Source organism: Oncorhynchus tshawytscha, linkage group LG30 (assembly GCF_018296145.1).
Source record: "Oncorhynchus tshawytscha isolate Ot180627B linkage group LG30, Otsh_v2.0, whole genome shotgun sequence".
NCBI lineage: Eukaryota > Metazoa > Chordata > Actinopteri > Salmoniformes > Salmonidae > Oncorhynchus > Oncorhynchus tshawytscha.
The window spans coordinates 16,150,042-16,221,387 of NC_056458.1; the positions used below are offsets into that span (position 1 = coordinate 16,150,042).

The 71,346-nt window shown below is 42.9% G+C and overlaps 4 protein-coding genes across 9 annotated transcripts in view; 3 read left to right on the forward strand and 1 right to left on the reverse strand.

Moving 5' to 3' along the window:
- The first annotated feature begins 9,498 nt into the window (after positions 1-9,498).
- On the forward strand, positions 9,499-13,785 carry LOC112250210 (mitochondrial uncoupling protein 2). Of its 2 annotated transcripts, XM_024420158.2 has the most exons (8): positions 9,499-9,683; positions 9,820-9,973; positions 10,765-10,962; positions 11,549-11,762; positions 11,871-12,068; positions 12,161-12,262; positions 12,362-12,542; positions 13,491-13,784. In XM_024420158.2, exons 3-8 carry the CDS (start codon positions 10,837-10,839, stop codon positions 13,582-13,584), a joined length of 915 nt encoding a protein of 304 aa, XP_024275926.1. In that variant the 5' UTR covers positions 9,499-9,683; positions 9,820-9,973; positions 10,765-10,836; the 3' UTR covers positions 13,585-13,784. The 2 variants fall into 2 exon arrangements, with proteins under 2 accessions (XP_024275926.1, XP_024275927.1); XM_024420159.2 differs by lacking the exons at positions 9,499-9,683; positions 9,820-9,973 and having other exon boundaries at positions 10,825-10,962; positions 11,392-11,762; positions 13,491-13,785.
- Positions 13,786-26,710: 12,925 nt separating this feature from the next.
- On the reverse strand, positions 26,711-28,880 carry mrpl48 (mitochondrial ribosomal protein L48). The gene is made up of 8 exons (XM_024420154.2): positions 28,608-28,880; positions 28,408-28,460; positions 28,239-28,270; positions 27,985-28,073; positions 27,707-27,876; positions 27,392-27,494; positions 27,193-27,282; positions 26,711-27,065 (listed from the first exon to the last, which is right to left on the reverse strand). The coding sequence occupies exons 1-8, from the start codon at positions 28,626-28,628 to the stop codon at positions 26,991-26,993; spliced, it is 633 nt and encodes a 210-aa protein (XP_024275922.1). The 5' UTR covers positions 28,629-28,880; the 3' UTR covers positions 26,711-26,990.
- An 835-nt stretch (positions 28,881-29,715) lies between these two features.
- LOC112250208 (ras-related protein Rab-6A-like) lies at positions 29,716-53,112 on the forward strand. Of its 5 annotated transcripts, XR_002953508.2 has the most exons (9): positions 29,716-30,183; positions 44,258-44,316; positions 44,643-44,696; positions 45,799-45,904; positions 48,117-48,228; positions 49,535-49,628; positions 50,104-50,197; positions 51,044-51,110; positions 51,321-53,112. XR_002953508.2 is itself a non-coding variant. In XM_042309013.1 (8 exons), the coding sequence occupies exons 1-8, from the start codon at positions 30,114-30,116 to the stop codon at positions 51,383-51,385; spliced, it is 627 nt and encodes a 208-aa protein (XP_042164947.1). In that variant the 5' UTR covers positions 29,719-30,113; the 3' UTR covers positions 51,386-53,112. The 5 variants fall into 5 exon arrangements, 4 of the variants coding, with proteins under 4 accessions (XP_042164947.1, XP_024275925.1, XP_024275924.1 ...); XM_042309013.1 differs by lacking the exons at positions 45,799-45,904; positions 49,535-49,628 and adding an exon at positions 45,527-45,632 and having other exon boundaries at positions 29,719-30,183; XM_024420157.2 differs by lacking the exon at positions 49,535-49,628 and having other exon boundaries at positions 29,720-30,183.
- Positions 53,113-57,028: 3,916 nt separating this feature from the next.
- Positions 57,029-71,346, forward strand: part of LOC112250206 (gap junction delta-2 protein-like) — a 16,154-nt gene continuing 1,836 nt past the window's right edge. The window contains exons 1-2 of the mRNA XM_024420153.2: positions 57,029-58,539; positions 70,745-71,346. The exon at positions 70,745-71,346 is cut by the window's right edge and continues 1,836 nt beyond it. Coding sequence (XP_024275921.1) covers positions 58,463-58,539; positions 70,745-71,346 — 679 coding nt within the window. The 5' untranslated portion in view covers positions 57,029-58,462. The remainder of the gene's footprint in view (positions 58,540-70,744) is intronic.

Here is a 71,346-nt window from a genome sequence, read left to right on the forward strand (position 1 = left end):
TAAAACCTCCTATTAAGTTGGTTTTGTAGCATAAACTGGGAATGTAATGTTTTTTACTGATATTATGATTGTCTGTTTGTTTCATATCCGCAAAGTAGTTAAAACTTCTTCAGGATTGGTGGGTCCTCTGCGGGACGATTGAGCTAACATAGGCTAATGCGATAAGCATGAGGTTGTAAGTAACAAGAACATTTCCCAGGAGGTAGACATATCTGATATTGGCAGAAAGCTTAAATTCTTGTTAATCTAACTGCACTGTCCAATTTACAGTAGCTATTACAATGAAAGATTACCATGCTATCGTTTGAGGAGAGTGCACAGTTTTGAAAAGTTATTAATAAACAAATTCAGGGCCTGAGTTACAGGTAGTTAGATTGGGGTATGTCATTTTAGGTGAACATTTAAAAAAAAGGGGCCCATCCTTAAGAGGTTTTAATGGTTGTGTTTTGTATTCTTATGATTGGGACCTACTGGCTTGTTATGTCCAGGTTTATGGACTGCTTATCCTTTAACATCATGCTGTGTGTGACTGCTGTCTTTCCATCAGCCCTATGCAGTGGTACCTGGAGAACTGTGTATACTCTAATTTTGACAAAAAGTTCCCAAACGGCTCGCCCAGCGAAGGAAAGCACCCTGTGGGAAAAATCCTATGAGTGTCCGATAGATTTTTCAGATTTTCACTCTCAAAACCACACGTTGTTTTATATTTAAAAAATGTGATGGTCTAAGTCCACAACAATGCTTAAATCACATCAATCTGATTGGGTGGGCCTGTCAGAGCCTGGCTCCCCAGTGGGTCGGCCTCTGACCACCCAGGCTCATCCATGTCTGTGCCCCTGATTGCTGTTCACAAATAGCCTAATAACCAACACTTTGGGCTAAACCTTTTCAATACCTGGTTTGCGTACCCATTGTTGCCTTAGTTAGCATATACTGGTAGATATCATACGTTGAAACGTCTTTCCTACCCTACTGGCTACCGATGTCATTCTTCTGTGAGCTGCTCCATTCCAAAACCAGCTGAGAGCTGCACACTCTTTCTACCTGCAGATGATAGTCCACTAAACTAGGTTGTGTGCAGCTCGCATGTGAATAAATTTTACGTTTGCGAATGTGTAGACTACTTTGTGCATGATTTCTCTATTGTACCACATAATTGATAAATCGTATACCTCCACTACACTACTTTGATATGCATTAGTAAGGATTTAGAAGTGAGTATATGCAATGCTCACTGAATGAAAAGTGGGTATACGGTTTACAGTGGCGACCCATCATTCAGCGCAGGTGGGGCTAGCTAAAAAATACAAATTCATTAATTAATGCGTTACCTGTTTTGCATGTTATTTTGGCATTCATTTGTGTAACATATCAGTTTGCAAACAATGTAAAAACACATTTATTGAGTGAATAAAGCTGCACCACAAACAGGGTTTCTTTCTTGCTTTCTTGAGTAAGGAAGCTCCAAAATGCAGGTGTTTCAGTCTAGCTCAGTGCTTTCTGTGGTGGATGGGCATCCAGGGGGAAATACAGAGCGTAGGCGTTGGTAATCTTCTCTAGTTGCGCCGTGATTGGCTCAGTGTTCTGTCAGTGTTCACTCATGGGGACACTACGTCACCGTAGTATCCACAGGGAGAGCTAGACAGTTCAATCCCCCTTGGGTGCTACCATAGAGTTACATTAGAATTGCCCATCTAAGAAGGCTCAAGGTCATTGGCAACAGATAAAATGATGTCAAAGCACGTTATATCTACCATAGCTTTGATTGGACTGATCATGTCAACGTCATACTTTCAAAATCTTAGCTAGCAAGCTAAACAAGTAGTCATCGTCATGAATCATGTTGACAATCTACTGGCAAATCCTTTTCAACCTTGTCATATTAAGATAAATTATAGATAAAACGTATTGGTGCTCATCGGCTATTGGACATAAATATTACACAGCAATTCAGAAATCACAAATTCAACTATGAGTGGTTTGGAAGGAATCAGTGGCTAACTGAAAGTGTTGCAAAGCAATCACAATTTTTCTTCCCTGCCTGCCATTCTGTGGAGAGTGTGTGTGGTCCAAGTCTGGGTTTAAGGATTTAAAACATCTTTCTGACAGGTTCTCTTTTCCAATCATTAAATGATATACATACACACACAACAACATGGGTCAGAAAAGGTTGAATACATTGGGCCTGCTGTCAATCCAGCATGCCTTATTCCCTGTTCAAAACAATTGGAAACTTGGAACTGGGAAATCTCAGACTTCAATGAGTTCAAGACAACTGGGAACTCTGAAACAAATTAGCTGCGACTGGGAAAATACATTTTGAACGGTCATCCAACTCGGAATTCCAAGTAGGGAACTCAGGCCTCTTTCTAGAGCTCCAACCTGAAGATCACTTACGTCATGATTTAAACTTTTTCAGAGTTCCCAGTTGTCTTGAAAGCACCATAAATCCAGAGAATGCCAGACTTTGATGACAAAGTTTGATGACAACATTTGCCCATTAGAAAGACTGCCGTGCCACCTTCCTGTTCAAGTGAGCAAAGCACAACAATGGTGAGTCCAAAAAGGTCTTGTATGCTGCTGCATAAATTATGTAATATGCCAGGGAGTTATGAATACTGTAGCTAAGAAAGTAATATTAAGTGTATGTTGTGTAGTAAGCTGTTAGTAGCCCATGTGCCTCACCCTAATAATTTTGTCCCTTTCCCCCTCATAACTTAACCTACTGTTCTGACTTGGTGGTGCACATGTAGCCTATAGCATGTTTTAGAGAAATGTTATCACTGAATATTGTAAGAGCTTTCATTGTCTGCTTAAATGCCCCCTTTATTTATCCTATGGTTCTGACTTGGTGTACAGGGAGAATCCTGTAAGAACAGCCCATGTTCTGAATTATGTCACTGTATCTTTCAAAAGTGCTGAACAAATAGTTTTTTGACAACATCCATCTTAGCTCACTCATTAATGTCTTAATCGAAATTACGGATTGCCTCTTTATCACTCATCAATCCCTTATGCCATAGTGTGTACATCTCAATTGTTATAGCCCTATTGCTTATATAAGTCTAGCTCATTGGTATTTTATTCATCATTGTTTTGCTTACTTGGTGTATTATAATTAGCTCATGTGCTTTTCTTGAGCAGGAGAAGATACTACACAATGTTGTTAGGTCTGTAACCATGTTTGCCAGTAATTCCATATTGCGAAGGTTGTGTGTCAGTATATTGTCTATAAAAGTGGACCCTCATGATTGTATTTTCCTTCCCTTTTAGACCACATATGCCTAATAAATTAATTTAAATGGTAGACTAACCGTCTCTCTCTCTCTCTCTCTCTCTGTGTGGTGACTTAAAGAAGAGTAAAGTTAAGGCCGCAACATCTTGTTGAATATATCTGAACTAACATCTATCTGAATTTCTGTCAGTGTCCATTTTGAAAGTGTTGAAGGAATAGTCCTACCTCGTCGTAGCTCGTTTGCTTGCACTTAGAGCTAAGTGTTAATAATATAAGAATAAACATTATGAATTGTGAAAATAAATGTAATAATGTTTGTATGTGGTTCAAAAGTCCAAACTCATTTTGGAGTTTGTTATTATTGAAGGAGAATGTGGTTCTTATCGACTTACCCAAATCCACAAGGAGTCAGTAGTAACCACATTTGTTTAAGCAAGTCAGCCATATCAGCTACAGTTGATTTCGGGAAGTTTACATACACCTTAGCCAAATACATTTAAACTCATTCACCATTCCTGACATTTAATCGTCGTAAAAATTCCCTGTCTTAGGTCAGTTCGGATCACCACTTCATTTTAAGAATGTGAAATTGTTTAACTCGGGTCAAACGTTTCGGGTAGCCTTCCACAAGCTTCCCACAATAAGAGAATTTGGCCCATTCCTCCTGACAAAGCTGGTGTAACTGAGTCAGGTTTGTAGGCCGCCTTGCTCGCACATGCGTTTTCAGTTCTGCCTACACATTTTCTATAGGATTGATGGCCACTCCAATACCTTGACTTTGTTGTCCTTAAGCCATTTTGCCACATATTTGGAAGCATGCTTGTGGTTATTGTCCATTTGGAAGACCCATTTGACTTCCTGACTGATGTCTTGAGATGTTGCTTCAATATATCACATCATTTTCCTTTGTCATGATGCCATCTATTTTGTGAAGTGCACCAGTCCCTCCTGCAGCAAAGCACCCCCACAACATGATGCTGCCACCCCCGTACTTCACGGTTGGGATGGTGTTCCTCGGCTTGCAAGCATCCCCCTTTTTCCTCCAAACATAACGATGGCCATTATGGCCAAACAGTTCTATTTTTGTTTCATCAGACCAGAGGATATTTCTCCAAAAAGTATGATCTTTGTCCCCATGTGCAGTTGCAAACCATAGTCTGGCTTTTTTATGCCGGTTTTGGAGCGGTGGCTTCTTCCTTGCTGAGACGCTTTTCAGTTTATGTTGATATAGGACTCGTTTTACTGTGGACATAGATACTTTTGTACCTGTTTCCTCCCACATCTTTACAAGGTCCTTTGCTGTTGTTCTGGGAGTCCTCTCCTGTACTTCCTGTTCACCCACGACTGCGTGGCCATGCACGCCTCCAACTCAATCATCAAGTTTGCAGACGACACTACAGTGGTAGGCTTGATTACCAACAACAACGAGACGGCCTACAGGGAGGAGGTGAGGGCCCTCAGAGTGTGATGTCAGGAAAATAACCTCACACTCACTGTCAATAAAACAAAGGGGATGATCATGGACTTCAGGAAACAGCAGAGGGAGAACCCCCCTTTCCACATCGACAGGACAGTAGTGGAGAAGGTGGAAAGTGTTAAGTTCCTCTGTGTACACATCACGGACAAACTTAAATGGTCCATGCATCTTGCCTATGCAGGCACACCATCACTCATCCATATATTTACATGTACATATTATTTTTCATCCCTTTACACTTGTGTGTTAAAGGTAGTTGTTGTGAAATTGTTAGATTACTTGTTAGATATTACTGCACTGTCGGAACTAGAAGCACAAGCATTTCGCTACACTCGCATTAACATCTGCTAACCATGTGTATGTGACCAATAAAATTGTATTTTATTTGCACTTTTCACACCAAGGTACGTTCATCTCTAGGAGACAGAACTCATCTCCTTCCTGATCGGCATGACGGCTGCGTGGTCCCATGGTGTTTATACTTGCATACTATTGTTTGTACAGATGAACGTGGTACCTTCAGGCGTTTGGAAATTGCTCCCAAGGATGAACCAGACTTTTGGAGGTCTACAAAAATAAATTCTGAGGTCTTGTCTGATTTCTTTTGATTTTCCCCATGATGTCAAGCAAAGAGGTACTGGGTTTGAAGGTTGGCCTTGAACTGCATCCACAGGTACACCTGCAATTGACTCAAATGATGTCAATTAGTCAGAAGCTTCCTAAAGCCATGACATCATTTTCTGGAATATTCCAAGCTGTTTAAAGGCACAGTCAATTTAGTGTATGTAAACTTCTGACCCACTGGAATTGTGATACAGTGAATTATAAGTGAAATAATCTGCCTGTAAACAATTGTTGGAAAAATGGCTTGTGTCATGTACAAAGTAGATGTCCTAACCGACTTGCCAAAACTATAGTTTGTTAACAAGAAATGTGTGGAGTGGTTGAAAAACGAGTTTAAATGACTCCAACCTAAGTGTATGTACACTTCTGACTTCAACTGTATGTTTTTTTTAAAGGCAGTAAATTAGGCTGAATGAACTGTTTCACTGCCAGACTGTTAAGCTGTTAAGATATAGTCTTACTGTTTCAAGAAAGAAGCTGCTCAAAAAAATAAAGGGAACACTTAAACAACACAATGTAACTCCAAGTCAATCACACTTCTGTGAAATCAAACTGTCCACTTAGGAAGCAACACTGATTGACAATAGATTTCACATGCTGTTGTGCAAATGGAATAGACAACAGGTGGAAATTATAGGCAAATAGCAAGACACCCCCAATAAAGGAGTGGTTCTGCAGGTGGTGACCACAGACCACTTCTCAGTTCCTATGCTTCCTGGCTGATGTTTTGGTCACTTTTGAATGCTGGCGGTGCTTTCACTCTAGTGGTAGCATGAGACGGAGTCTACAACCCACACAAGTGGCTCAGGTAGTGCAGCTCATCCAGGATGACACATCAATGCGAGCTGTGGCAAGGTTTGCTGTGTCTGTCAGCGTAGTGTCCAGAGCATGGAGGCGCTACCAGGAGACAGGCCAGTACATCAGGAGACGTGGAGGAGGCTGTAGGAGGGCAACAGCCCAGCAGCAGGACCGCTACCTCCGCTTTGTGCAAGGAGGAGCACTGCCAGAGCCCTGCAAAATGACCTCTAGCAGGCCACAAATGTGCATGTGTCTGCTCAAACGGTCAGAAACAGACTCGATGAGGGTGGTATGAGGGCCTGACGTCCACAGGTGGGGGTTGTGCTTACAGCCCAACACCGTGCAGGACGTTTGGCATTTGCCAGAGAACACCAAGATTGGCAAATTCACAACTGGCGCCCTGTGCTCTTCACAGATGAAAGCAGGTTCACACTGAGCACATGTGACAGACGTGACAGAGTCTGGAGACGCCGTGGAGAACGTTCTGCTGCCTGCAACATCCTCCAGCATGACCGGTTTGGCGGTGGGTCAGTCATGGTGTGGGGTGGCATTTCTTTGGGGGGCCGCACAGCCCTCCATGTGCTCGCCAGAGGTAGCCTGAATGCCATTAGGTACCGAGATGAGATCCTCAGACCCCTTGTGAGACCATCTGCTGGTGCGGTTGGCCCTGGGTTCCTCCTAATGCAAGACAATGCTAGACCTCATCTGGCTGGAGTGTGTCAGCAGTTCCTGCAAGAGGAAGGCATTGATGCTATGGACTGGCCCACCCATTCCCCAGACCTGAATCCAATTGAGCACATCTGGGACATCATGTCTCGCTCCATCCACCAACGCCACGTTGCACCACAGACTGTCCAGGAGTTGGCGGATGCTTTAGTCCAGGTCTGGGAGGAGATCCCTCAGGAGACTATCCGCCACCTCATCAGGAGCATGCCCAGGCGTTGTAGGGAGGTCATACAGGCACGTGGAGGCCACACACACTACTGAGCCTCATTTTGACTTGTTTTAAGGACATTACATCAAAGTTGGATCAGCCTGTAGTGTGGTTTTCCACTTTCATTTTTTTGTGTGACTCCAAATCCAGACTTCCATGGGTTGATCAATTTGATTTCCATTGATTATTTTTGTGTGATTTTGTTGTCAGCACATTCAACTATGTAAAGAAAAAAGTATTTAATAAGAATATTTCATTCATTCAGATCTAGGATGTGTTATTTTAGTGTTCCCTTTATTTTTGAGTAGTGTATTTCCCTGGCGAATCGGTTTATTGCGCTGACTGAATGGAAGCTGATAATTATGATTTTTTTACTCAGCTGGTCTTGGCTCCAATATCTGACACCGAGACAAGACCGAGACACTCAATATGTGGTCTGGAGACCAGACTCCAATACTACAACACTGCTCCAGACAGAAGACCTTTCACCCTCCTCTGTCTTGGAACATTGGAGTGTCTCGTTAAACACACTTACTGGAAGAAAAAAACACACTTACTGGAATCATTTGGGAGCTCTTATGAGTTTTTTTTGCCAGTTTCCCCTGTACCTTTTATCATAATAACACATAATTCCACCTCTCTGTTGGTTCTAATCCTTTGACACAACATACACATGATTTTAAGAAGGGGCACATACGGAGGGGAGAGCAAAGGGTTTCCATCTGCAGGGGAGTCTGCCGTGCCGGGTCTTACACAACAGCCTTGGAGCTCGTGGCATAGACCTCTACTTGGATGTTTCACATGTGGATTTTATTATTCTGAAGTGGTGTAGGATCTGCTGGTATATCCTCATCATGACTCAGCATCACCAGATGTAAACAGTATAGGCCTACTTCCACACCTTAACTTATTTCACCTGGTCAGCTAGTTGTTAAAAAAGAGACAGCCTCAGATGTACAAGTACACCCCCTAGACAGGATGCTTGTCTGTCGCAAGGCGCTAAAATAACAGGATCCTAATCTTGTCCACCAGCTGGCTCCCTCTCTGCGCTGACAATTGAGCCTGGGGACAAGGTTATGTTGCAGTCTTTGTGCTGTACTCAATATATTTAGCATAAGTAAGAGCATTTGGCAAAATCTAATATCAATGTGAGTCAAATGTCTTGAAAAGTAGATACACGACTGACTTGAGCTAAGAAGCAAAGAACATGATTAATTCAGGAGGTCGGAATAGGATTATAGCGGTGAGTCATCTGGTATCTGTCACACGGGACTAGGTGTGTGTGCAGGAATCAGACTCAGAGAGAGAGAGTAACGGAGTAAAGTGCTTTACTATTGCACACCAAACTGATAAGCCCAATACAATACAGGGTGCAGAACACTATACCAGACAACCCAAAACCACAGGGTGTGCAGTATAGAAAATAAAATACACTATGACCTAATATGTACACACGTAACAAAAGACAATCCCTCACAAAACAAGGGCGGGTCAAACTACTACATATAGGGAAGCTAATTAAACCAAAATACACACAGGTGAAACTAATAGGACAAACCCAACAGACAAACGAAAAAGGGATCGGTAGCGGCTAGTAGGACGGTGACGACGACCGCTGAGCACCCCCGAACAGGCAGAACCTGCACAGCCTATATGAACCTGCACAGCCTATATGAACCTGCACATCACACTCTGTTTGTTGCTGGTTTATATTAATCAATTTAATATTTAATTCAATATTATGCAATTAACCCACCATGGCATGTATTGTTGGTAGAGGTGTGGAAGGCAATTGAATGAGTTTACCTCATAAATCTAATTGTGCCAATGGCAATATTTCATATTCGTAAATGTAAATTCACTAATAAAAAAACACTCTTCCGTGTTTTCTATAAGGAATTCGAGCAGTACATTAAGGCCATTCAATATTATTCTAATAAGAAAGCTGTTAAAACAATCAATATGTGTGTTTCTTTGAAGGTTTTTGTATAATCTGTAATTTGTTGTACCCCCTAGTATATGTTATCATTGTCTATTTGTTTACAGACTATTCTACATTATTTATAAAAAAAAATGAATGAGCCAATCGCAAGCAAGCTATGTGAATTTGAGAACAGCTGATGTTATCAATGGGCGAGTTGGTTCGGACGAGGTGTAGTGTGGTCATTTTAGACCATTCCATTGGTCCTAAAGTGAAATCTCCACCCTACCGGGGCACCAGGTAATGCAAAACGAACTCGTCCATTAGTCCAAATTGTGCATGGAAAGTGTTTACTTCAAACGGAAAACGTTTAGCAACAAAAACAATATTTTTTTATTGGACAAATTCAGGTAGATCCCTCCGCGTTTCGTGCTTCCGTTTGGTCCTAGGGAATTACACCCCAGGGCAGGGCCAGTTCAGCTCGAATCCGCCAACCAGCTGAGAACAGACACCGTTGCCTTCTCGTGACGTAACAGGTTTAATGGTGGTATAAAAACAGCAGCAGTTTTTTTTTATCTCACCGCTTTCTGCGAACTCGTCTCGAGGTTTCATTGTACGTGTTATCACAGAGGCATCAACCCAAAGGATTTGACATCGGTTTTTCCTGATTTAACTTTTCGTTATTTTATTCACGGTAAATTTTTAATATGTTTATAGCCCTGTCTATAGTTGATGTTACTGGTTATGCTTTGATAGCGTGTTTATTTTCTTGTATCCTTGTTGGTGTAGGCTACAGATTTGAACTAAACCGGTTTTGTCTTGTTTTTCAGAATTTGTAGTATGTTTTTTGGATACATCGTTTTTGAACGTTTTTCTATGGAAGAACAAGGCAACCAAATCATAATTGAAAGTAATTTTGACCAGAGGGACTCCTTTAGAGAATCCTGATCTCTGCCGTCACCGTCCTGGGTCACTTGCGTAAAGGTAAAGTAGGCCACATGGTTTATAAAAGAAAATAAATGTAGAAGTTGGATAAAGCTTTCGCCTGATATCTAGGTGTCATAATGCATAGCTTAATTTTATTAAGTAAATATTAAGTTCCGATGTCTTCAACATTAATTTACTTATAATTAAACATTAATGTAGGCTTGTCTGTTATTTTGAATTTGTGGCGTTCATGCGTTTGGTTTCACGATCACTACATCGCATCGCTACACTCAGTGTTTCCTGAATTCTCACTATCTGATTCAGTATCGTGTAAACGAGGTACAGCGCTTCCTTTGTTGTCTCGAGTCATTTGCTTAGTAGAGCGCTACTGACATGGCAACAGGCAGCTCCGCCAATGGGGATGTCTCAAGGCAGTTTTGCAAATTGAGTAGGCCAGTAAGTGATGTCTGACACAACTGCTTACCTACAGTGAACTAAGCCCCTCCATTTTCCACTTGCTTGGACCCCTTGGGGACAGTAGGCTACGTGCACGAATTTGACTGGTTCCAGGTGTAAGTGGTCACTTGGGGCATCTGCTAAATGACAAATGTGAATTGCAGGAAATATAATTTAAAACTACAAACATATCTCTGCCTCATGGGAAGATGTGTAGAACTGCTGGACATTAACTTTAAAACTCACTTATTGCCCCCAAAAGGCTAGAGCTGGCCCTGGCTACCATAGTCTAATCTGAGTTGTTGTGACATGGAAACATGTCAGTGAAATTATGAATATTGCCATTTATTTGTACAATTGTTAATACACATGTTGTCCTTCTCCCTTTTCAGAATTGGGTAGAGTTCCCTTTTGTCTTCACCTCATCAGTCTTCTTAAATTCACATTCCATTTATCTGGATAAAATGGTTGGATTCAGACCTGCTGATGTGCCCCCAACCGCTGCTGTGAAGTTTATCGGTGCTGGAACAGCGGCCTGCATTGCTGACCTATTCACCTTTCCCCTGGACACAGCCAAAGTCCGGCTACAGGTAAGCCTATGGATTATGTGTTCTTTGTTGAAATGAACTGGTGGGGTCCTGTATTGTAGCGCCATAAAATGGCTCAATCAAGGATTTCCCACCTGGTTTTGTTCAGCAGATGGGGACCCAGGATGGTTGGAAGTGGTCATTGTTTCTCATATGAAATCTCATGTGAAAGGGCTCATTTGACTGGTCAAATGTGGTGAGCTGTCATACTAAAAGGGATACTTGACATTACTGCTGCATCAATCTTTTTACTGTCCATGGGTCTAAATTCTGAAACTGGGTTGGTCTTCAAGATAACACCACATTTGTCACTGACCCAAAAATGGCCCCTTTCATTTTTGGTTAATTGTATTGACCTTCTCAACATTAAAACTGACTTGCACCTTCTATTTCCTTCAATTTTGTCCCTCCCAACTTCCTTCCACAACTAAGCGGCCCAGGAGGTGATGGTAAAGCCCTTGGAATCTGCAGTCCCTGGATGTAGCGTCATGGACACTGCCTGGACTCTCCTGCCCTGTTCTCCAGTGTCATTCCTATGCTCCCTCCCAGTGTCTGTTTAGTCTCTCCATGTCCCTTATGTTCCACACAGATCCAGGGAGAGGAGAAAGGTGCAGCAGCTAGTCATGGCACAGCAGTGAGGTATCGGGGTGTGTTTGGTACCATCACCACCATGGTGCGTACAGAGGGGGCCAGGAGCCTCTACAGTGGGCTGGTGGCAGGGCTCCAGAGGCAGATGAGCTTTGCCTCCATCCGTATCGGCCTCTATGACTCTGTCAAGTCATTCTACACCAAAGGCTCAGACCGTGAGTAGGCTACACATCGTACTCTATGTGAACATTGACCTTTATCTAGTGATACTCATTCTCTTAAGTGGAACTCTCACTGTTCTTACTTCCCCTTTCTCTCTCCAGATGTAGGGATTGGCAGTCGCCTGCTGGCGGGCTGTACAACTGGAGCCATGGCAGTCGCGTTAGCCCAACCCACAGATGTGGTGAAAGTCCGCTTCCAGGCACAGGCTAGTTCCTCTGGGCCAAACCGACGTTACCATGGTACCATGCAGGCCTACAAGACAATCGCCAAGGAAGAGGGCATGCGTGGTCTGTGGCGAGGTGGGTGTTTGCTTGATCACACGGATCATTTGTGCCTTTTGTCCAATGTTTTGGTCAGCAGTATTGCTAACATTTCCATCCCCACCTTGCAGGTACTGGCCCAAACATTGCCCGCAATGCAATCGTGAACTGCACTGAGCTGGTTACATATGACCTCATCAAGGATGCGCTTCTTAAAAACACATCCCTGACTGGTGAGCCATTGCCTTGCCACATATTGTTTAAAATGACACACTTAAACTTCTGTCTGGTATTGTGATGTCTCTCCTTAACCCTTGTCATTTGGCCTACAGATGACCTCCCCTGCCACTTCACATCTGCATTTGGTGCAGGATTCTGCACCACTGTGATTGCCTCTCCCGTGGATGTGGTGAAGACGAGATATATGAACTCTGCCCTCGGCCAGTACAGCAGCGCCCTCAACTGTGCTCATGCCATGGTGACCAAGGAGGGACCTCTTGCCTTCTACAAAGGGTAAGCCATATGTCTTATTCATAAGTGTTTTAGTTGCCTGGGGTCTCCTGGACTGGGTTGTACCAGATGGATGGTTTTACAAGGCTCATACACCTTATTGATCAGTACTTTAAATATAGCTGTTGCTGCTTACTTCGTTTTAGTCAAAGTATTGTCTAAACCTGTTAATTACACTGAACAAAAATATAAAATCAACATGTTAAGTGTTGGTTTTATGAGCTGGGGGAAAAATACCAGAAATGTTCCATATGCACAAAAAGCTAATTTCTCTCAAATTGTGCACGCATTTGCTGACATCCCTGTTGGTGAGCATTTCTCCTTTGACAAGATAATCAAGTCAAAGTATATTTGTCACATGCACCGAATACAAGTATTACAGTGAAATGCTTGCTTGCTTAATCCATTCACCTGTGTGGCATATCGAGAAGCTGATTAAACAGCATGATCGTTACACGGGTGCACCTTGTGCTTTGGACAATAAAAGGCCACTTTAAAATGTGCAGTTCATCACAATGCCACAGATGTCAAGTTGAGGGAGTGCGCAATTGGCATGCTGACTGAAGGAATGGCCACAGAGCTGCTGTCAGAATTTCTGCCATAAACTGCCTCCTACTTCGCTTTAGATTATTGCATTACGTCCCACCAGCCTAATTGCAGACGATGTGTAACCATGCCAGCCCATCTGGCTTCTTCAACTGAGGGAGGGGTGGGGGGGCTCACCAGTGGGTTGACCTATGCCCTCCAAGGGCCACCCATGGCTACATACCTGCCCAGTCATGTGAAATCTATAGATTATGGCTTAATTCATGTATTTTAATTGACCTATTTTCTTATGAACTAACTCAGTAAATTCCTTAATTGTTTCATGTGTTCGGTATCGTTTCTTTCCCCCTCTGGTTTATTGAAGCATTTGCCTTGATCTGAGTTGTCTCAATTTGCTCCCTACAGGTTCATGCCCTCTTTTCTACGACTGGGCTCGTGGAACGTGGTGATGTTCGTTACTTATGAGCAGCTGAAACGTGCCATGATGTCAGCCTGCTAAAACTGTGGCACTCCTCTGTAGACCTGGCTATTGGCTGCAGTGGATGGTGATGCGGTGTTGCTTTTATTCCATTTTAACTATCTTTTGTGGCCCTTGTCATTTTCATTTTAAACCACTTTTCACTCACCTTTCACTGAAGTGTATTCCTGAGACTGACAGTTTTTTTTTTTTTTTTTTTTTTTTGGCTCTAACTTTCGACAATAAAATGTATACCTAATTATGACTTCTGTCTTTTTGCAAATAACTTATTCATAGGAATCTTACCTATACCTGCTTGCAAGGAACACAGTTGTAAATGTGGGAGTCAAAGGAAGGAGATTTCCAATCTGGTTTAAAATCTGACTTCATATTATGGCTGATCAGGTGTTTCTTGTCAGAGGAAAGTATCAAACTGGATGTCTCCTCTCTGGGAAGGATCCTGGGATAGGCATAGCTTCTCTAGACACCACTTTGCTGTATTTTTGAGCTGGGTTGGGTGGGGAAATGAAACTTTTAGCTTTGTCTCATGACAAGTGATTGAAAATCTGATGTACCGGGATGTTCCATTTCTCAGAACGGCATGCACTGTCAGCGTTCTTAACCTTTTACTGGCACTTTCTTTTGCTAATGAGGAATTTCGTGGGAAACCTTAATACCATTAGTTAGGAATACCTTCAATGTCAAATCATCTAAGATTTGTTTAACAAATGACCAATGGACGCACCCCCCCCTGAAGTGTATATGGGAGAAATCCGTCTTAGTGGAACATGCACTCGGTACAAGTCTGACCCAGGGGAGCAAGTGCAGTCTCACCTTCTCCAGAGATCTGGGCCATATAGACCAGATCATCGTGTTGCCTTGCAAACTGGGGATGATGCCTCTGACGCACAATGGAAAGGAGGATACCTAGTCAACTGAAATGTAGAGTTAATTTAATTTTTACAGGGACAGTGCACATTAATCAACGTTTCAGTGTAAGTGCCGGTTTTAGCCAGCCGGTTAATTTTCAACCGCTGTAGGTAAATGTGTCTTCCACATTTAACCCAACCCCTCTAATGAACACTATCTGCAGGAATACTGTTTGGTGCATGGGGAAACAGCCAGATCAAAGAAACAACCCCCCCCCCACACTGCATGACTAGATGTGGTAGGTTTGAGCCCCTGAGGGAACTGATGTCTGTAAAACACTAATGAAAAGCACTGTCATTCATGCACTGAGTGGGTGATTCACTTACCTAATCGGGAATGTTATCCTAGCGCCTTCCATCCTAGGTTTTAAAGTGATAGTCTTTTATCCTTGATACTGAATGTGTCTGTCTTTGTTCTTGACCTGGTTCAGGTCATTGAAAATGAGTTAACTGACTTGCCTAGTTAAATAAAAATATTAAAATTCATGTTGAAGGAAGCAGAATCAAAGCGAGAACAGTATGACTAAGGGTGGCTTGAGTCTTTGACAATTTTTAGGGCCTTCCTCTGCCACCGCCTGGTATAGAGGTCGTGGATGGTAGGAAGCTTGACCCCCGGTGATGTACTGGGCTGTACATGCTACCCTTTATAGTGCCTTGCAGTAGGAGGCCTAGCAGTTGCCATACCAGGCAGTGATGCAACCAGTCAGGATGCTCTTGATGGTGCAGCTGTAAAACTTTTTGAGGATCTGAGGACTCATGCCAAATCTTTTCAGTCTCCTGAGGGGGAATAGGTTTTGTCGTGCCCTCTTCATGACTGTCTTGGTGTGCTTGGACCATGTTATTTTGTTGGTGATGTGGACCCTAAGCATACTTCCAAATTTGTTGCAAAATGGCTCAAGGACAAATTCAAGGTATTGGAGTGGCCATCACAAAGCCCTGACCTCCATCCCATAGAACATTTGTGGGCAGAACTGAAAAAGTGTGTGCAAGGAGGCCTACAAACCTGACTCAGTTACACTAGCTCTGTCAGGAGGAATGGGCTAAAATTCACCCAACTTATTGTGGGAAGCTTGTGGAAGGCACCCCAAACGTTTGACCCAAGTTAAACAATTTGAAGGCAATGCTACAAAATACTAATTGAGTGTATGTAAACTTCTGACCCACTGGGAATGTGATGAAAGAAATAAAAGTTGAAATAAATAATTCTCTACAATTATTCTGACATTTCACATTCTTAAAGTGGTGATCCTAACTGACCGAAGACTGAATTTTTACTAGGATTAAATGTCAGTAATTGTGAAAAACTGAGTTTAAATGTACAGTATTTGGCTACGGTGTATACGGTGTAAACTTGTGACTTCAACTGGACATCAAAATCGGGAACGTAAACACCTGCTCCTCTGTGCCCGCTCTGGGCCCTTTGCTCCATCTCTGAAAAGCGGTAAAAAAAAAAGCATAACTCCTACCAGTGTAATTGTCAACCAGTTTCCCTATATCACTGACATCTGACCAATCTTTACTGTTCTCTTTGACAGTTAGATCAACAGGATCTGGGAGTAACCATGGAGGAACATCCCCTATCACCACAGAAGGGCCAACCTCCAACTCCCTCAAACCACTCATCACCAAGCTTTCTAACTGTCCAAAAAAAACCACTGCCTTGTCTACTAGTACATTCCCAAAAGTCATCTAGAACAGTAGCAGTAGGATGCTCAAACTCACAGCCTTTCAACCTAACTCAATAAGCTAATGACATTTTTTTAATTGCCGTGATTCCAAAGACATCTCATGTTGATTTAAATGCCCCAATACGTATCCTTAAAGTTTTATATAGGATTCTGTCCAGCTTTTGAAGCCAAGTCTTGCCCGCCGTTCCATAAACTATACACCCATAATCAATTGTTGTCCTGATCAGAGCTCTATAAGTATCCATCAATGATTGTCTGTCAGCACCCCATTCATAACCAGAGACCGAGAGCATAAGATTCATCACATTCTTACACTTTGTTTCAACATTTATGACCTCTTTTCATGTACAGTACCAGTCAAAAGTTTGGACACACCTAATCATTCAAGGGGTTTTCTTTATTTTTACAATTTTCTACATTGTAGAATAATAGTGAAGCCATCAAAACTATGAGAACTCATATGGAATTCTGTAGTAACCAAAAAAGTGTTAAACAAATCAAATATATTTTATAATTTTGATTCTTCAAAGTAACCACCGTTTGCCTTGAGGAGAGCTTTGCACACTCTTGGCATTCTCTCAACCAGCTTCACCTGGAATGCTTTTCCAACAGTCTTGAAGGAGTTCCCACATGCTGAGCACTTGTTGGCTGCTTTTCCATCACTCTGTGGTCCAACTCATCCCAAACCCAAACCATGGGTTGGGGCCGGGTGATTGTGGAGGCCAGGTCATCTGACGCAGCACTCCATCACTCTCCTTGGTCAAATAGCCCTTACACAGCCTGGAGGTGTATTTTGGGTCATTGTCCTGTTGAAAAACAAATGATAGTCCCACTAAGCACAATGATGGTGTATCACTGCAGAATGCTGTGGTAGCCATGCTGGTTAAGTGTGCCTTGAATTTTAAATAAATCAGTGTCACCAGCAAAGCACCATCACGCCTCCTCCTCCATGCTTCACGGTGGGAACCACACATGTGGAGATCATCCGTTCACCTACTCTGCATCTCACAAAGACACTGCGGTTGGAACCAAAAATCTCAAATTTGGACTCGTCAGACCAAAGGACAGATTTCCACCTGTCGAATGTCCATTGCTCATGTTTCTTGGCCCAAGCAAGTCTCTTCTTCTTATTAGTGTCCTTTAGTGGTTTATTTGCAGCAATTTGACCACGAAGGCCTGATTCACACAATCTCCTCTGAACAGTTGGTGTTGAGATGTGTCTGTTACTTGAACTCTGTGAAGCATTTATTTGGGCTGCAGTTTTTGAGGTTGGTAACTCTAATGAACTTATTCTCTACAGTAGAGGTAACACTGGGTCTTAATTTCCTGTGGCTGTCCTCATGAGAGCCAGTTTCATCATAGCGCCTGATGGTTTTTGTGACTACACTTGAAGAAACATTCAAAGTTCTTGAGATTTTCTGGATTGACTGACCTTCATGTCTTAAAGTAATGATGGACTGTCGTTTCTCTTTGCTTATTTGAGCTGTTCTTGCCTTAATATGGACTTGGTCTTTTACCAAATAGGTCTATCTTCTGTATACCACCTCTACCTTGTCACAACACAACTGAATCGCTCAAACACATTAAAAAGGAAAGAAATTCCACAAATGAACTTTTAACAAGGCACACCTGTTAATTTAAATGCATTGAGGTGACCTCATGAAGCTGGTTGAGAGAATGCCAAGACTGTGCAAAGCTGTCATCAATGCAAAGGGTGGTTACCTTGAAGAATGTAAAATATAAAATCATTTTGATTTGTTTAACACTTTTTGGTTAATACATGATTCCATATGTGTTATTTCATAGTTTTGATGTCTTCACAATTATTCTACAATGTAGAAAATAGTAAAACAAAATGAAGAAAACCCCTTGAATGAGTAGGTGTGTCCAAACTTTTGACTAGTACTGTATACCACTCATTGTACCATAGACCCACACAGTTGTACTTATAAAATCTCCCCATAGGCTGTCCATACAGAAACAACTGTATATTATCAGCAACTTTCTTCTTCGAGAAGGACATACAACAAGACTTTGCCACTAACAATTTAAAACCCCAGTCAATCGACCATCTTTCAACATCCACTATAGCTTGTTGAATAGATTTGATCCCATGAGAGACATTCTTTCCCCTCTTCCAAATAGCTCCTCCATCAGCATATAGGGAAGCCCCAATACACCTACCTGCATTCAAAAACACTTTGATAATCATAATGTTGAACAAAATAGGACTGATTGTAGTGCCTTGAGGAATACCATTGTCAACTCTGTGGGCATCAGATAAAATTGATCCTATTTTAACTCGAAAAGGCAGATTAAAAGGCCAAGCCCCAGTTATAAAATCTCCCACCGATACCAAGTCTTTCCATCTTAAGTAGGCCTGCTCTCCACATAGTGTCATAAGCCTTTTCAATGTTAAAAAAATAAGAACATTTCAAATAAATAAATAAATTTCATGACCAGAGTTTTTTCAGCTTCATCGACGATCATCTTCAACAGTATCCCTTTTCTTATACACATTAAGGACTTACCTGAGCTCAGGGTGGGTGAAGTGGTGCGGATGAAGCCACTACCAGGGTACCGGACAGAAAGTTGCACCACGCTCCTACTTCGTCAAAATTAATGGATCACTGTACCGCCGTAACAGGGTTGACCTTTGAGTTGCTGAACCAGCACCTACTCAGAACCCTGATTGTCATAGGGGTCACATAACAAAAGGACAGAACCCCAGCATGCCACCTGGGGCCTGAGGTACTGGGCGAAGAGCCAGGGGATCATATGGTAGCTGCTCCATCGCCCATCAACACTCCTCTCAGACAGTCAGGTGACATGCCTGTGCATGATCCCACAGTCCTCACAGAAAAGCCCCGTCTTTTCACGCTGCGGGCTTCTGTCCCTGCCACCTAAAATACTTATCTGTAGGTTTCCTATTATGGATTGTTGACAGAGAGAGAGTCATTAGTCATTAGCTGCAGAGAACTGGAAGGAAAGATGACCAAAGGAGGAATTGGCTTTGGGGGTGACCAGTGAGATATACCTGCTGGAGCGTGTGCTACGAGTGGGTGCTGCTATGGTGACCAGTGAGCTGAGATAAGGCGGGGCTTTACCTAGCAAGGACTTGTAGATACCCTGTAGCCAGTGGGTTTGGCAGACGAGTATGAAGCAAGGGCCAACCAACGAGAGCGTACAGGTCGCAATGGTGGGTAGTGTATGGGGCTTTGGTGACAAAACGGATGGCACTGTGATTGACTGCATCCAGTTTGTTGAGTAGAGTGTTGGGGGTTATTTTATAGATGACATCACTGAAGTCGAGGATCGGTAGGATGGTCAGTTTTACGAGGTATGTTTGGCAGCATGAGTGAAGGATGCTTTGTTGAGATATCTGCCGCATTAGTAAAGATGTGATCTATACATGTTGATGATTTAATTCCTGTGCTGTTTGTTACTACCCTGGTAGCTTGACTGACAACCTGTACCAGGTTGCAGGCACTGGTTACAGTTTGAATTTTTTTCCTGTGTGGGCAGCTTGATGATAGCCAGTCAATATTTAAATCACCCAGAAAATATACTTCTTTGTTGATATCACATTGTCATGATGTTGCCCTCTTTGGGTACAGCAAGCCCCATCCCCCTGCCTCCCCCTTACCTCCTTCAACTAAACTGCTGTGGTCAGAGAGAGGTCGTAAATTCCTGAGGAGAGGATCTCCTCATGGCCACACAGTATAGAGAGAGAGTGAAGTTTCATAGAGAACAAATGAATTTCTTCCACCTCACAGAACTTGAGGTCCGAAGAACATTCACGTTCTGTAGAAGGTATAAATGATCGGTGAAGAATCCAGCTACGAATGGGTCCGTTTGTTACAACTTGGGGAAGCTCATGGGAGACGATGTGGCCACATTACCGTAATGCTGTTTATATAATAACCTCAGATATGAGGTTTACCTCTAATTGTTGTATAAGATGAATGAGTGAGTATGATACTGTTTGTAAAATTGTGTAATGGGATTTTGGACTGTTTAATGAAGGAAACTCCAATTCCCTTTCGAGTTGAACTAAATCAGAGGACTGCCTATGAGCCCAGTTAGGGTCAGGAATCCTGGGACAGCCCCTTTTCTGCAATTCTGAATAAAAACCCAAATTTTGAGAAATTCTCAGTAGACCATGTTTCTCTCAATCACGGGAGTATCTGTTCCTGGTTCTAAATTTCTTGAATGGGGCATGGTTATTTAAGATGGTGAGGAAGGCATTTTTTGTAAATAATCAGGCATCCTCTACTGACGGGATGAGGTCAATATCCTTCCAGGATACCCCGGCCAGGTCGATTAGAAAGGCCTGCTCGCTGAAGTGTTTCAGGGAGCGTTTGACAGTGATGAGTGGAGGTCATTTGACCGCTGACCCATTACAGATGCAGGCAATGAGGCAGTGATCGCTGAGATCTTGGTTGAAAACAGCAGAGGTGTATTTAGAGGGCAAGTTGGTTAGGATGATATCTATGAGGGTGCCCGTGTTTATGCCTTTGGGGTGGTACCTGGTAGGTTCATTGATAATTTGTGTGAGATTGAGGGCATCAAGCTTAGATTGTAGGATGGCTGGGGTGTTAAGCATGTTCCAGTTTAGGTCGCCTAGCAGCACGAGCTCTGAAGATAGATGGGGGGCAATCAGTTCACATATGGTGGTCAGGGCACAGCTGGGGGCAGAGGGTGGTCTATAGTAGGTGGCAACAGTGAGAGATTTGTTTTTAGAGAGGTGGATTTTTAAAAGTAGAAGTTCAAATTGTTTGGGTACAGACCTGGATAGTAGGACAGATCTCTGCAGTAGATTGTAAATACATATTTAGATTTGTGAAAAGCCATCCACAACAACCGCGCAAATAGCTAAATGAGAGACCAGCAGTGTGATTCACATCAATGCGCTATGTAGATATCAATAATAATAATAATTATAATATAATATCCATATCGCCGTAGACTACACTACTGCTGTCATCCTTACCTCCAAGCCTTTATTCAAGTTGGATAATCTATTGATGCCGACAGCAGTCGCACCATTGGAAAATATAGCTTGGACTGTAGCCTACAAAACCCCATTCCTGCTCTTTTCCCACGATCCATCAAACACATTTGATGTGTCATCATAGTGGTCTCTAATTTGTGGTCAGACTCGTGTTTTTCAATGCTAATTTGAATGTCATTGAGAAAACAGAGAAGTGTCAAAGATTTTTTTCTCACACATACTTTCTGAATTTAAAAGTTATCCTCAAAGAAATCATCTAGTTTTTCAAAAGTATCTGATTATAATATTTTAGCTGGTAATGTAACAGATTACAGTTACCGTTTTTGTAATGGTTTACATGTAACGGATTACATGTAATCTGTTACTCCCTAACCATGCTCCTAATTCAGTGTGCACTTCTTGAACAGATTCCCCCTGCTCCTGATGGGCGTTGCTTCTAACCATTATTTCTGTGTTCAGAGAGTGCCACCCTGTGGTCATTTAGTGGTAGTTACGTGTTATACATTCTCTGTATGAAAACCTATTACTAGTAAGAGTGAGAATTACGCAGGATAAAAGAAGATTTTAAACAATGACTGCATGCAAAGGTTCAGTATTGATATGCATCATGGTAGTGGTATGTCACTATTGTCAATTGTCTGGGCAAAAAACACCTCCATAAGACATTGAGGTAGAATAATATCAGGTTGTTCCTACTTTTTTCTGTGTGTGTGTGTGTGAGACGTACTTATTGTTGAGCAACTACGTCAGAAAGGCAAACGCCCCCACACACCAGGCAAATTCTAATGGTGAAATCTGTGATGAACTCAAAATCGATTTTATTTTGGGCTCCCGAGTGGCACAGCGGTCTAAGGCACTGCACCTCAGTGTTAGAGGGGTCACTACAGAGTCTAGTTTGATTCCAGGCTGTATCCCAACCAGCCGTGATTGGGAGGCCCATAGGTGCACAATTGGTCTGGCTTTGGCCAGGTTAAATAAAAAAAATAACAGTGCTTGATTTATGCTGTTAAAGGTAATTTCCGATTGAGCTGACATCATGCAGCATTTACTGTGAATGCAGTCTTCACTGAGCAGGATCAGTGCCTTTAAATTTCAATCACGCTGTAAAGCTGTATTTGCGCGATGTGGATTGAATAGACCCCTTAGTAGGCTAGTCTAGATTTACTCTTAAAATAATTCAGTGGGTACTTCAAACCTTATAAACCTTACAGCTGCCTAATGGACCCTATTCCAACTAAACTACTGAAAGAGTTACTTCCTGTGTTTGGCCCTCCTATGTTGAACATAATAAATGGCCAAATCTTGACCCGAAAAATGTAAAAAACTATTGGCCTATATCGAATCTCCCATTCCTCTCAACATTTTCAGAAAAAGCTGTTGTGCAGCATCTCACTGCCTTCCTGGAGACAAAAAATGTATACGAAACGCCCCAGTTTGGTTTTAGACCCCATCATAGGACTGAGGGTGATAAATGACCTTTTAATGGTATCAGACCAAGGCTCTGCATCTGTCCTTATGCTCCTAGGCCTTAGTGTCGCTTTTGACATTATTGATTACCACATTCTCTTGGAGAGATTGGAACCCCTAATTGGTCTTCATGGACAAGTTCTTGCCTGGTTTAGATATTATCTGTCTGAAAGATATCAGTTTGTCTCTGTGGATGGTTTGTCCTCTGACAAATCAATTGTACGTTTCAGTGTTCCTCAAATTTCAGTTTTAGGACCACTATTGTTTTCACTATATATATTCTACCTCTTGGTGATGTCATTCAGAAACACAATGTCAACTTTCACTGTTATGCAGACATGTTGATGAACCTGTGTTTCAGACATAAGGAAGTGGCAGCAAATGATTTACTTTTAAACTCAGACAAAACAGATATGCTAGTTCTATGTCCCAATAAACAAAGAGATCTGCTGTTTGATCTGACAAGTCATCTTGATGGTTGTACAGTCGTCTCAAATATAACTGTGAAGGACCTCAGCATTACTCTGGACTCATTACTCAGAGAAATATCCTCTGGTCTGATGAAACAAAAATAGAACTGTTTGGCCATAATGACCATTGTTATGTTTGGAGGAAAAAGGGGGAGGCTTGCAAACCAAAGAACACCATCCTAACCGTGAAGCTCGTGGGTGGCAGCATCATGTTGTGGGGGTGCTTTGCTGCAGGAGGGACTGGTGCACTTCACAAAATAGATGGCATCACGAGGAAAGAAAATTATGTGGATATATTGAAGCAACATCTCAAGACATCAGTCAGGAAGTCGCAAATGGGTCTTCCAAATGAACCCCAATCATACTTCCAAACTTGTGGCCAAATGGCTTAAGGACAACAAAGTCAAGGTATTGGAGTGGCCATCACAAAGCCCTGACCTCAATCCTATAGAACATTTGTGGGCAGAACTGAAAGTGTGTGCGAGCTAGGAGGCCTACAAACCTGACTCAGTTGCACCAGCTCTGTCAGGAGGAATGGGCCAAAATTCACCCAATTTGTGGGGAAGCTTGTGGAAGGCTACCCAACACGTTTGACCCAAGTTAAACAATTTAAGGGCAATGCTACCAAATACTAATTGAGTGTATGTAAACTTCTGACCCACTGGGAATGTGATAAAAAAATTTTTTATAAATGCCAGGAACATTTCAATTTTGGAGAATCTCATAAAATGGGTTAAAATCATGAATAGTACTGTACACTTTGATGTAAATAATGTCTACTTCTCAAAAAGTTTTAAACTGTCAAGATGAGTAAAACAAGCTTGTCCACTATTGGCATATTTGTTATATGGCCTTCAAAATGTTAGCTGTTAAAATCTGATCCAACAATAATATTAAAGGGTTAGAAATCCAGGGCTTAAAAACAAAGGTGTTCATGTTCTTTGAAATCCACAACTTGGATCCCTCCACAGCCTCATAAAGGATCTAGATAATTTCTCTAACCTCTATGGATTACAACCAAATTATGATAAATGAAATTATGATAATATTACGTATTGGATCACACACAAAAAAATACAACTTGTCCATTACTGTGTAGTTTACCAATAAAATGGTCTGAAGGGGATGTGGATATACTCAGTATACATATCCGGAAAGAACGAAATTCTCACTCCAGTACATTTTTATATAAAGTTAGCAAAAGTAGATAAGATCTTGCTACCATGGAAAGGTAAATACCTGTATATTTGTGGTAAAATCACCCTGATTAACTCTTTAGTCATATCCCAGTTTACCTATTTGCTTATGGTCTTACCTACACCTAGCGAACAGTTTTTTTTAATTACATGAGAAGAATTTTATTTTATTTGGAACGGCAAGCCAGACAAAATTAAAACAGGCATATTTATATAATGAATATGAATTCAGCGGGCAGAAATTAAATATTAAAGCGTTAAATCCGAACTGGTTCTCTAGCAAATTAGTAAAAGTCTCACCATGTGTTCAAGAATGGCCTGTTTCCCCTTTATTCAGATTACAACCTCACTTTCAGTTATTTGAAAAGGAAATCTCCCAAATATCGCTATTTTTAAAACAAGCCATAAAGTTGGTTGCAATTTAAATCGACCAGAAAAGAGAGAATACATACAACAAATATTTTATATATATAAAAAAAGCTATAATCTTGGTAAATTATATCATGAATAGGATTGGTGGAGTTGTCTCACATGCAGCTAACAAAAACATATGAAAATGTCTGCTCTATCCAAAATTACAACCAACTAAGTGTAGCATTACCCCAAGGAACGTGCCTGTCGGCCCTGCATTAAAGATCACAATTGTGTAAAGAAAATTGTGATTAATAAAAATGTACACCAGTTCTATTCTAAAAAAATGGACAGCTGTGCCATATATTGTAAAATAGTTGGGAAGACGTACCGATTCCATGGCACATGGTTTATGAACTGATACGCAAAACGACGCTGGATTCAAAACTCCATCCAACCTCACTGAGCTTGAGCTGTTTTGCAAGGAGGAATGGGAAAAAATGTCAGTCTCTCGATGTGCAAAACTGATAGAGACATACCCCAAGCGATTTACAGCTGTAATCGCAGCAAAAGGTGGCGCTACAAAGTATTAATTTAAGGGGCTGAATAATTTTGCACGCCCAATTTTTCAGTTTTTGATTTGTTAAAAAGTTTGAAATATCCAATAAATGTCGTTCCACTTCATGATTGTGTCCCACTTGTTGTTGATTCTTCACAAAAAATACAGTTTTATATCTTTATGTTTGAAGCCTGAAATGTGGCAAAAGGTCGCAAAGTTCAAGGGGGCCGAATACTTTCGCAAGGCACTGTAAATCCATTATGGATGGTGTTAAGAGAGAGATGGGAGGACTGTGTCCGTAAAACGTATATAGGTTAACAACTTTTGTGAAAGAGCAGTTTGAAAGATATGGCAAATAGAAATCAAACCGGTTGGACATCAGAAATAGATGGGAGAGGTTGAGGGTAGAGGAAGAACAGTAGTAAAAACAAACAAAATAGAACTATTGTCAAAAAGACTGTGTCCATTAAATGTATATAGTATGTATACGCTGGAAGTAGAGGCCTAAGCATTGTTGTTCACTAATTTACTCAAATTAGAGGGGTGGTAGGATTAGAAATAAATAAAGTTAAAGATGTTTAAAAAATATGTATGATTTGGACCACAGAGTGAAGGAAAAGCAGCCAACAAGTGCTCAACATGTGGGAACTCCTTCAAGACCGTTGGAAAAGCATTCCAGGTGAAGCTGGTTGAGAGAATGGCAAGAATGTGCAAAGCTGTCATCAAGACAAAGAGTGGCTACTTTGAAGAATCTCAAATATATTTTGATTTGTTTAACACTTTTTTGGTTACTACTTGATTCCATGTGTTATTTCATAGTTTTGATGTCTTAACTATTATTCTACAAAGTAGTAAAACAGTAAAAAGAAAGAAACACCCTGATGAGTAGGTGTGTCAACTTTGACTGGTAGTGTATAGAACCTTCCAGCCCCACCTGGGATATGGATGCCTAATGCTGCTATGATAAAATCACCTGGGATATGGATGCCTAACGCTGTTATGATAAAATCACCTGGGATATGGATACCTAACGCTGTTATAATAAAATCCCCTGGGATATGGATGCCTAACGCTGTTATAATAAAATCCCCTGGGATATGGATGCCTAACGCTGTTATAATAAAATCACCTGGGATATGGATGCCTAATGCTGTTATGATAAAATCACCTGGGATATGGATGCCTAATGCTGTTATGATAAAATCATCTGGGATATGGATACCTAACGCCGTTATAATAAAATCACCTGGGATATGGATGCCTAACGCCGTTATGATAAAATCACCTGGGATATGGATGCCTAACGCTGTTATAATAAAATCACCTGGGATATGGATGCCTAACGCTGTTATGATAAAATCACCTGGGATATGGATGCCTAACGCTGTTATAATAAAATCACCTGGGATATGGATGCCTAACGCTGTTATCATAAAATCCCCTGGGATATGGATGCCTAACGCTGTTATAATAAAATCCCCTGGGAGCATGAGCAGCAGTGTGCAGTGTTTTTATTTCTCATGAATTAACCTTCAACTCCAGCACCTGCAAAAAGAACCTGGATGTGCGTATGCTCTTCAGCTTTTGGACAATGTCCTACATTCACCCACAATTCATTTACAATATGTACACGTCATGATTACAAAAAACAACACTATTGTGAGGAAAAAAAGACGCATAGGCATCCACTGCTTCAAATGTGACAAAGTAGAGGTCAGAAAAAAGTATGATGACAGTTGAGGTAAAAGGGTGGGGTGGACTGTTTTTCCTCTCACTAGGTCATCTGTGCCATCAGTCCCTCTAGCTCTGGACGCGCCTTGAAACGGGCTTGGTAATCTGCCTCTGTGTGCTGGGAAACAGACAAGCAAGTGTTGTCACTGAACAATAACAACAAAAAAGTGTACATACTGTCGATATGATCCTTGTGCAAAAGAAAAGTCATGCAGATGTCAAGAACATAGATGTCATATGCTCACCAGCTTTACAGAGAGTTGAATCCCCTCTGGCTGATTCTTTAACAGGACCTCCATAAAGGTGGGGCATAATGTGGCGTTTAGTTGGCTGAGCTGTAAACAAAACACTTATCAATGCTCTCTCTAGAGTGAAAAGCTGTTTGTCAGTGCAACTGCCAAAAGTTCAGAGAACAAATTATCATCAATAAAAACACTCCATTACCTGAACAATTCGCTCATGGGTCTTGAGGATGGCATCTACATACATCTTGGTACCTTGCTCTGGCATGACCATGACTTCTGTGCTCTTAGTGGGCAATGCATAGCTGAGAGGAGAATAGTGTTAGTTCATCCCTTTAAGGTTAGTTAGTTAACCAATGATTCAAAGACATTGGATGATGTAATCCCATGCTACAAAAGAGGGCCAAATGTGTGCCTCCTATTGAATCATTATGAACTCTGCGACAGAGACATGTATATTTGGGCCATCAAATCTTTGAGTGAGGCCAGGAACAGTGTCTTAAAGTCTACCACTCACCTCTCAGCCACTTTGACACCTAGGCGGTTGCAGAGATTGTGGATGTACTGGGAGTAGTGCTCCACTAGGATCATGTCATACCCAGAAACTTTCACGTTCAGAGTCCCGTACTCTGCATCTGTTGCAGTTTTGATCTGCTTCATCTGCTGTCTCTCTTTCTTTTTCTTTGGCTGAAGGCACAATAAATGTTCTATAAGCAAGTAGATATGCTAATGGTTTAAGCTGGTGGCTTCAGTATTAGAGAGTATAATTAAGTGATCTACGAAGGGCAGACTTACCGCTTCTTTGGGTAACAGGTGCTTATATTTGCCAATCCCATGAGTAGGCATGGTCCTGTATTGTCGCTCATTGGAAAAAGCCAGACTCCCTGCAGAAAACAGTTATCCAGCCAAACAGATGGCTTACATACACTTAGGTAATTATATAAGTGGCAATATAACTTTCAGGATATAGTCACTTCCTAAGACTTAACTAGAAAGTCTAAATTGATACACAACAGTAACTAACTATTGTTATTGGTGGGAGGACTTACCCTGAATCGGATGTTGCACTGATACTGATGCCCTTAAAATAAACATCAGAAACATTAGACACGTTGAAATGTCGCTAGCTAACACCTCATCGAATGAAACTTGATGTGGTAATTATTGTGTCCTGCAGCAACCAGCAATTGGCTGCCTATATGCTTTTAACTAATTTACCGGAATAACAATCCTGCTTGGTCCAACACACGTGAATGAAGTGCGAAGGAAGCCTGTAACGGGATAGAAGATAAACAATCTATCATATACAAGTGTTTTGATATGCTGACATGTTTGACCTTCCTTCTTACTAGCCAGCTAGCTATCGTTACATCAATAAAAATGTGACAAACGCCATTTATGAGTAGAAGACACACTACCTTGCGAATGACAGGATTCATTGCTTCAAATTTAAGATGAAGTAATCACTTCACAACAAATCTCGAAATTATATTAAATTCACAATTTTGCAGAAGCTAGTTGTTGCACATGTACACAAGAGGTTCTGAGAAGAAGGCTTCCGGTTGGTCCATCTGACTAAAATGTGCTATGGAACAAGGACAATATCTTATTTCCGCTTTCAAATGTGTTTGCTTTAAATTGTATTTAATATACGCATCAAAGAGAACTAGACGAGTATGAGGGTATTGGGTGCAGCCAAATAAGTGTATAATATGTAATTATTGCTCACAGCACAATGTCATTGTGAAAGAAAAGAAAGACGGCATTGCGTTCAAAGTCCGATGCTGGCCCTGGAAACGTGGCGTCCTCGTCAAGCAACCTGCATCAACTCCCCTTTCATATTATGTTCGGATGTGTAGTTACATTGCATTACCATGCAAAAACTTCGTTCCCATAACAATTTACATGGAATTTCATGAAATATGCAAATTCCACCAATCGTTCACCTCAGGACGTGAGAACTAAAGCAAAACATTTAGACACTGATCCCCATTATGAAATAGCTACTATATTATTGACGGATATATATTGGAAAGTTTATGTGGCAGGATCACCAAATGGGTGCGTTCGTAAATTCACTCTGGCTATCTACTCCAATTTCAGAGCACTGTCGTTTGAGTGTGCCAGAGCGCAGAATAACACCCGTTGAATATGACCGGTGTCAGTAAACGTAATTAAATTGTTGGCAGCAGCATAGTTACAGTCAACAACGCTCTAAAACACATGGCAACAGCCTAACCAGCTCTGCTAGTAGGACGAGTAAAATGGTCAGTGTGAGGTGTTCTCTCATTTGTGTCTGGACGTAGCTAGCAAGCTAGCCAACTTTAGCCAATAGTTTGGGTGCTTGACTATCGTTGGTAGGTCATAACACTCGGATTAACCCTACTGCTCGGCCAGAGCTTGATGGCCCCGAGTGCGAAACGCTCTGAATTTATGAACGGCACAGTCTAACATGGCACTCCAGAGTGAATTTGCGAACACACCCGTAATTTACGCCACTGCATCGGAATGCCACAGTCTCTTTGGATTGGTGGAGCCTTGTGCCAGTCGACGAACACATTAGGTCGTGACAAACATCCTCTGAAACAACTAGCTAGCAGCGATGGAGTGCTGAGGTAGTTAGTTAGTCAGCGAGTCACAAACAAGTCAGCTGAGTGTTCAAGAAGCCAGTATCTACTAGCTAGTTATTTAGCTAGAAACTCACCGTTTGCCAGTCAAGCCAAGAAATTGCAGTTTAGAAGCATTGCTGCTATTGCTGTTAGCTAGTTAGTTCTTACGGCACAACCCCCTGAACTTGTCAACTGGGCTGGCCAGCTAGTAGGGATTTAGCTAGCTCACTAAAGTAAGGGGTAGTGTGTTTTTTTTATCCCCACACTGGGCCACAGTCTACAACTTGCCTTTGCCTGCCTAACAACATTGCAGTCATGTCCGCGGCAGGAGACTTCGGAAACCCTCTAAGGAAATTTAAATTGGTCTTTCTTGGCGAACAGAGCGGTAAGTGAACACTGACCTGTGTGGGGTAACGACTAACGCGTTTTATGTGGTCATCAGCGTGCCAATTTAGCTATTAACTGGCTAGCAAATGCCATCAATCATCAAGGGCGAGTCCCTTAATTTAATCGATATCCACCAACTGATATAGAGACCATGGCGATTTAAATGATCTAAATAGCTACGATCAGTGATATTGAACCTATCCGTGATATCAAGTGTTTTAACGTTAGCTACTTTGTTGCTAGCTACCGTTAGCTGGCAAACGTTAGTTAGCCAGGTAAAGCTGCTAACCATTAAGGTTAACTATCATATCATTTTTTTTAGACTTATAAACTTACTAGCCGAGCTAGTTAACAAGCTGTTCACCCAATCAGTCAGGTCAGTAGTCGGGTTGTAACGACGTTAACTAAAATCATTAACGTTAACTAGTTAGCCAGCTGCTACATACTACTATATATGTTTTTTTATTTCACCTTTATTTAACCAGAAAGGCCAGTTGAGAACAAGTTCTCATTTACAACTGCGACCTGGTAAAGATAAAGCATAGAAGTTCCACACAACACAGGTACACATGGAAGAAACAAACATACAGTAGAAAAGTCTATATACAGTATCGAAGTCATTACAATATACCAGTTAAACACACGTGATAGATGTGCAGAAGATGAATGTGCAAGTAGAGATACTGGGGTGCAAATGAGTCAGATAAATAAATGCAGTATGAGGATGAGGTAGTTGGATGGGCTGTTTACAGATGGGTTATGTACAGGTGCAGTGATCTGTGAGCTGCTCTGACAGCTGGTGCTTAAAGTTAGTGAGGGAGATATGAGTCTCCAGCTTCAGTGATTTTTGCAGTTCGTTCCAGTCATTGGCAGCAGAGAACTGGAAGGAGAGGCGGCCAAAGGAGGAATTGGCTTTGGGGGTGACCAGTGCGATATACCTGCTGGAGTGCGTGCTACGGGTGGGTGCTCCAATGGTGACCAGTGAGCTGAGATAAGGCAGGGCTTTACCTAGCAAGGACTTGTAGATGACCTGGAGCCAGTGGGTTTGGCGACAAATATATATTTTATTTCACCTTTAGTTAACCAGGTAGGCTAGTTGAGAACAAGTTCTCATTTGCAACTGCGACCTGGCCAAGATAAAGCATAGCAGTGTGAACAGACAACAACACAGAGTTACACATGGAATAAACAATAAACAAGTCAATAACATAGTAGGGGGAAAAAATAATCTACACTGCTCAAAAAAATAAAGGGAACACTAAAATAGCATGACCTCCCTACAACGCCTGGGCATGCTCCTGATGAGGTGGCGGATGGTCTCCTGAGGGATCTCCTCCCAGACCTGGACTAAAGCATCCGCCAACTCCTGGACAGTCTGTGCTTCAACGTGGCGTTGGTGGATGGAGCGAGACATGATGTCCCAGATGTGCTCAATTGGATTCAGGTCTGGGGAACGGGCGGGCCAGTCCATAGCATCAATGCCATCCTCTTGCAGGAACTGCTGACACACTCCAGCCACATGAGGTCTAGCATTGTCTTGCATTAGGAGGAACCCAGGGCCAACCGCACCAGCATATGGTCTCACAAGGGGTCTGAGGATCTCATCTCGGTACCTAATGGCATTCAGGCTACCTCTGGCGAGCACCCAAAGAAATGCCACCCCACACCATGACTGACCCACCGCCAAACCGGTCATGCTGGAGGATGTTGCAGGCAGCAGAACGTTCTCCACGGCATCTCCAGACTGTCACGTCTGTCACGTGCTCAGTGTGAACCTGCTTTCATCTGTGAAGAGCACAGGGTGCCAGTGGCGAATTTGCCAATCTTGATGTTCTCTGGCAAATGAAAAACATCCTGCATGGTGTTGGGCTGTAAGCACAACCCCCACCTGTGGACGTCGGGCCCTCATACCACCCTCATGGAGTCTGTTTCTGACCGTTTGAGCAGACACATGCACATTTGTGGCCTGCTGGAGGTAATTTTGCAGGGCTCTGGCAGTGCTCCTCCTTGCACAAAGGCGGAGGTAGCGGTCCTGCTGCTGGGTTGTTGCCCTCCTACGGCCTCCTCCACGTCTCCTGATGTACTGGCCTGTCTCCTGGTAGCGCCTCCATGCTCTGGACACTACGCTGACAGACACAGCAAACCTTCTTGCCACAGCTCGCATTGATGTGCCATCCTGGATGAGCTGCACTACCTGAGCCACTTGTGTGGGTTGTAGACTCCGTCTCATGCTACCACTAGAGTGAAAGCACCGCCAGCATTCAAAAGTGACCAAAACATCAGCCAGGAAGCATAGGAACTGAGAAGTGGTCTGTGGTCCCCACCTGCAGAACCACTCCTTTATTGGGGGTGTCTTGCTAATTGCCTATAATTTCCACCTGTTTCTATTCCATTTGCACAACAGCATGTGCAATTTATTGTCAGTGTTCCTTCCTAAGTGGACAGTTTGATTTCACAGAAGTGTGATTGACTTGGAGTGTTGTGTTTAAGTGTTCCTTTTATTTTTTTGAGCAGTGTACATTGTGTGCAAAAGGCATGAGGTAGGCAATAAATAGGCCATAGGAGTGAATAATTACAATTTAGCAGATTAACACTGGAGTGATAAATGATCAGATGAACATGTGCAGGTAGAGATACTGGTGTGCAAAAGAGCTAAAAAAGTAAATAATATAAAAACAGTACGGAGCTGAGGTAGGTAAATTGGGTGGGCTAAATACCGATGGACTATGTACAGCTGCAGCGATCGGTTAGCTGCTCAGATAGCAGATGTTTGAAGTTGGTGAGGGAGATAAAAGTCTCCAACTTCAGATTTTTGCAATTCGTTCCAGTCGCAGGCAGCAGAGAACTGGAAGGAAAGGCGGCCACATGAGATTTTGGCTTTAGGGATGAACAGTGAGATACACCTGCTGGAGCGCGTGCTACGGGTTGGTGTTGCCGTCGTGACCAGTGAACTGAGATAAGGCGGAGCTTTACCTAGCATAGGCTTGTAGATGACCTGGAGCCAGTTGGTCTAGCGACGAACATGTAGCGAGGGCCAGCCGACTAGAGCATACAGGTCGCAGTGGTGGGTGTTATAAGGTTCTTTAGTAACAAAACGGATGGCACTGTGATAAACTGCATCCAGTTTGCTGAGTAGAGTATTGGAAGCTATTTTGTAGATGACATCGTCGAGGATCGGTAGGATAGTCAGTTTTACTAGGGTAAGTTTGGAGGCGTGAGTGAAGGAGGCTTTGTTGCGAAGTAGAAAGCCGACTCTAGATTTGATTTTGGATTGGAGATTTTTGATTTGAGTCTGGAAGGAGAGTTTGCAGTCTAGCCAGACACCTAGGTACTTATAGATGTCCACATATTCTAGGTCGGAACCATCCAGGGTGGTGATGCAAGTCGGGCGTGCGGGTGCAGGCAGCGAACGGTTGAAAAGCATGCATTTGGTTTTACTAGCGTTTAAGAGCAGGTGGAGGCCACGGAAGGAGTGTTGTATGGCATTGAAGCTTGTTTGGAGGTTAGATAGCACAGTGTCCAAGGAAGGGCCAGAAGTATACAGATTGGTGTCGTCTGCATAGAGGTGGATCAGGGAATCGCCCGCAGCAAGAGCAACATCATTGATGTATACAGAGAAAAGAGTCGGCCCGAGAATTGAACTCTGTGGCACCCCCATAGAGACTGCCAGAGGACCAGACAACATGCCCTCCGATTTGACACACTGAACTCTGTCTGCAAAGTAGTTGGTGAACCAGGCAAGGCAGTCATTAGAAAAACCGAGGTTACTGAGTCTGCCGATAAGAATATGGTGATTGAAAGAGTCGAAAGCCTTGGCCAGGTCGATGAAGACGGCTGCACAGTATTGTCTTTTTTATCGATGGCGGTTATGATATCGTTTAGTACCTTGAGCGTGGCTGAGGTGCACCCGTGACCGGCTCGGAAACCGGATTGCACAGCGGAGAAGGTACGGTGGGAATCGAGATGGTCAGTGATCTGTTTGTTGACTTGGCTTTCGAAGACTTTAGATAGGCAGGGCAGGATGGATATAGGTCTGTAACAATTTGGGTCCAGGGTGTCTCCCCCTTTTGAAGAGGGGGATGACTGCGGCATCTTTCCAATCCTTGGGGATCTCTGATGATACGAAGGAGAGGTTGAACAGGCTGGTAATAGGGGTTGCGACAATGGCAGCGGACAGTTTCAGAAATAGAGGGTCCAGATTGTCAAGCTGATTTGTATGGGTCCAGGTTTAAAATAAGTGTTCATTCAGTATTGTTGTAATTGTCATTATTCCCCCAAAAATGTTTTGTCTGATTTTAATCGATATCGGCTTTTATTGGTCCTCCAATAATCGGTATTGGCGTTGAAAAATCATAATCGGTCAACCTCTAGTATGGAGGTGGGCTAGAAGTCAATCGGTTCCTTTCATTGTATGCAAGGCTATAAAATAGTTTATCCTATATACCACTGTCAGCAACAAACATCCCCCTCTAACCAGAACCCATGCTACATTTCAATGAGGTTTGTGTTGTGTTTGTGCTGCTGACAAACGTGTGTGTGTGTGATGTGTTTCTGTTGAGACTGGGGGAAGGGAGGAGTAATGTGGATAATATACTGCTGTGATTTATTTTGTGTTCTGCCCCAGAGGAATGAAGCTTGACCTCTGACCCCTCACAGCTATTTATGTAAGCAGGGATTTCTGCACTGGTGTGAGAGGTGAACACTGGATCAGAGTGTGCACACATTAGGTCTAGTCAGTTTAAGTCCCTCACCGCTGGGAAACACAAACGACAGACTTCACACTCATATGTTTTTGACTGACATGTACTACTGTGTCCACAGACACGTATGGCAATGGGTCTAGATTTAAGTGACTACTTCTCAGGTGTTTTCGCCATTAGTCCTAAACCCAGACCCTCCCAAGTTAGGCCTAACCTTCCCTATAATTATGAGATTATTGACTGGTTCCCTATTTCCAACCTGGCCATCGTATTACTCTGGCCACCTCATCATCCCCAGCATCCAATTGGCTTGTTGAACTACTCATCTCCCCAGAAACTCTTTCCTATGTTGTTGATAGTGTTCTCACCTCTTAGACAACTTACCTGGTAAGTAAAAAGAATGCTAAAAACAAACAGCTCTCTTGCTAGCAGACATGTAAGCATGTTTCTATTTATTAAAGGAAAGACCAAATACAAGTTGTTTTTTTTAGGAAGTGGTGGGCCTCTAAATGTAACATTCTTTTTAACTTTCCTAACTGCAGACCATCTTAGTCTATTCTCATTGAAGAGACCTGAAGTGGAGATATCAGGCCAAAATTTCAATTGACATAAATATGTACATTACTGACTCGCGTGACTACAATACACATTGGCCAAAGCACCCTTTCTGATCACACTTTGAGCTTGAGTAGAACAAGTCCCCAGTGCAGTCAGGGCACATGCATGCATACAGTGGATGTCTTCACTGTGTCATTGTCTGCAGCAGTATCTTCTAACATGTGGGTCGTCTTCATATTGACTCCTAAAGTAGACATGTTTTCCTTCTTCTGTCAGCTGTCTAGTCCATAGGTCGACCGATTTTATGATTTTTCAACTCCGATACCGATTATTGGAGGACCAAAGAAAAGTCGATACTGATTAATCGGCCATTTTTATTCATTTTTTTACAATGTTTTTATTTGTAATAATGACAATTACAACATTACTGAATGAACACTTATTATAACTTAATATAATACATCAATAAAATTAATTTAGCCTTAAATAAATAATGAAACATGTTCAATTTGGTGTAAATAATGCAAAAACAGTGTTGGAGAAGAAAGTAAAAGTGCAATATGTGCTATGTAAGAAATTGTTTAAGTTCAAGTTCCTTGCTCAGAACATGAGAACATATGAAAGCTGGTGGTTCCTTTTAACATGAGTCTTGAATATTCCCAGGTAAGAAGTTTTTTAGGTTGTAGTTATTATAGGAATTATAGGACTATTTCCCTCTATACCATTTGTATTTCATTAACCTTTGTTCTTATAGGCACTTTAGTATTGCCAGTGTAACAGTATAGCTTCCGTCCCTCTCCTCGCTCCTCCCTGGGCTCGAACCAGGAACACAACGACAACAGCCACCCTCTAAGCAGCGTTACCAATGCAGAGCAAGGGAAACAACCACTCCAAGGCTCAGAGCGAGTGACGTTTGAAACGCTATTAGCGCGCGCTAACTAGCTAGCCATTTCACTTCGGTTACACCAGCCTCATCTCGGGAGTTGATAGGCTTGAAGCCATAAACAGTGCAATGCTTGACGCACAACGAAGAGCTGCTGGCAAAACGCAAAGAAAGTGCTGTTTGAATGAATGTTTAAGCGCCTGCTTCTGCCTACCACTGCTCAGTTAGATACTTAGATACTTGTATGCATGCTTGTACGCTCAGTCAGATTATATGCAACGCAGGACACGCTAGATAATATCTAGTGATTATGATTGATTGTTTTTATAAGATAAGTTTATTGCTAGCTAGCTAGCAACTTGCTTATTGCATTCGCGTAACAGGCAGTCTCTTTGTGGAGTGCAACGAGAGAGAGGCAGGTCGTTATAGTGTTGGACTTGTTAACTGTAAGGTTGCAAGGTTGGATCCCCCGAGCTGACAAGGTGAAAATCTGTCATTCTGCCCCTGAACCGAGGCAGTTAACCCACCGTTCCTAGGCCGTCATTGAAAATAAGAATGTGTTCTTAACTGACTTGCCTAGTTAAATAAATGTGTTAAAAAAAAGATAAAAAAATTGGCCAAATTGGTGCCCAAAAATACTGATTTCCGATTGTTATGAAAACTTGAAATCGGCCCTAATTAATCGTCCATTCCGATTAATCGGTCAACCTCTAGTCTAGTCCCCTCAGTCTTTGGGTGGGGTCTCTCTCAATCCCAGCTGGTCTGCCCTGTGTAGTGCATAAGCTCCTCCCAGAAAAATGGGGAAGGGGGCAGTCCTGAACTCAAACTAGGTTATGGTTTTCCTCTCAGGAATGGTAGAGGTGGGGCATGGAATGAGTCAAGTCCTACCTTCTAATTTTAGGGAGTACCACAGATGGTGTGGTGAGGAAGGCACAAGGAGGCTGAAGAAATTGTGCTTGGTCCCTAAGCCCCTCGTGGACTTCTTCAAATGCACCATTGAGAGCATTCCGTTGAGCTGTATCATCGCCTGGTACAGCAACTCCAGGCCATCAGACTGTTATTCACTACTAGCCGGTCTCTGGCCAATTCCCTGCCCTGAACTTTAGTCAACCGCCTTAGCCGAATGCCCATATGTGCATCGTACACTATGTACCAAACATTAAGAACACCTTCCCATTATTGAGTTGCTTTTGCCTTGAGAACAGCCTCCATTCATTGCGGCTTGGACTCTACATGGTGTCGATAGCGTTCCACAGGGATGCTGGCCAACAATGCTTCCCGCAGTTGTCAAGTTGGATGGATGTCCTTTGGGTGGTGGACCATTCTTGATACACACGGGAAACTGTCGAGTGTGAAACTCGGCAGTGTTGCAGTTCTTGGCAGAAACTGGTGCTTCTGGCACATACTACCATACCCGATCAAAGGCACTTAAATATTTTGTCTTGCACATCCACCCTCTGAATGGCACACACACACAATCATGTCTCAGGGCTTAAAAATCCTTCTACCCTGATTTGAAGTGAATTTAACAAGTGACACCAATAAGGGATCATAGCTTTCACCTTAGCCGGTCATGGAAAGAGCAGGTGTTTTTAATGTTTTGTACTCTGTGTATCTACTGTATTCTAGTCAAGGCCTATTCTATATAACTACTGCTGTACATACCTTTACTATTCATATACTGCCCATAATGTTTATACACACCATCATATATATTTATATCCTGGACTCTGACATTGCTCGTTCTAATATTTATTAATTCCTTCCTTTTGAGGGGGAGATTTGCATGTTTTTATTGACATATATTACTGCAATGTTAGTGCAGCTAGGAACAAACATTTCGCTACACCTGTGAAAACATCTAAATATGTGTATGCGACCGATTTAGTTTTAATATGGGCTATGGGGAAAGCTGTACCGCTTGATTGGGAATCCAGCCATTTTGTTTTCTCTGCCTCTCTCCCTCCATTTCTCCCTTTGGCAGCTACAAGGTATTCTGTCAAATCATGGCATTTTCATACACTGGTCAGCGTTAGTGGCTCCACAGAATGATTTAACTGTAATTGGGAACCTTTGCCATCTGGCATTCCTGTCACAAGAATGTCACTCTTATCTTCCCTTCCATACTTAGCCCATGCTGGGGATTGGTGTCACATGTCCTGCTTTTCATCTATGTACACTCAATGGCGTGAGAGACGCTCCATTCTCTTGCATTCAAGGATGAGTTTTCAGTTTCATTGCTCTGCCCACAGAAAAAAAGCAGCCATGGGACCACTCATTGTCATATTTTAGAGGTCACCTCTTCAAGTCTGTCTATATTTATCTTCCATTGATGCCCATTTTGATTGGCTGTTTGCTATCAGGAGAGAACCAGGCAGAACGAGATTAGGCATATTGTCTGAGGAATGGGTTATTGAAAAGAGTTTGGTATTTGTCTGGTCACAAAGAGAAGTAATGTAAGATGATGTCATGCCAACTACATTGTGATGAAGAGAATGGAGTGAGAGAAGGCATAAGGCCTCTAGATCGCTCCCTCTGACCCCAAATCTGGCACACATTCGTGTGTGTAGATATCTCGATCGATGGTACAGATTGCTTAGAGACCTGTGTGCACTGTGAATCTGAACACTGCTGTGTTATGGAGAGCTCTTCTCAGGATCCATGAGTTGAGGCCTGACCAGCCATGAGCAACAGTGGTAGTATGATAGAGGGGTTGGGAGAGATACAGGGAGGGGGAGGTTGTATTGGAAATGAATACTTGTGGTAGGCTGGAGCAATGAAACAAAATTACTATTTTATTTTTGTATTTTCTTTCTCCATGTTTAATCCCGCCCTAATATCCCTTGAGGTGTTGTCACATGCCAGTGCAGGGCGAGGGAGAAACCGTGAGAGGGAGTGTTGGTGGCAGAGATCCAGGTTAATTGACATCAATAGTTTTCACCTGGTCAGTCTATCATGGAAAGAGCAGGTGTTCATTTTTTTTGTACACTCACTGTACTTGGCCGTTTTTGAGTATGCAATTTTTTTTTAATACTTTTAAATGTCCGGATGTCATACTCATTTCGGCTTTGACAACAGCTGATCAGTTAGATATCGGGATGCGCTACCAAAATCAACGAATGGTAGGAAACCATGCATTCACACACAATGCATTCTCAGTATGCAAAAATAGGATGTTTAATAGTATGCAGCATTTTGAAAATCAAGTATGGTTTAAATGCCAGGACGTTATGTCTGGGTCGGCACTGAGAATCTCCCAGCATTCCTTGGAGTTTTTTTTCTTTCTTAAGTCAATTCAAAAACCCTTCAGGATTTTGTATGGCATTTTTTTACTGATCTCTCCCTTAAAGTGCAGACTTGGCAGACGGCTCCTCATGGACTCTAACTCCAGGCCTCTTGGTTGGTGGTGTCAAGTCATAAGGTAGTGGTGAGCTGTGGGCTTTGGCCAGAAAACAGATGGTGCACCTCAGCAAATTGTCTGAGGAGTTGCTGAGTTTGAAGGATTGCAGGACCAAATCAGGCTAGAACATGTCTTATGTTCGCTATGTGAAATGACTCACTCCACACTGGTCTGGTTAGGTGTGTAGTACTGTGTCTGTTCTGACAGCACTACTGGTGTTATTTACTCTTCAAGACTAATCAGGGCCATAGCCAGGGATTGAGTTTTAGTTTTGTCCCGAGTGGGTCATGTACTACATTTCTATACAATTTTAAAAACTCTGAAATCAAGAACAACAGAAACAAGCGAAAATGGCCCCAGCACTTATCATGGTTCTTGTCGCTTAATTCACCACAGTCCATCTACAGACCCATAGCATGTTAGAATGAAACAATTAGCTGCTACACGTTAACTCTCATTAACTCAGCACTATCATTTCATACTTACAGAGGGATCTGTTAGCAGAAAAAGTATTTTCTAGACAAAAGGTAAACAAATAAGTTTGCTTTACAGAGCTTTTTTTTTTGGTGCAGAGGTACAGCTAATTTCCTGTAATTCTCCACATTTTGCCATTACATATGCCATGTTAATATGATATCTGAGAAAAGTGATTAACAAAATAAGAGGCACACTGGAGGCCGGGGCCCCTGTTCATGTGCCTGGTCGGTAATTCGGCCATGAATACTAAAAGTTACTATGGCTGGCTAGACTAATTGAGTGACTGTCAGTGACCACATTTACATGCACACCAATATCCTGTTATTATTTTGGATACTTAAGTACTCTGTTTTTGAGTTGATGCACATAAACATCATATCCCGTTTACAATAACCTGAAGAAGTTTGTATCCCGGTTATGAGAAACCTGGATAAGATGCCTGGGATAGGCTGATCTAAGACGGGATACTGTGGCATGTTAACATCTTATCCCCTTTACTGTTGCAGTCTGCACAGGCTCAGTGATGCATTTCATGGGTGTTGTGATGTTTTCATCTGATTGTCAAACAAATCACTTCATAAAGTAGCCTACCTGACCATTTTGCTCCACCATAATAATTCCATAATTTAGACTACTGTAATTTGTTACTGGCTACTTTCACCCTAATTTACACAAGTTTCTGCTTATAATTTCTGATATTTGGTAGGCCATTTGTTTGTCAACTATAGTTTGATGCATGTAGTTTCTCTTCTGTCATAACTTGTTGCCCAGAAGACTAAATAGAGTAATGATCAGCAGAATGTTTCACATAAATAGATTGAATGCATTATTCATCTTGGTAACACCGGTAAAGTTGTCCGTTTCATTTAGGGGCCGGGGAGAAAACACTAACTCTAAAACAGTGGAAAGATCGGTCCTGTGCAAAATGTCCAAATGCCATCAGTTTGACCGGTTTTAAGGAAATGAAAAGCTGAGAAAATGACGAAACCTATTTCTGTTAAGACTTCGGTTAGTCTTGGGTGCATATTTTGTGGTTAAAATAGTCTGCTTGCATAAGTGTCAAAGATAATGCGTGTGTAATGTGTTTTCTCAAGAGATGCTGAAAGAAAGAAATTACAGTGCCTTGCGAAAGTATTCGTCCCCCTTGAACTTAGCGACCTTTTGCCACATTTCAGGCTTCAAACATAAAGATATAAAACTGTATTTTTTTGTGAAGAATCAACAAGTGGGACACAATCATGAAGGGGAACGACATTTATTGGATATTTCAAACTTTTTTAACAAATCAAAAACTGAAAAATTGGGCGTGCAAAATTATTCAGCCCCCTTAAGTTAATACTTTGTAGCGCCACCTTTTGCTGCGATTACAGCTGTAAGTCGCTTGGGGTATGTCTCTATCAGTTTTGCACATCGAGAGATTGAAATTATTTCCCATTCCTCCTTGCAAAACAGCTCGAGCTCAGTGAGGTTGGATGGAGAGCATTTGTGAACAGCATTTTTCAGTTCTTTCCACAGATTCTCGGTTGGATTCAGGTCTGGACTTTGACTTGGCCATTCTAACACCTGGATATGTTTATTTTTGAACCATTCCATTGTAGATTTTGCTTTATGTTTTGGATCATTGTCTTGTTGGAAGACAAATCTCTGTCCCAGTCTCAGGTCTTTTGCAGACTCCATCAGGCTTTCTTCCAGAATGGTCCTGTATTTGGCTCCATCCATCTTCCCATCAATTTTAACCATCTTCCCTGTCCCTGCTGAAGAAAAGCAGGCCCAAACCATGATGCTGCCACCACCATGTTTGACAGTGGGGATGTGTGTTCGGGGTGATGAGCTGTTTTGCTTTTACGCCAAACATAACGTTTTGCATTGTTGCCAAAAAGTTCAATTTTGGTTTCATCTGACCAGAGCACCTTCTTCCACATGTTTGGTGTGTCTCCCAGGTGGCTTGTGGCAAACTTTAAACGACACTTTTTATGGATATCTTTAAGAAATGGCTTTCTTCTTGCCACTCTTCCATAAAGGCCAGATTTGTGCAATATATGACTGATTGTTGTCCTATGGACAGAGTCTCCCACCTCAGCTGTAGATCTCTGCAGTTCATCCAGAGTGATCATGGGCCTCTTGGCTACATCTCTGATCAGTCTTCTCCTTGTATGAGCTGAAAGTTTAGAGGGACGGCCAGGTCTTGGTAGATTTGCAGTGGTCTAATACTCCTTCCATTTCAATATTATCGCTTGCACAGTGCTCCTTGGGATGTTTAAAGCTTGGGAAATCTTTTTGTATCCAAATCCGGCTTTAAACTTCTTCACAACAGTATCTCGGACCTGCCTGGTGTGTTCCTTGTTCTTCATGATGCTCTCTGCGCTTTTAACATTGGATCATTCAGAGATCCTCACTGAACTTCTGGAGAGAGTTTGCTGCACTGAAAGTAAACGGGCTGAATAATTTTGCACGCCCAATTTTTCCGTTTTTGATTTGTTAAAAAAGTTTGAAATATCCAATAAATGTCGTTCCACTTCATGATTGTGTCCCACTTGTTGTTGATTCTTCACAAAAAATACAGTTTTATATCTTTGTTTGAAGCCTGAAATGTGGCAAAAGGTCGCAAAGTTCAAGGGGGCCGAATACTTTCGCAAGGCACTGTATATTTCTCCACTCCTGTTTGTTCTCCGCTAACATTTGTTGTATAATTTAACTGCAAGAAATGCATAATTCTGTGAGTTTATATTGTATTACTCTACATGTGAGTGGTTATAGGCCTACCATCAGTGTTTATATTGTATTACTCTACCTGTGAGTGGTTATAGGCCTACCATCAGTGTTTATATTGTATTACTCTACCTGTGAGTGGTTATAGGCCTACCATCAGTGTTTATATTGTATAACTCTACATGTGAGTGGTTATAGGCCTACCATCAGTGTTTATATTGTATTACTCTACATGTGAGTGGTTATAGGCCTACCATCAGTGTTTATATTGTATTACTCTACATGTGAGTGGTTATAGGCCTACCATCAGTGTTTATATTGTATTACTCTACATGTGAGTGGTTATAGGCCTACCATCAGTGTTTATATTGTATAACTCTACCTGTGAGTGGTTATAGGCCTACCATCAGTGTTTATATTGTATAACTCTACCTGTGAGTGGTTATAGGCCTACCATCAGTGTTTATATTGTATTACTCTACCTGTGAGTGGTTATAGGCCTACCATCAGTGTTTATATTGTATAACTCTACCTGTGAGTGGTTATAGGCCTACCATCAGTGTTTATATTGTATTACTCTACCTGTGAGTGGTTATAGGCCTACCATCAGTGTTTATATTGTATTACTCTACATGTGAGTGGTTATAGGCCTACCATCAGTGTTTATATTGTATAACTCTACCTGTGAGTGGTTATAGGCCTACCATCAGTGTTTATATTGTATAACTCTACCTGTGAGTGGTTATAGGCCTACCATCAGTGTTTATATTGTATTACTCTACCTGTGAGTGGTTATAGGCCTACCATCAGTGTTTATATTGTATAACTCTACCTGTGAGTGGTTATAGGCCTACCATCAGTGTTTATATTGTATTACTCTACCTGTGAGTGGTTATAGGCCTACCATCAGTGTTTTATATTGTATAACTCTACCTGTGAGTGGTTATAGGCCTACCATCAGTGTTTATATTTCAGTTACTATTCCTTTAACCAATATACTTAAAGGAGGAATATTGTGTTCATTCATGGTCAGGGATACTCGTGAGGCGGGATATCAAAGGTGCATGTAAACGGCGCATCCCGAATAAGACCTGAAGTGAGAGATGAGCTACTCTCCCAAATACTGTGCACATGTTATTTTAGTCATTAAGTGACTTATAGCAAGAGGAAAACTGCAGATGCACAACCAACTTTCAAAATTGTACCTTGTATTCTAACGCAACAGTAAGTTGAGACCCTGACTGGGTTCCTAAAAATACATCAAATTGGGGAAAATGACAGCGATCCGGACTTCAGTGTCCTTATGTAGCCATGCTGGTCCTAACTCGTGTCTTGTGTTTTTCAGTGGGGAAGACTTCATTGATTACCAGGTTCATGTACGACAGCTTCGACAACACCTACCAGGTGAGGCTAGACCACACAGACACCATTGAGTCTGGATATGGTAGTCAGGGCTAGGTTTACTAGACCATTGATCTCAATGCCTAACCTTAGTCCTGGTCCTACAACAGGGTGGGCAGACTTTTGCTCCAGACCAACACTAACACACTTGATTCAGCTAGTCTGTCTTTATGATTAGCCAATTGAATTAGGTCTGTTAGTGCTGGGCTCGACTAGGCAAACTGTTTGTTCCTTCATTTTAGTTTAGTCTAACTACACTACTGAAGCCTTATCAATCTACCATCATTGTCAGAAATGTTCTCATTCTTTTCATTCTTTCTCGTTTCCAGGCCACAATAGGAATAGATTTCCTGTCAAAAACCATGTACCTCGAAGACCGAACAGTAAGTGTTACTTTCTCCTTTTTAAATCAATCTCTCTTGAAATTGTCATATAAAGAGACAATGTGCTGATTGGGTTGTTATGCTGATTATGAGAGAATATTTTAGTGAATGTGTTAGTCATGACTCTGGTGTTACTTTTTGCTGAGTAATGTTAAATTGCATTATAGTGATTTAGAAAATGTCTCTTTTTTGAAATGTAAAGATTTACCCATTCATTGGTATGTACGCACCCCCACTCAATCACACAGGTCTCTGAGTCTTTACTGCATTTTTGCCAATAGTGGTTTCTGGGACTTTGGGGATGCTGGGTATCCTGTGACCTGACTGTCTGCTCTAACTGTGTTTTGTCCTGGCCCAGGTTCTCACACACACCAACGCACGCACACACACACACTAGCGCCTTAAAAGAAGCCGGAAAGCTGCCCTGTCCTGGGCTGGGATTGGATCCTGCCTCTTCCTTCCTGCTAGCTTTCTCTCCTCCATACAAACTCGGTCATTCTTTTCTTCCCTTTTTCCTATCTGCTCATATTCGGTTCATTCTCGTGCTGAAATTCAATATCTAGCGTGAACGAGAGAAGAACCTTTTTAGAAATGAGGCCTAGTACCCATGATTCCCCTGGCCCTCACCATTCCTCCTATGGTCACACACTCCATGCATGCAGCCTTCTTTCTCTCTCTCTCTCGTTCTCTCTTACGCTCTCCTTTTCTCTCCTTCAGAAGTTGATTTGTTTTATTTCTTTTTGGTTTCTTACCTCATGTTTTCCTTTTCTCATCTACTTTTCATCCTTTCCTTTTCCATTTTATTTTATTTCTCCTCCCATCCGCCACAGATCAGGTTGCAGCTGTGGGATACGGCTGGGCAGGAGCGTTTCCGTAGCCTCATCCCCAGTTATATCCGAGACTCCGCTGCCGCTGTCGTAGTATACGACATCACAAGTAGGTACTCCCCTCCGCGCCCCGCCCACTCGACGTGCGTGCGTGCCCCTCCCCGCCCCCCCCTCAACCCTCATCCAGTTCTCCCCACTCTTACCACCACCTCTTCCTCTTGCCCCTCTCTCCTTCTCCTTCTCTCCCTGTGTGCTGGTGCTAACGTGCTGCTCAGGTGAGGCTGCAGCTTTGGGACACAGCCGGCCAGGAGCGCTTCCGGAGTCTGATCCCTAGCTACATACGAGACTCCACCGTGGCCGTGGTAGTCTATGACATCACAAGTGAGTGCGGTCCCTACTGATGGAAAAGTGATGGAAGGATACCAATCAGAACAAAAAAACATCACCTCGTTTTTTGCTACTGGCTCAAGTCCCTTTTCTGTTTTTTCCATTCTCCTTTTTCCCTGTACCTGATGCCTTCTGTCCCCTTCATGTTTGTGATGTTTTCCTCCCACTCTTTTTTTATGTGTCCACTTCTTCTTTATTTGGTCTGCTTTTTGCGTGATTGTAGTCTGTGAATGTTTACATATTAAATAGACAGGTATTAGTTTGTTAATTGATACCAGAATTGTTTATTATTTTTATTTTACCTTTATTCTGCCCCCTAGGCAAGTCAGTTAAGAGTGTTCAGGGGCAGAATGACAGATTTGTACCTTGTCAGCTCGGGGGTTTGAACTTGCAACCCTCTGGTTACTAGTCCAACGCTCTAACCTACCCTGCTGCCCCTGACAAAGCATTCGGTAGCATACATACAACCTAATTAGGCTACAGACCAAATAGCTTTCAATAGCAAAAATCAGTTGGTGAAATCTGTTTATAGTAAAAAGCAGTTAAATTTGTCAATAGTTTACTAGTTTCCTTGATGATTTCCTGTTTTTTTTTCAACAAAGCAATCCCATTTCTTTTCAATCCTTCCCTATCTTTATTTTTCTGGACTGTTGTTTTTTTGTCCATGGCAACCATGACTTAGGTTTGTCACCCATATACAAAACAATGAAGTGTCTTATTCGTTTCGTTAGAAATAATTGGTATCGGCAGCTTTGATGTTGCTTCAGGGGCCTATTTTGCCCGACATGAAATAACAATGTTCAGTTTTCACTAAATTTTAACGTCTCTCTCCTACAATGTGTCCGTTAGATGATTGGCCATTAGGGGGAGATAAAAGCAGACATGGAGCTGCAGCAGGGCTAGAGGAAAATCAATAGACATCTTTTTAACTGGCTCTCCGGGGAGGAAGTCTGACTGTCACTACAGAAAAACAGACACCACTTCCATAGAGGATAGACTGTTAAATACATATATACAGGATAGAGGATAGACTGTTAAATACATATATAGAGGATAGACTGTTAAATACATATATAGAGGATAGACTGTTAAATACATATATAGAGGATAGACTGTTAAATACATATATAGAGGATAGACTGTTAAATACATATATACAGGATAGAGGATAGACTGTTAAATACATATATACAGGATAGAGGATAGACTGTTAAATACATATATACAGGATAGAGGATAGACTGTTAAATACATATATACAGTCTATGGCCCTCAAACTCAACTCTGGACCCTGAAGCCAGTTTCACTGCTTGTTTTAGTTGTTCCCCTCTAATCAGGGACTGATTTAGACCTGGGACACCAGGTTCCCCTCTAATCAGGGACTGATTTAGACCTGGGACACCAGGTTCCCCTCTAATCAGGGACTGATTTAGACCTGGGACACCAGGTGGGTGCAATTAATTATCAGGTAGAACAGAAAACCAGCAGGCTCCGGACCTCCATAGGGAATGAGTTGACTACCCCTGGTCTATGGGATAAACAGAAAGGCAGAATACAAGGATATGGATAGATAACATAGTAGCCTAGATGGATGGAGGGTGTAGTGGCTAAATTATCCAATTTAATTGTCCCAAAACAATTATCATCCTAATCCTTTCGCCACAATTGAGTGGTGAAATGTTAGTCTTGACTCATGCAAATCTAATGTCCAGAGTTTGATTCAAGTTGAAAAATAATACATTTATTTGTAATTCTTCTGGTTACAAAATATAAAGAGAACTAACAAAACAAATTCTAATAATTCAAACCCCAAAAAAACAAATGGCACGGTAAGGATGGTCTGGTATTGTGAAAACACTGAGCTGCCATTCCAGTCTCTACCAGTAGACCTTGGAGTCTGTAGCTTTTAACTGTATTCTGCATCAGCCTGTAGAGGGGGCTACACACACTTGACAGGGGATTAATAGCAAACACACAACACATTCATTATTCATTTGAAACAAAGATGTACTATTTAACCTATTTGGCTCTTACATCTGGATAGGAACTGGGAGCTGGATTTACTTTGTTTAATGAACTTGTCACATTCTCTGTATTTGTTACTGTCTCTGTCGTTCTGCTCATCACCACAAGTCTGTACTTGTCACAAACTGAATGGAGATTAACATTTATTCTCTCCTCCCTCTCTCTCTCCCTCCTGTATCAGATGTCAACTCTTTCCAGCAAACCACAAAATGGATTGATGATGTCAGAACGGAGAGAGGAAGTGATGTCATCATCATGCTGGTGGGAAACAAGACGGACCTTGCAGACAAAAGGTGTGAGTGACATAATAACTGAAGGCTAAAGTCAGTCTAGTGTCAGTAAGCCTGTAGAGCTCTTCAGACCAGGGGCCTCATAACAGTTGAGTCAATTTTACACCAAATATCTTTGTGTGCCATTTCTGAGAAGACTGCGTGTGCACAAAAATATAGAGATTTCTAAACTAGATGGGTGCTGTACATGCATACGCATGTTTTCCATTATAAATCAGACCTGTCGTAAAACTGCACGCCTGAAAAACGCCCTTCATTCACCTTCTATGGTGTCGATAACCTTATTTGCTGTACACTGTGGAAGTATTAGAATTAGGCCAAGATGGCCTCTAAAGGAAATAGCAATGGCGAACTTGTTCAAGTGTCTTTGGAGGTGTTGATGGAATGTTTTATTTTGTCGTGACATTTGCTATAGTCTGACCGTTTCTGAAAGACCAAAGCAATTGCAAGTTGTGGACCTGTAATTACTTTAGAATGCAAAGCTAAAATAAATGGATTTAGGCTCTTCGCACTAACTGATGATTGGCTCTTTTTATTACAGTATATTCAGCTACCTGTTTTGTTATTAATGTGTCATTGTATATTACATATCATATAGTCCTGCTCCTTCTTGCAATGCATTACTTCAACCAGTAGAAATGGTGTACTCATGGTGTAAAGTTTGCAGGAGGATAAGCACATTCTCACGTTCAGTTTTATAAATGCCATCTTTTGCGCGAGATCTGGCGCATGTGTGTTTTGGGGCATATTTTGTACATATGCTAAATTTTCTAGATGAGGCCCCAAGTCCTGAAGGGCTCTCTACATTAGAGCATACTACTGAATCCACTGACTGTAACTGTAGAGAGTTTATTATTTTTAAGTCAGACCTTTAGGCCCTGCTGTGTTGAGTGGGAAACGCTGTCCTCTAGGTACAGCTGACCAGGGACTTGTTGGCCACAACAAGGGGTCAAACCTCTTCCCTTGATACAGGCCATCTAGAGACGGAACTGTCTGGAGTTGAATAGACTACACACTCTTTCCAGTTTAGCATGACCTAGATATATTATAATTATTCAGAGGTTCAACTGATCATAGCAAGTCTTATCCATTTGTGTGTTCAAACAATTGTGATCGCCAAACCGCTCCTTTTTATTTTAACACATGGTTTGCCACTATAACCCCCAATGCTTTTCGCCTTAAAACAACTGCTTTGAATTTCTATTCCCATGTTTACTGTATTGACTGACGTGTTGTATTATTGGTTTTAGATTCTATATGAGCTGACTGTATGCTGTTCATGTTTAACCCTTTTATCTACCTACCACAGGCAAGTTGCTATTGAAGAGGGTGAGAGGAAGGCCAAAGAGCTAAATGTAATGTTTATTGAGACTAGTGCTAAAGCAGGTTACAACGTCAAGCAGGTGAGTTTGTGACTGAGTCGTGCTCTCCGTCCATGCTTCTACTACTGCTGCCTCGGCTCATCCTCGAAAGGTCACCCATGTTCAGGGGTTAAGGGTCAAATGCTGCAGTAATGCTGCATGGGGTAGGTTTAGTTTAGCCCAATCCTTATATGCAAGGTCATTTAGAATTTCTGAAGTGACTTGCACAGGCACACCGTTCTGTAATACCCATTGATTGACCATTTTAGATTGAAGTGCTTTTCATTTGAATCCTATATGGTGTATTGAACCAGGAGCTGAGGTGGTACTCTGAGGTGGTACTCTGAGGTGTTGATGAAGTAGGAGCTGTGTGGACACTCGACAGAGCAGAGGTTGCAGGAGGAGGAGCAGGAGGAGACACGGCATGTTCATCCTTCACTTCATGATGTTCATTCTCTTTTTCGTTTTCTCGTTCGTGTGTGTGTGTGTGTGTTTGTCCATTGTCGTGTGTCATCAGACAGATAACCACAGAGGAAGGGGAACAGAGAGCCAAAGAGCTGAATGTTCTTTTTATTGAAACAAGTGCAAAGACAGGCTACAATGTCAAACAGGTAGAGCACAGCGTGTGTGTGACGTGTGCAGTGCTCACGCTTTCTTCTGATAGCTTCTCTCTCACGTGTGCATATCACTGTGTTGAACACTGGCTTGTATTTACACTAAATGGGGTCCTTGGATTTGTCTCAGAACCCTTGCCCACCAATCTCATGTCAGTCATAATAACCAAAGACCAGAGGGTTCTTTGCACCCTGTAGAGGTGTGGGCTCAGAGTTGGTCTGGTGGGTGGGACAGAGTTTAGACTTGTGATCTACACCCCAGGTTTTATTTGAGGTGATTTCTCTAACCACTATCAAATGATTCTATTTAATGCATGATCTATCCAGCAGGTTAATTTATTGGATGGTATTTTACCTCCTTTTAGGAGGAACTGTATATGATTACCGCTGTCTACCTTAAACCAATGAATGAACAAAGCTTGAATCAGTCTGGATTGTATCGTGAGCTCTACAGTAGGTTTGTGTGGAAGGCACGCTGTACAGATAATTTATGAGAGGCCTTTATTCAAACCCCCAGGCAAGTAAACATGAATAAAGCAAGCAGTTTCCCCTGTTCAAATCAAATGTAAGATAAAAGAATGAGCTCTGATTTGCTGATTAGAATCCTAGATTGACCTATCAAAGGCACTCAAATTCAAGGCGCAGAGATTCTATGGGGTCTCATTTCTTATGGTGTCAGCCTCTGGACAGGTGAACCTTATAGTTTGCCTGTTTTAAAACAGTTGGAAGCATTAAGAAGACCGGAAGCCCAAAGAGCTGCCCTGGTGCCTCTGTGGGTGTCAGGGCAGGATGACTGGAGTGGTCTGACTCTGACCTATGAGGTCTGTTCTCTCTTTCCTGCAGCTGTTCCGACGTGTGGCTGCTGCCCTCCCTGGCATGGAGAGCACGCAGGACAAGAGCAGAGAAGACAGTATCCTTATTCTACACAGACACACTTGTGTGTATGACTACGCATGTTTTTCAGTGGCAATAGTAGATATAAATGCTTACCGATTGTACTCCAACATTTAGACACCTATTGGCTAGCTTGTAAACTTATTGAGAAGATGGGAAGTGTTTCAAAGGACTTCATGTGTTCTTGTCTGACCTCCGAGTTGGTCCTTAACCCCTCCTTCCCCAGTGATTGACATAAAGCTGGAGAAGACCCCAGAACAGCCCGTCAGCGAAGGAGGCTGCTCCTGCTAACTCCAGCCTCCGTTTATCACCCTCTCCATCACTGTTTCTCGCTTTGTTCTTGATCTTTCTCACCCTGGCTTATCGGCCTCTATACTGTACCTATCCTCTCTGCTCTCCCTCTGAACCCCTTGATTCCTGACTCCTTCACCACAGCCTGAAAGAGAAGAACACTACCTGTCCGTCATCCTTGTCGTCGTGGAATCCCGTCGTGGAATCGCTGAGATTACCTTAAGCTTAACAAGCAAAATGTGGATGTGAATGCTATTTTATTTCCGTTGAACTTTAACTCTACTTTGGCAATGAAAAAGGAAATTATTTATTGTTACATTTTTCAAGCACTGCGTCTTGTTGTTCTGTAATACGCCATGCAAGTGACTCGTTCTTGCGTCCTACTTCCGTGTTCATGCCCCTGGTCTTTTACATGGGCCTACAGATATCAAATTAATTGAAACGCAGTTATATATTACGCTTTCTGGATGGAACTACTTCTGCAGATGCATTTTATGACATTTTTGACAATTGAAGACTATTTAAAAAAAATCCTAGAACAGTTCAAAAATGACAAGCCTACTTGCTGCGTCGCTTGCATGGGTATACTCTGGAAATGGTTGGTTGCACAGTAGTCAAAAAATGATTGCAGTATGTGAGAAACAGACTTCAGAGTAATGGATAACCGAGTGGAATTGTTCTGCCATAAGTGGGCTTAGCAGCCCCCAAGAATATCACCCACTCGGTAAACGTTGAGCACACCAACCTTACCTTTTTACACCGGTCCCACCACATAGCAGCTACAGTGTCACTCCACCGAAGCATGGTATGACAACACAATGTAGGGAAACCACAAGAACTCACACACACACACACAGCATGATGACACAATTCCCACCACAACGTGACGCAAAGTAACAATAGAACACAAGGGCAGTTTCACTACCACAACACGACCGTCCTTCATTATTCACCTTGTCCTCACAACTTAATAAAAGGTATCTTCACCTTGGCTGCCATTTTCTATTATATCTCTTGGTTAGATCTTTACTTTTTTCTAAAAGTACAATTATTACCATAGATGAAACGATATTGCTTTGGAGAACGGTACAGTTTGCAAAATGATTTTTGTATATTGAGAAGTATCATATTCAACGCAAACCCAACTTCGTTAGATATGCAGACATGCCTTTGTAGGTGCTCATTGTAAGAGGGCTTCCATGGTTTTGGGATTTCCTAGCTTTGTTTGGTTTAATGTTATATCGACACTTTAGTTATTTTTTTTGATCTTTTGTTAATGAGAATGATCTTACATGTTCATTAAATCCACAATGACTTGTAATATTTATTTCGACTGGATCATGTTTCTTTTTTTATTACCGTTGGGATGATCCCTAAATGACTAGAGTATTTTGTCAACCACCTGATTTTTTTCCCCCCAAACGTGTCCTCCAGCTCTTCCGGTGATGTCACTACCCCTCTACTCCACCCCAAAATGCTGACTTGATCAAACTGAAGAAGAAAAAAACACAAACCTGGAGGAAAGTCCAGTAGCGTCTTGGTCCGTAACCTTTTATCTTTGGAATGGTTTTAACTGGAGGTTGGAGGCTGCCTGTGCTGCCACAAGCTCATCATTTGCACTGCTAGAAGTCATCAGTGTCTTATCGTCATCCCCAAGAAAGGTCTGCGTTTAACTGAAATGTCCTTTTTTCATGTTTGAATAAATAGATAAATGCTAGACAAGGAGAGCTGCAAAGTGTGACTCGTCTTATTTCCTGTCAACTTGGTGATTCCAGTGTTATATTTTAATTATATATTTCAAGTCTAAATCATTTTTATTTTATTTTACCTTTTTCACTAGGCAAGTCAGTTAAGAACAAATTCTTATTTCCCCACAACATAATTGGGTCATAGTGGGCAACGTTTTGGCTGTCTATGACACATGGCCAAAACCAGCTGTCGTCCCCAGGCGGAGTGTTTTCTGGTATTGTACTGAAAGTGAAGACGAGGTGAAGGACAACTATTGGCCTGATGTCAGGGCAGGCTCCATCCTGTTTCAAGGGGAAGGTCAAAGAATGTATACTCTAATCATGCCTGTCTGCACTCACCAGCAACACTGCATCCACTTTCTGACCACCTCTCTGAAACCGCTTCCCAGTAAGTTACAAGACCATTTGTCAGTCAACATATCAGTTAGTGATTACAGCCTCCTCCCAGCTGCCACAGTGCATTACTGGACATTTTTTCAGTGGGTTTGGTTGCCTAAAGTGGAACCGGTAACAGTTGGTACTGATCTGATGCATAAATCAACTATGCCTCTGACTGGAGCCCATCCCTTTACTGGCCTGCTGAGAGCTGGTACAGCCACTGGGTGGCAGCCTCTCCAACAACTGGCCAAGGGGCCATGAGCAGAGAACATTCCACATGAGTTACTGTTCAGAGGATCTATGTCGGCTCCCTGATGAATGTTACCAACACACACACACACCTGAGCTCTACACACACATACACCAATCCCTGCTTTCCCCCTTCATAGACACGTTGACCTACGAAGATATGCATCATCTAACATACTATCACCCACTACCTTATCTACATAGTTATTGTGTCATCTATCATACCATACACTATCATTCCTCTTTTGGTTAAGTGACCCCTATTCTATTGATGACAGATTCTTAACATGAGGTAGTGAACAGTGTTCTCTAGTCTACTACAGCACTAGCTGGATCATTTCCCCTGACTTTACACTATTTGTTTGGATTACAATATGTCAGATGTCTTTTCACCCCATTTGATTCATACTGAAGCTTCAAGCAGGAAGCCCTAAATATGGAGTATCAATACAGGATTATGACAAGTGAATAGCAACATCTGTTAATAATGATCAGCATCTTTGTGACAAGAAAATCATCAAATTGATATTTTTGGAATATCCATTAATCTAAGATAAATATTTCCTGTTAATTCATTAATGCAATTTGGTGTTTCCCTCCATCCAAGGTCATTGATGTAAGAATAATATTTATTTGTGTGTGCGTGCGCGTTTTTATTTAATTGTAGTGTTCAAAAAAAGCATGTGTGTTTGCTTGTGTGTGTGTGTGTGTGTGTCAGCTGGCTGTTCTAGGTAACTGATGACACACCTGTGTCTCACTCTCTTGTTCCATAGAGGTCTGAATTCATTCAGCCCCAGCCAGCTGAGGACAGCTCTCCACACTATCTCTATGTCACTAACCCAGGCCCAAACATATTCCACTGTCTCAGGACTGATACACCATGTGTCCTTGATGAGGATGATACCCTAAATTACCCCCACGCCCAAGATGCTAAACACACACAATGTTCCCTCTCCGTCCCTATCTGCTCTCTCGATCTCTCTCACACACACACAGAGCTAGATACATTGATTCACTGCAGTGGTTGCTGTGTAAGGTCTGTGGTTGTGAACTTGCTCCCTCTAGCCTGATCCGTGGCTGGTTTTGTATGAGGGTATGCAATATCATTGCATGCACTGTTACCATGTCATCACAGAGGCACGTTTCCTACTTACCTCTCACAAGCCTGCATGCAACCTGAAGCCCCCTCTATTTCTTCTTATGTTCTAAAACTCCATATCTCTCGGTCTGTCCTTTCTTCAAATAACATTTTATTGATCACATGCTTCGTAAACTATTTAACTAACTATTTAGCAGTCTTATGGCTTGGGGGTAGAAGCTGTTCGGGGTCCTGTCAGACTTGATGCATTGGTACCGTTTGCCATGCGGTACTAGAGAGAACAGTCTATGACTTGACTGGCTGGAGTCTTTGAGAGTTTTTTGCGCATTCCTCTGACACCGCCTGGTATAGAGGTCCTGGATGGCAGGGTGCTTGGCCCCAGTGATATACTGGGCCATACGCACTAACTTCTGTAGTGCCTTGAGATCCGATGCCAAGCAGTTACCATACCAAGTGGTGATGCAGCCAGTCAGGATGCTTTCAATGGTGCAGCTATATAACCTTTTGAGGATCTGGGGCCCATACCAAATCATATCAACCTCCTGAGGGGAAGAGACGTTGTCATGCCCTCTTCTCGACTGTGTTGGTGTGTGTGGCCCATGGTAGATCCTTAGTGATGTGGACACTGAGGGACTTGAAGCTCTCAACCCGCTCCTCTACAGCCCCGTCAATGTTAATGGAGGCATGTTCGGTCTTCCGTTTCCTGTAGTAAACTATCAGCTCCTTTGTCTTGCTGACGTTGAGGGACAGGTAGTTGTCCTAGCACCACACTGCCAGGTCTCGGACCTCCTCCCCATAGGCTGTCTCATCGTTTTGGTGATCGTGCCTATTCCCATCGTGTCGTCGGCAAACCTAATGATGGTGTTGGAGTTATGCGATGCCATGCAGTTGTGGGTGAACCGGGAGCTCCCGTGTTGAGAGTCAGAGTGGCGGATGTGTTGTTGCCTACACTAACCATACTGGGGGTGTGGTCCAGTTGCAGAGGGAGGTGTTCAGTCCCTGGGTCCTTAGCTTAGTGATGAGTGTGGAGGTGAGCTGAGCTGTAGACAGTGAACAGCATTCTGATGTAAGTGTTTATTTTGATCTCTGCATCTTTGTGTGAGTAAAGGACATCTAGTTGTACAGGTGAAATGCTGGTAGAAATTAGGTAAGAGGGAGAGTTGAGTTGTCCTGCATTCAAATCACAGGCCAGTAGGAGAGCAGCCTCTGGATGAGCATTTTCTTGTTTACTTATGGTCCTATACAGCTCATTGAGTGCAGTAAATCGACAGCTACAAAAAATAAAGATGATAACACTCTTGGTGAATAGTATGGTCTGCAGCTTATCATGAGGTATTCTAACTCAGGCGAGCAGAACCTCGAAACTTCCTTAATATTATAGACTGCTCACCAGCTGTTGTTAACAAAGAGACACACACCACCCCCTGATCTTACCTGACGCTGTCGTTCTGTCCTGCCGATGCACAGAAAACCAGCTAGATGTACATTATCCGTGTCCTTGTTCAGACAAGAAACATTGGATATTCTTCCCCTTGATGCTGTTACTGTTGGTGTGTGACTCACAGTGGCTACTGTACCAATGTGGCAGAGCAAGTGTGTGTGTGGGGGCAGGTGGGGGTAGTCTATGTACTGTATCACACCGCCATTATATTCATCTAATGAATTCAGCTTTCTATGTCACAGCAGAATACTGTACTGGGCTCATCTTTCCAGAGAAAGTTGGGGGTGGAATGGAGAAGGGGAAATGGACAGAATGTGTGAAGGGGAATGAGGAGGAGTGGGGAGGAAAATACAGTAAGGGGGAGAGGAGGGAGTGAGAAGGTGGGGGCAGAGACAAATAAGTGTGCGGTCATGCTGAATACAGTAACAGGAAGGGGCAGAGGGGGAATGGGGAGGAGGAGCAGAACCATGATTCTCTCCTGTAATCCTCTCGACAGAGGCATGAGGAGGGTGATGTGTAACAGAGAGAATGAGAGAGTGAGAGAAGAGAGAGACGAGACCATGTGTACGAGAGGATGATGAGAGACAGAGTGACAGTGAGAGAGAAAGAGACTCCACATTGAGACAAAGGATTGCAGAAAAATCAAGGAAGGAAGGAAGGAAGGAAGGAAGGAAGGAAGGAAGGAAGGAAGGAAGGAAGGAAGGAAGGAAGGAAGGAAGGAAGGAAGGAAGGAAGGAAGGAAGGAAGGAAGGGTGGCGGTAGAATCCCTCATTCCAATAGAACAGGAGGAGAGAACCGAGACGGCACAAGGGAGGCATTCTTGCAAGCACAAGTGAACCAGCGATCAGACTAGCAATCCTAGCACATTTACCAGATAAGCAAATAGGGAGGGAGGAGAGAGAGAAAGAGAAAGAGAGGGGTCTGAAGGGGGGAATGTGGCATGCTTACGTAGTTTGACAGAGATCGAGTGAGAGAGTGAGTGAACCAGAGAGAGTGAGAGAGTGCTGAAAGGAGAGGGAGGAACAAGGAGCGAGACCTAGAGAGAGATAGCTAATCAGAGAGACTGAGCTCAGAACACAAACATAAGGAGAGGGGAAAGGAGGGAGCAAGGAGAGAGAAAGAGCAAAGAGAGGGAGAGAAGAGAGAGATGATGGTTTTCCAGGAGGATAGCCACTCATCCCTGCTCTCTGCGGCAGACATGACTCCAGGCGGAGGACTCTGCTGGAATTAGCCAGAGGGACGATAGAGGACAGCAGGTCTGCAGCACCGCTGCCTAAGTGTATGCAGCAAGGCAGCTGGTTGAGTGTGTGTGCCGGCGTTTATTTTGTCTTTTTTTCTTTACTGTTTCTTGTAGTGATTGGGGGTGGAGGAGCCAACCTTCCCATGACTATGAATTTCAGTAAGCAATACAGTGCATGGCAGGAGCTTTATGTGCAAATGTGTCTTTACATCATAGTGTAGTAAATATAGGGAGGATTCAGGCAGTGAAAGTCGGTCCTCGAGTTTTAGCGTGTGTGTGTGTGGCTGTGCGTGGAGGTGTGCAGAGGAGAGGTCAGCTGGGTGCAGTGTGTAGTGTGCTGGGTTAGAGGAGGCAGGGTACAGGGAATGTACTGAACACAATGCAAGGACAAGAGCTTCACACTGATGGGAGGGACATCTGAGGTACCAGGACAGCCCTGGGGGTAGGGTGGAGCACAGAGCGAGAGAGGGCAGGGAAGAGCTGGAGTGAGGGGGAGGAGGGAGAGAAGGAGAGAGAGAGCAAGATCATGGCTGTCACATACAGTGAGCTATAGCATAGATCTGAGTGGTGCAGCAGGGGTAAGACAAGCTTCACTACACAGGGAGGGGGAGGGAGGGAGAGAGGAGGAGAGAGGAGGAGAGGCAGACGGCACCACTCCTCTGCCAGGAAGAGAAGAGCACAACGGGACCAGACAGAGGGAGGGCACACACGTTCACCCCCACACAGTCACTCCAATAGAGAACCATCGGCCAGGTCAACGAGTAGAGGTCAGAAGAAGCTGGTGTGGGACGGGGGCGGATGCGCCCCCTCTGGCTGGGGACCGTCAGGAGCGCTGAGCCCAGGAGGAGGGGGAGGAGGAGCGGGAGGAAGAGGGGGAGAGCCCCGGAGACCCGGTTCCTCCTTAGGCTGAACCTGTCTTTCAATGACCATGGGGGAGTGGACCATTCTGGAGCGGCTGCTCGAGGCTGCTGTCCAGCAACATTCTACCATGATTGGGAGGTAAGACTGTCCTCCTGCCACTCATCACCAGTGTCTGTGTGTGTAAAAATAGTTTTGTGTGTGTGTTTTGTGATGGGAAATGCTTGTGTGTGTTTTTTTATTGAAGGTGTGTTGGTGTTTTGGCAGGTAGCCTAGCAGTTTAGAGCATTGGACCAGTAACCGAAAGGTCACTGGTTTGAATCCCCGATCCGACTACATGACAAATCTGTCGATGTGCCCTTGAGCAAGGCTCTTAACCTTAATTACTCCTGTAAGTCGCTCTGGATAAGAGCATCTGTTAAATGACAAAAACGTAAATGTATGTGTGTTTTGAGTGTTAACTGGGTTGGTGGTATCCCTGAGGACTGTCCCAGCAGTAGCCTCCTCCCCGCCCCTCCCCTCCCCGGCCATTCCCCCCTTCTGTGCCCATCATTATTTAAGGCAAAGCTAATTGCACATAATCAATAGCTGGTATTACTGGGCATTAGGGCTAATTCAGCCAAGCTCCTGTGTTGATTTCACCTATTGGTCCTGGTATTGATGGAGGGGCAATGGGAGTCTAGTAGCAAGGGAGAGGAGGAGGGAGGAGAGCGAGACATACCGAGAAAAGAGATTCAGAGGACAGAAATGAAGGTGTGGGTGAGCAGGATGAGATGGAGGAAATTATTCTGAACTTGGCAGAGGAGAGATTGCTTCTTGTGGTTTTGTGTGTTCTGTAGTTACTGGAGTGTAGTGACAGAAGGTTATGCATGAGCAGATTGGAGTCTTATTAGCAGTGGAGACATGTACTGAGGACAAACATACTGTAATGGCAGATTTTTTTCTCTGGCATGTGAAAAATCTGCTTCATCGTCTCTCGCCTGCGTGATTAGTCAAATTCAAAGTGTGATTTTCCACCCATTAACCACAATGTGAGTTACTCACATTGGTAAACTGCACTTGTCCCCTGTATGGAAAAATCACACACGATATTTCCATATGCTTGCTTACCCAGTGAAGCATACAGCTATAGGATTTCAGGATTGCAGTACCGTGCAGTAGAGAGGAAGTCTACAGAGCTTGGCTACCTATGTTAACATGGAGGCCAGCTGCACTGCTGTGCTCATTAACCTCAACCCCAGGTAGTCCCCAGCAAGGGCAAAGCCTGACCTTCTCTCTCATACAAGCACAGTACAATCACTGCGTGTCTGTGTTTGTGTCTGTTTTTGTGCTTTTGTCTTTTTTGTGTGTGTGTGTGTGTGTGTGTGTGTGTGTCTGTGATTGTATGTGTATGTCTGTGTTTGTCTGTGTATGTGTATGTCTGTGTTTGTCTGTGTATGTCTGTGTTTATCTGTGTATGTGTTTGTCTGTGTATGTGTTTGTCTGTGTATGTGTTTGTCTGTGTCTGTCTGTGTATGTGTTTGTCTGTGTATATCTGTCTGTCTGTGTATGTGTCTGTCTGTGTATGTGTTTGTCTGTGTATGTGTTTGTCTGTGTATGTCTGTCTGTCTGTGTATGTGTTTGTCTGTGTCTGTCTGTGTATGTGTATGTGTTTGTCTGTGTATGTGTTTGTCTGTGTATGTGTTTGTCTGTGTATGTGTGTGTATGTACATGTTTATCAGAGTATGTGGCTAGAAGGCTATATACAGCAGTCTAAATAGAGACTGAGGGCGACATTTTCCTAGTGCAAAAGCGCTGTGCAAAGTACAAACATTACCATAAATCTCATTATAATCTAGCAGCGCTATTTCATTTGAAACTTTTCTTCAACAATGTGCGTTATGAAGAAGCAACTATTTATGTTTTGCTTAGTTTACTAAACTCAAGTTAAATAATTGACTAAATAATCAAATCGGAGGGGATTATTTAACTTGAGTTTAGTAAACTGAGCAATACATAAAGTCACCTCTTCATAGCACGTTGTTTAAGAAGGTTTCAAATGAAATAGTGTTGCTAGATTATAATGAGGTTTATGGTAATGTTTGCACTTTGCACAGCGCTTTTGAACTATGAAATGTCACAACAATGTTCATGGTGTTAAATGTAGGTTGTAGTGTAGTATCACTATAGTATTATTATTTCATATTATTCAACATGGTGGATATGAAAAGCAAAAGGAATAATTATAACCACAAATAGGAGCTAAGTGGAATAACAAATCCAAGTTCAGGCACTCGTGTGGGTCTGCAAGTTGAAAAGCCTTTAATGTGTGGGTGAAGTCAAAATTAACATCCACCAAGGCGAATCGGCTAACGCGTTCATCAGGGTGTCCCAATGGTGGATATGATTTGGGGTCATGCTAAAGTAGATCAAAGTTCTGAAAAATACTGATAAAGTAGACTACACAAACAACCAAACCAAATATGTGAGTGTGGACACATACTGTATCTCCCCATTTTTCTAAATGCCATACGATTATGAACAGGATAAGGGATCTGCATTTTCCATCTCCTTTGAGTTTAGATCAAGCCCCTGTCTGGCAACTAGAATCAATGATAGTCTGTTGGGTGCAAAAGAGGAATACATTAATCAGAGAATGAATCAACGAATGAAAAAACACCTACAATCATTCAGAAGCAGAGACAACTCTCTCAATGTGTTTGCGGTGTCTGACAGAGCACATTATTAATGCTGACATGGACTTCTGTTCATGTCTTTTATTCTTAATCTGAGCGCTGCTGTTGATCATGCGCTTTACAGGCCCGACAAGAAAGGCTTTTCCCCTCATATCAAACATATTTGATGACTAATTCTCCTCAAGCTAAACGTGGGTCCATCCTTTTCATCATTGTCTCCTTCTGTAGTATTTATATATGTGGAGTTAAAGGCATTGAGGTGTTTCCACATTCTATACCTGGTCAGATGACTAAAGTGATCATGTGAATAGGGACCCTGTAGTGCACCACAGTTAAGTCTCTTTTTAATTGTACATTTTGACGCTCAGTAGCCTACATTCCTCTGGTTTCTCCTGCCGCTGGTGAGGACATGAGGGTGTGTTGTAACTGATACCTTAGTGTTTGGGCCATGTTCAATCTGTTGGTCCTGTCTGTGTGGCCTCTAGATGTTAGCAGTAACCCAATATCTCTGTGGTGGCCCTCTATCAGTCCATTCTGTCTGTGTGAATTTAGATTCTTAATAGCAACTGCAGATATGGGACTGAGTGTTTAGATACGTACATGGTGCATGTATACAGGGTGATTCTTTAAGCTACTGCAACGTGTTGGTGAAGGCCTGGCTGTGAAATTGTTTCATGTGGTCAGACTGCTGTTTCAGAGATGTGGCTCTGCTAGTCATTATATATCAGGGTCAGGTCAGCCATTTTGCACATTCAGTAGTGTATGTAAATGTTGCAGCGGTCTGATTAGAATGCATGTTCATGTATATGTGACAGTTCTGTTATAATCCTGCTCACTAGATTCTCTTCTGACTCCAAATCAAGTCTCTGTCCCCCTCCTGCAGTCACTGTGCCTTATACTGTCTCTTTGTCCTCACTGTCCTCTATAGGCTATCTCTCACACACTCCCCCCCCTTGCTCTGCTTCATTCTGACACACACACACACACACACACACACACACACACACACACACACACACACACACACACACACACACACACACACACACACACACACACACACACACACACACACACACACCTGTGATCTCTCTTACAAAGCGTTAATGTGCTCTTCCAGGAGAAAGATAAGCCGGGGGTAGTTCCTGTATTAAATCAGGTTAAACACCTTGCAGGTAAAAGGGAAAGGAAGTGTGTTGATGCATCATTTTCTCCACTGCAATGCTGTAGTGGGGTCAGTGCCAGAGACGAATGGAGCAGGAAGAGAGAGAGAGAGAATGGAGGACTAGGGGATCAGGGAGAGATTAAACAATGGAAATGAGGGGATGGAGGGATGGGAAGGAAGGGATAGCGCTGCAGAGGCTGAGGAAAAAAGAGGGTAAGTTTCCATCTGCAGAGTATCTGAGTTGGCAGCACAGGTTGTTATCACAATCAGTGGCATGGAGAATCTGTGTCATTACCAAATACACTGGAGATGCTAACTGACCCTACTGCAGAGGAGACAGCCATACTGGATTGGATACACCCACGGCATCGGGCTAGATTTTTATATTTTAGCAGACACTTATCCAGAGCATCTTACAGTAGTGGGTGTATACATTTTCATACTGGTTCCTCGTGAAATCAAAGCCACAACCCTGTCGTTGCAAACACCATGCTCTACCAACTGAGCCACATGTGTTTTTCAGACATATTTGATTTGAAACATTCTCAATATTTGATACAAAATAAGACGGCTGTTTCATATAGTTAGTATTTGCTTCTTTTACATAGTCCCATATTCACAGAGGAGAATAGTGATGCCATACAATATTCACCAACTAGCTCAAACACTAATTGAAAGAGGGAGGTAGAGAGGGAGAGACGGAGAGAAGGGGGAGATGAAGAGATGCTCCTTCAGTGTGATAGCCAGTGTGTTGTAATGTAATGCAGCTCTCTAATCTCTGTGCTTTTGGTCAGGTCTTCATTATGTGCTGCCATAAGCAATTAGCTGTGTCTTGTTACGGAGACATGCTCCGTATGAGATGAAATAACATTTTCACTCTGGGTGTCCAGTATGTGTGGCTGAATATTATGTGACTGCTCTCTGTTCTTGTGCCCTTGGTGTTTGTCCACTGTCCACAATGTATTTGCGTTTCTGCTAGTTCTGGCTGTATGCAGGCCTATGTGTGAGTACTCCTGGTGAGATAGTATGTGTTTGAGAGGTACAGTGTATGTATGCATAGCATGTGATATCATGACCTAGTGTATAAATGAGTCTGTGAGCATCATCAGCGTGTGTATATATGTGTATGCATATGTGTCAGTGTGTGTGTGTGTGTGTGTACGTTTGTGTGTATGAGCTGGTGTGTGGGTGTTTTCCCTGTGCATCTGGGGTCAGTGCTCAGAGCCGGTGCAGCCTCTGGAGGCTGGCAGCAGCAGCTGCTGTGTGGATGAACGTGTGAGAGTCTTTAGAAGAGCCAGGGCCTGGATGTCCAGCCAGCACACTGACTACTACAGGAGCTACCATAGTCTACCATGCCAGACCTCCAAAACCAGGTCGTTGTCATGGCCTGGTTCACGACGAGGCTGCCATAGACCTAACACTGGAGCTGCTAAGACAGATTACACAGCCTACACATCAGCTAATCTAAAGTATACTGTAGAAACAATGCAGCAGAGCTGCAGAGTGTTTAGAGGCTACACACAAAATGTATTGACTATACTGTAAAGACTTCCTGGCCATTCAGCATTACCAACACACCATTGCTTGTATAACCCACCATTCAATAGACACTGGCTCTACACTCAGTGTACTTGCTGTTTCTATACCTTTCACCATTACTGTATGAGTTCTAAGAGCCTGCTCTGATTCATGACTGTGACATCATCCTAGACCAAAGATAGCTAGAGATTCAATTATCCACTTGGGCTGCAATCAGACATGCTCTTTAGCTGGATGATTGGGTCTCCAATCAGAGACCTGGCTGTGGTGGTTTACATCACATTCCATACCAACCAAGAATGCCTTCCTCACTGGTACATTCATCTGGACAGGCTGTTTCTATAGTAACTCACAACTGTGTATATGTGCACATTTGATGCAATATCCTCATTAAGGAATGATTCATCACCATGATTATTGGTGAATTTTAACACATACGGTATGAGAAAATCTATAGCATTTTATTGACCTTGAAAGTATGGTTTGGTCACAGTGGGGCGAATCGTCTGGTTTTCTAGGTGTGAGATTGACTGATGTAAGACGTGTTCCAGCCAGTCTTGCTGTAAGTGATCTGAGGCTGGAGAGTTGTTGGTGTTGTACAGAGCTGTGTAGATGTGGTGCCTGGATCTCCATCCTGGATCTTCTGGACCAGTTCAACCAGTTCAAGCAATGGCCTCGAGTAAATTACGCCGTTGGCTTGATTGAAGAGCTTCCAAAACAAGCAGGCGAACTTCTAATGATAGTCAAACATCTTTTTGATCATCTGTAGTGGGATATTCAGATGGTGAGGGCCTAAGGGCCTTCCTGCCTTCGTTTGCTCTAAAGTATGGGCCCTCTCTCTGCAGGGTTTAACTGATGTTTCTAGATTACCTTTTTTCCACTGCTTTCTGCTAATGCAGCAATCTACTTCATGCTGATTATCCTGTTCTACAACAGAATACCACACACACACACACACACACACACACACACACACACACACACACACACACACACACACACACACACACACACACACACACACACACACACACACACACACACACACACACACACACACACACACACGGCAATCCAAAACCATGTAACACTTACACCCAAACAGTCCAACACCTGAATAAACCAACAGCTCAGGACCGCAGTAAAACTCACACTGTGCAACACCATCACGTACCCCCTGTCAAACATTGCAGGCAAAGCAACCCTGTGAATTCTGCAGAGCCTAATACATGAGAGGGAAATGTAATGACCTGTGCCTTTCCCGGGAAATACAGAATATGAAAATATTTGCAACTATTCAGTACAAGAATACATCAAACATGAGGCATAATGAACACATCTGTAATGTTGATTATGGGTTAGTTAGAAACCAAATCAAATCAAATTTTATTTGTCACATACACATGGTTAGCTGATGTTAATGCGAGTGTAGCGAAATGCTTGTACGGTCCATACGGTCCTATGCAGTGGGCGTGTGAACAGACAGCTTGTGTAGTGTAGCATAGGTGCAGCGCAGGGCCCGCCCCTCTGATGCAGCACACAGCAGGTGTTTGAATGATGATGACAGTCACTCGTTGTGACAGCAGGACCTGGACCAGGCTGCACCAAGGGAACTGCTGCAACACAAACTCACTCAGAGCATCTCTGTGACGACTTGACAGAGGCTCTGTCACACTCAGACTCCTTCATTGTTGAGATACATACAGAAGCTTGTCTTGTTCTATTATCCATTCAATACATTGACAGGGCAATCAGCAGCTGCAGCTGTGTAGATTCTCACATTTCAAAACCCAGAGATACAGTAGGGATAATAAGGTTCTTTGCCATTAGCTTTATGAAACAGGACACAATATGCTTTCATCTAGGAGTGTCTGTCAAATTCCTTGCTGAGAAACATCAATACCCTCACTTTCAGTCAAACCATCAAGGAGACAAACACTTACAGTGCATTCGGAAAGTATTCAGACCCCTTCACTTTTTCCATATTTTGTTACATTACAACCTTATTCTAAAATGTATTAAATTATTATTTTCCCTCCTCAATGTACACACAATACCCCATAATGATAAATAGAAAACAGGTTCTTAGAAATGTTTGCAATTTTATGAATTTTTAAAACAGAAATACCTTACCTTATAATACCTTATCTACATAAGTATTCAGACCCTTTGCTATGAGACTCCAAATTGAGCTCAGGTGCATCCTGTTTCCATTAATCATCCTTGAGATGTTTCTACAACTTGATCGGAGTCCACCTGTGGTAAATTCAATTGATTGGACATGATTTGGAAAGTCACACACCTGTCTATATAAGGTCTCACAGTTGACAGTGCATGTCAGAGCAAAAACCAAGCCATGAGATTGAAGGAATTGTCCGTAGAGCTTCGAGACAGGATTGTGTTGAGGCACAGATTTGGGGAAGGGTACCATTTTTTTCTGCAGCATTGAAGGTCACCAAGAACACAGTGGCCTCCATCATTCTTAATTGGAAGACGTTTGGAAGCACAAAGACTCTTCCTAGAGCTGGCTGCTCGGGCCAAACTGAGCAATTGGGGGAGAAGGGCCTTGGTCAGGGAGGTGACCAAGAACCCGATGGTCACTGATAAAACTCCAGAGCTCCTCTGTAGAGATGGGAGAACCTTCCAGAAGGACAATCATCTCTGCAGTACTCCACCAATCAGGCCTTTATGGTAGAGTGGCCAGACGGAAGCCATTCCTCAGTACATGACAGCCCCCTTGGAATTTGCCAAAAGGCACCTAAAGGACTCTCAGACCATGAGAAACAAGATTCTCTTGTCTGATGAAACCAAGATTGAACTATTTGGCCTGAATGCCAAGCGTCACGTCTGGAGGAAACCTGGCACCATCCCTACGATGAATTATGTTGGTGGCAGCATCATGCTGTGGGGATGTTTTTCAGTGGCAGGGACTGGGCGACTAGTCAGGATTGAGGGAAATATGAATGGAACAGAGAGATCCTTGATGAAAACCTGCTCCAGAGTGCTCAGGACCTCAGACTGCAAGGACCTGACGCCGGAGATGAGAAGCAGGTACGGGGAGTCAAACATTTATTCAGGGACAGACATAGAACACGACAGGAACAGCGTCAGCAGGTAAACAAGAACATATGACAAACAATCCTGACGCAGGGAATAGAGCTAGGAAACAGACAGATATAGGGAAGGAAATTACACAAGTAATTGAGTCCACGTGAGTCCACGTGAGTCCAGTGAGTCCACGTGAGTCCACGTGAGTCCAGTGAGTCCAGTGAGTCCACGTGAGTCCACGTGAGTCCAGTGAGCGCTGATGCGCGTGACGGGGAAAGGCAGGTGTGCATACTGGAAGTGTTGGGGAGTCTGGCGCCCTCGAGCGCCAGAGGGAGGAAGAGCGGGAGCAGGCGTGACACAGACTGGGGCGACGGTTCACCTTCCAACGGGACAACCACCCAAAGTACACAGCCAAGACAATGCAGGAGTGGCTTCGGGACAAGTCTCTGAATGTCCTTGAGTGGCCCAGCCAGAGCCCAGACATGAACCCGATCGAACATGTCTAGAGAGACCTGGAAATAGCTGTGCAGTGATGCTCCCCATCCAACCTGACAGAGCTTGAGGATCTGCAGAGAAGAATGGGAGAAACTCCTCAAATACAGGTGTGCCAAGCTTATAGCGTCATACCCCAAAAGACTCACGGCTGTAATCGCTGCCAAAGGTGCTGAGTAAAAGTACTGAGTAAAGGGTCTGAATACTGATGTAAATGTGATATTTCAGTTTGGGATTTTTTTATACATTTGCAAATATTTCTAAAAACCTGTTTTTGCTTTGTCATTATGGGGTATTGTGTGTACATTGACGAGGGAAGAAACGATTTAGTCAATTTAAGAATAAGGCTGTAACGTAACAAAATGTGGAAAAGTGAAGGGGTCTGAATACTTTCTGAATGCAGTGTGTGTGTGTGTGTGGTGCATGCATGGCTGTGCGTCTGTGTGGCAGTAGGGGGGCTTATGGCTGTGTGTCTGTGTGGCTGTGTGTGTGGCTGTGTGTCTGTATGGCTGTGTGTCTGTGTAGCTGTGTGTGTGTAGTGCATGTATGGCTGTGCGTCTGTGTGGCTGTGTGTGTAGCTGTGTGTCTGTATGGCTATGTGTCTGCGCTTGTAATTGTGTACTTGCTTGTGTGATTCCCTGCATGCATGTGTGTTCTATAAGAGTGGAAGTGTGTGCAAATGTTCATGTACATGGCATTGAACCTCTGAAACAGCAAAGGTGTAGAAATCTCTTCTGTTTTATTTTCAAACACACTGAGAGGCAGTGTAGCGTACACACAGCTGCTCCAAACACAGACGACCAGACACACATGCCACCTCGCACAAGCAAGGGATACACAGGGAATACACAAGCACCCACACACACACACACACACAGTACATGCACACTCACATACACACATAAAAAATAAACACGCATATGCAAACACATACACATGCCCATGCGAGGCCCAGGTGGTGTGAGAACAGTCCTGCAGCAGCATGCAACTCTATTTAAAGTCTGTACCATATTACCACATGTTCTGCCTGCTCTGCTGCCCGGCTAGGAATCTGTACCATCACATCTGTCTGTCTTTCCCCCTGATTTAGCATGTTTGTCTCACTTTACATCTGCCTGTCTTTCCCCCTGATTTAGCATGTTTGTCTCACTTTACATCTGTCTGTCTTTCCCCCTGATTTAGCATGTTTGTCTCACTTTACATCTGCCTGTCTTTCCCACTGATTTAGCATGTTTGTCTCACTTTACATCTGCCCGTCTTTCCCACTGATTTAGCATGTTTGTCTCACTTTACATCTGCCTGTCTTTCCCCCTGATTTAGCATGTTTGTCTCACTTTACATCTGCCTGTCTTTCCCCCTGATTTAGCATGTTTGTCTCACTTTACATCTGCATGTCTTTTCCCCTGATTTAGCATGTTTGTCTCACTTTACATCTGCCTGTCTATCCCCCTGATTTAGCATGTTTGTCTCACTTTACATCTGCATGTCTTTTCCCCTGATTTAGCATGTTTGTCTCACTTTACATCTGCCTGTCTATCCCCCTGTTTTAGCATGTTTGTCTCACTTTACATCTGCCTGTCTATCTGTCTACATTCATAAGGTTTCTGTATCTTCTCACGCCTCACACACAGTTCTTGTTTCTCTCACTCCTTCATCCCTCCATCCCTTGCTCTCTTCTCCTCTCTCTCCCTGAGCCTCCGCTCTGACTGGATCAGTAGGGGGTTGCTGTGGTAACTGGCCACGGAGAGTGGGTGTGGGGGGAGGTGGGGCTAATTTTAAAGACACACCAGGGTCTCCTTTGACACTGCACTATGAAAAAACTAGGAGAGAGAGAGAACAAAAGAGGTGTAGTGTGAGGGACATAGAGAGAGAAAGGAACAGAGAGAGATAGGAGGAGAGGGATGTAAAGAGAGAGGGAGTGAGAGAGAGATTAAAAATGGCAGCATATGTATTCAGCAGTGCTAAAGATGTTAATTGAACAGCCACTGGTAGCTGCCTCTTTCACGTAAATGGAGGCTATATCTAAGCTGCTTAGCAACAGTAAAATGAGGGTCTGCATCTTCTGAGGAACTCTACAACCTGCTGCTCCAAATGAAGTGCACACACTCAATCAATGTCCCATTAAACACTTCACCATCAGTCAAACCAATAATATGGGCCAAATAATCAATACACAGGAAGGGAGGGAGAGAGCATGAGGGGCGGGGCATTGCTTTAGGACAGCACTAGCGGTGAATTTTAAACATCGCTGATGTCATTTGGTTGACATTTTCACTGATGCCAGTGGAGCATATTGCAGTACATAAACCATGTTTAGGTGAGGAAGCATTGATAAAGTATAGTAGCCTATTCAATGGGGTTTAGATCATCTGTGTGTGTGTGGATGTAGTAGTACTGGGTAGATTGAGGAGGAGTGGGATTAAGCTCTCAGCACGTCTCCACAGGCAGAGCTGAGAGGGAGAGAGCTCATCTCTTGTCTGTCTGCTGTTGAAAAATGAATGGAGATGCTGGCTGGATAGGAGACAGGAGGGTTACGGTCAGCCAGCAACATGATGGATATTCTTGCAGGGTTCCACATGTTCATTATCCACAGAAATGACTGAGACTATCTCTCCTCTCCTACCTTTCTTCGTTTCACACTGCAGCAGCTGAGGGATTCGTGCACACACACACATTCACACACACACACACACGCATTCACACACACACACGCATTCACACACACACGCATTCACACACACATTCACACACACACACAAGCACACACAGAGAGCAACCACCACACACATCTGATCAAACTTGTCCTTGGTGTGAGAGCTGCTTTTGTCTCCATTGATATGCTGTGGTTGAGCAGAGGTACATATAAAACACAGCTTTTATTGGCTTAAGACAAATGATGTCACTATAATTCACACCTTTATTTAACCAGGTAGGCAAGTTGAGAACAAGTTCTCATTTACAATTGCGACCTGGCCAAGATAAAGCAAAGCAGTTTGACACATACAACGACACAGAGTTACACATGGAGTAAAACAAACAGTCAATAATACAGTAGAAACAAGTCACATGACAAAAGCCAAAGCCAACCTGCAAACACATTAGCTTTGGCTTTCAATTCATGATAATAGACGAGTAACATGTCTAATTAATCATGTCAATATCACAGTACTTACAATGATTATTTGTTCTACTCTGTGTCACATCTGACTAGGGTTGTAAAACGTTCAATACATTTCCTGGTTGGAGGACTCCCAGAATCAGGAGGAAAGAAGTACGAAATCCGAAATCCTCCAACCAGGATGACTGTGAAACCAGGACATTTATTGAATGATCCCAGAATTGTGCAACCGTAGCTACATTTAACACTCCTCTTAACACATAACTGACATTGTGTCTTCCCCACCCCTCTCTCTTTCCCTCTCTCCAGGATCCTGCTGACCGTAGTAGTGATCTTCCGTATTTTGATAGTAGGTATAGTGGGTGAAAAAGTCTACGAGGACGAGCAGATAATGTTCATATGCAACACTATGCAGCCGGGCTGCAACCAGGCCTGCTACGACAAGGCCTTCCCCATATCCCACATCCGCTTCTGGGTCTTCCAGATCATCTTGGTGTGTACGCCCAGCCTATGCTTCATCACCTACTCTGTGCACCAGTCCGCCAAGCAGCGTGACCGCAGTTACTCCATGCTACACCCCTACATAGACCACGGTCATGCAAGTCACCACAGTCGCGGAGGCGACCACCACGCCCGCAAGCTGCGCAACATCAACGGTATCCTGGTGCAGAACCCCGACAGCGGCAAGGAGGAGCAGGACCTGGAGGTCAAGGAGATCCCAAATGTACCCCGGGGGCTCACGCAGGCCAAGAGCGCCAAGGTGCGGCGGCAGGAGGGCATCTCCCGCTTCTACGTCATCCAGGTGGTGTTCCGTAACGTGCTGGAGATCGGCTTCCTGGCAGGCCAGTACTTCCTGTATGGCTTCAACGTGCCAGGGATGTTTGAGTGTGACCGTTACCCCTGCGTGAAGG

Coding starts and splice junctions, on each gene's coding strand:
- LOC112250210 (XM_024420158.2), top strand. CDS start 10,837: ATGGTTGGATTCAGACCTGCTGATGTGCCCCCAACCGCTGCTGTGAAG. Junction 10,963..11,548: donor CAGCCAAAGTCCGGCTACAG/GTAAGCCTATGG, acceptor TGTTCCACACAG/ATCCAGGGAGAGGAGAAAGG. Junction 12,069..12,160: donor CATGCGTGGTCTGTGGCGAG/GTGGGTGTTTGC, acceptor CCCACCTTGCAG/GTACTGGCCCAAACATTGCC.
- mrpl48 (XM_024420154.2), bottom strand. CDS start 28,628: ATGAATCCTGTCATTCGCAAG. Junction 28,461..28,607: donor TGAATCCTGTCATTCGCAAG/GTAGTGTGTCTT, acceptor ATCCCGTTACAG/GCTTCCTTCGCACTTCATTC. Junction 27,495..27,706: donor GGTGTCAAAGTGGCTGAGAG/GTGAGTGGTAGA, acceptor TTCTCCTCTCAG/CTATGCATTGCCCACTAAGA.
- LOC112250208 (XM_042309013.1), top strand. CDS start 30,114: ATGTCCGCGGCAGGAGACTTCGGAAACCCTCTAAGGAAATTTAAATTG. Junction 30,184..44,257: donor CTTTCTTGGCGAACAGAGCG/GTAAGTGAACAC, acceptor TGTGTTTTTCAG/TGGGGAAGACTTCATTGATT. Junction 48,229..50,103: donor ACGGACCTTGCAGACAAAAG/GTGTGAGTGACA, acceptor GTGTGTCATCAG/ACAGATAACCACAGAGGAAG.